The following is a 60,948-nucleotide window of genomic DNA, read 5'->3' as shown; positions in this document are numbered from 1 at the left end:
TTAGGATCTTTGGTGTTCTTCTGTTTAGTTTCCTCTTGCCCCCTTCCCAATAGATCAATCTTCTTGGTGCTATCGAGATTTACATTCCCTGATACCAGAAATGCAAGAAATTCCTCCCCCAGAGTTCTGCTCACTGCTGTCTTCATCTGGATAAGAGTTTACAAATGCAGGAGTTCTCTAGCTATTTTTTTTTCCTCAGTCTTTGGGTTATACAAACAAAAGCAGTTTTTATTTTAATACTATGCCATAGCCTAACATATATGTATTATACTACTATTTCTAAATTTCATCAATAACAGAAATAAAGAAAACTATATTAATACAACAAAAATTCTCATTCTTATACACATAACATTCATTTTAATACTTGCGAAAAGCCAACAATATAAAATGTATCTATAACACCAGGACCAGCTCCATCCCTGGTGCGGGATGCCCGAGGCTCCGGGCTCGCCGGCAGCGCTGCGGGCTCTGAGCTCCCGCAGCCCCGCCAGGAGGATGCTCCTGCCGGGGCTGTCCTTGGGAACGCTGGGAGAGCCGCTGTTCTCCGGAAAAGCGATCTGCGGAGGTGCTTCCCTCGGCTGCCGGGGGCTGGCTGTGCCCTGGGCGGGCGGGGGACCCCCAGGTGAGGCGCCGAAGGGTCGCTCCCCCACGGCCGGCTCTGCGGGATGCTCTGCGGGATGCTCTGCGGGATGCTCGGCGTGACTGCACCGTCCTCCTCCTCCCTGCCAGCCTGCAGAGAGTCTGCTCAGTCCTCAGGCAGCTGCTTCACCTTCCAGCCTGCGAGCGATGTTCCGGCAGCGGAGGAGATGGGCTAATTTCCAAAAGCCTGCAGGACATCCTGACTCCCAATCGTGTCGACGGAAGCAGAACCATCCCTTCCTGAGTGCCGGACCCAGAGGTGACGGGGCCTGATGGGACAAAGCCATGCTGGGGTAGGCAATCCTGGGGACTGAAACTATTGGGCTGCCAGCTCGGTGCCTGCCCAGGCTGAGGTGACTTTGGGGCTACAGTGCTGTGAGGAGAGGGTGAGGAGAGATGCTGGGGGGTGTCTCAGGGCCGGGAGGCTGGGTCAGGTAGCTCATGGTCAGGAGGCTGGAGGGCAGAAGTGAGCATAAGGATCGGCTGGTTGTTAGTGGGAAAACAGGTCCCAGTCTGGAGCTGGAATGTGCTCTTTGCACAGAGGGAACCGGCTTTGAAATCGTGGCCAGAGGTGCAAGATGACCCCGTGGAAGTGGAGTTTTAAAATGCAAGTGAACAAACAGCAAGTACCAGTCAGGGATAAATCCAGATCATCCTCTCCAGAGCACTGACTCTATATGGAGCCCATATCTTGCTGAAAGCAAAGCCACACCTATGAGGACCCTTCAAGGCCCCTGAGACTCTGTCACAGACCTCTCTAGTCTTTACATCCCAACAGATAATCCTAATGCACAGATGTCCATGGACAGAGGACACAAGGGATCCCATGTCTGGTACATCCCTGGTTGGGCCAGGGTGAATGGCTGGTGTGGTAACAGCTGGGACTCTTCCCTCCAAGTGCATCCCTCCATCACCAACCCTGCCAGCACCACTCTGCCCATCATCATCACCCCTGACACCCCACTGCTACCAAGGTCAGAGCAGAAAGGACAAGGGATGCTCCTGTCCTGGGACCTCACCAGTCCTTCCCCAGCAGGGGAGGGAGGCAGGAAGGTGAGGGGCACAGCAGTGACCTGCCCAGAGTCATTTCCTGCAGTGTTGCTTCCTCCCACCCCCTCCTGGGTTTTGCCCCCAGAGACTGTCAGGTTCCTCTTTGCCCACACCAGACTGCAGTGGCTGTCCCAGTGTCCTGGTCCTGTCCTTACAGCAAACTGACCGTGGCTTGGGATCTGCCCCCAGTCTGAACACCCTCAAAGCCAGGTCTGCCCTGGCCCCAGCAGTCCCTGCTTGTAGGATTGAGCAGCTCTGCTCCCCAGGCCAGCCTGATGCAGCTGCTTCAGAGCTGGTGATGTGACATGGGACAAGCATGGCTACACACAAAAGGCACAGTCAGTCCCTGGCCAGAGCATCTCCCTCCTCTTTGCTCCCCACTGCACCCCTCTGCCAACCCAGCCAGGGTCCCTCAGGAGGAGCCAGCTGGCAGCATCGTGTTCCAAGCAGGCTGAGAGGTGGCCAGATGTGCAGGGAGGGAGGGAGGGAGGGAGGGAGAGCATGTCTGGACTGCCCTGCTCGAGGTCTCTGCACACCAGCACGCTTGGGCACCGATGGGTGACTGGGGCCATCTGCTCTGCACGTGTGGCTGTGCACCCACCGTGCAGGCAGGAGGGGGCAGGGGTCAATCCCAGGAGGGCAGCAGGTGCAGGTGGGTGCAACAGGCACAGGGGACAGCTTGCTGCCTGGGTAGCACTGAGAGCTGAAAAATGCCCTGGGTCAAGCAGCGTGTTCTGACTCCCTCTGCTCCTGGTCTCCCTCACATCCAGCCTAGCTCTACCACCTTATGCCTCATTTTCCACCAGCACCTTCATTTTCATACTGTGGGTCTGTGGTCTGTGTTGCCTGCCATGATCTCCCTTCAAATGCACCTCCTCTGCATGCTGGTGCTCTGGCAGAAGGGAGGAAGAGCAGCCATGCTGGCAGGTGGGAGCATGCTGGGGTCCAGCTGTGCACCATCAGAGGTATGTAAGGCTCAGGACATCTCAGCAGTGCCAACTTTTCTGCTCCTAGGAGCCTGGGCCATGGCACATCCCTACACAAAATCCCTACTGCGTTCCTCCTATCCTGGGTGAGTTGCCATGGCCAGGACAGTCCCTTCAGTCTCCATCGGAGTTTTCTGCAGAAGGAAAAGCCCAGGGGGGTGGGGCAGGTGTAGTTTCCAGAGGCTGTATCTTAGGTGTCCTGTTTAGTTGCAGCTGGCACAGGCGGGTGCATGACTGGCAGAGCCAAGCCAGCAGCACAGGGAGGTCTGTGAGCAGCAGAGGGAAAGGGCTGCAAGGCTTTTCTGGGGACATCCCTGAGCATGAGTGCCTTGGTGTTGTGATGCTTCAGAGGCAGAGGATGCATCCCAGCATCTCAGCTTCCTCTCTTCACCCTGAGTGGTGTCCTTTGTCATGACCAAATTTGACTGGAACCAAATAATCCATTTTGCAAAGGAAGTGCATCAGCATCTTTCCTGCAGCATCCAGGGGCATTTCTTGATCAAGGCAGAACCTGGCAGGAGGAAGAAGGGACTTACTGCTGAAATCCTTTGAAATGCCCATCAAATCTCTCAAATCACACTGGACCACAGATCACTGAAATGAGCAGCACACTGGAGTTTCTGGCCTCCATAAAAGCCTTTGTTCCATACCCCTTTTGCAGCTGGAGTTTGTGTTGTGCATAAAATCATGTGCTGGTAAAACATTCCCATTCTCTTTGGGGAAAACCAGCCAAAATCCAGCTCCCAAAGGCCAGTGCTGTCCCAGATCTCCACTGAGCAGAGAATCAGGATGTGCTGTGGTGCCTCCTGGGTCCAGCGAGGGCCCCTGGACAGCCCAGCTGTTGCAGCCGCAATGCTTTGCTCCTTTGGGGTGATTTGCAGACTTTCTCTGGACCCTATGAGGTCTGTGAGGGTCCAGCTGTGTCCCTCCTCCCTGTCACAGGTGCCCAGCAGCTGGGGAGGTTGGGAGGGGGTGTGGGTGCAGAGATGCCACTGGTGCATTCCCAGTGACTCCACGTGCTGGTGGCCCTGTGGTATCTGCCCCAGTGCCACACTGAGCTCGTCCTTCACTTGTCCAGCAGTGGCAGAGGAACAGAACAGTGAGGAGACAGCAAGATCAGGCCAGCAAAAGGCAGGAAAAGCAGCTCCAGGGGGTTGCATCTTGACTCTATCCTCAAGAACCCTTTAAGCTCAAGGACACCCAGATGGGACAGGTGCCCTCCACACTTAGAGGGCAGATACAGTCCCAGCCTCAGGAAGCTTCTGCACATCAGACAGGCTGGTACTCCAGCACAGATCCCTGATTGTTCACGCTGGTTCCTACTGGGAGCAAGTTTATGTAGACACCTTGTTGTGCTGGTCAACCCAGGAATTCCTGAGCTCTAGCAGGGACAGGTGGGAAGGAAGGGCAGTGTGTGGTGGGGCTGCCTCTAGGCCTTACAGATGTGTTCTTTCACCCCACACAGGGCAAGGAGAAATTCCTCAGTCTTTCCTCTGGCCACTCTAGGATTTGCAGGTAAGACATGGGTGCTGGTGGCCTTTTCTCCAGGATAAGGCTGTTCTGCTGCTGGCCAAGCCCAGCACTTCACTCTGGAGCTTGGGCCCTCTGATCTCCTGGTCCTTGTGCAGAAGGTGGCACAGGGAGGGTCTCCCAGGGTTGCCCAGGGAAGCTGTTCTGGCACACCTGCACACACACAGGTGTGCACAGACACACAGGTGTGCACAGACACAGGTGTGCACAGACACACAGGTGTGCACAGACACACAGGTGTGCACAGACACAGGTGTGCACAGACACACAGGTGTGCACACACACAGGTGTGCACACACACACAGGTGTGCACAGACACACAGGTGTGCACACACACACAGGTGTGCACAGACACAGGTGTGCACAGACACACAGGTGTGCACAGACACAGGTGTGCACAGACACACAGGTGTGCACACACACACAGGTGTGCACAGACACAGGTGTGCACAGACACACAGGTGTGCACACACACACAGGTGTGCACACACACACACAGGTGTGCACAGACACACAGGTGTGCACACACACAGGTGTGCACAGACACACAGGTGTGCACACACACAGGTGTGCACAGACACACAGGTGTGCACAGACACAGGTGTGCACAGACACACAGGTGTGCACAGACACACAGGTGTGCACACACACAGGTGTGCACAGACACACAGATGTGCACAGACACAGGTGTGCACAGACACACAGGTGTGCACAGACACACAGGTGTGCACAGACACAGGTGTGCACAGACACACAGGTGTGCACAGACACAGGTGTGCATAGACACAGGTGTGCACAGACACACAGGTGTGCACAGACACACAGGTGTGCACACAGACAGGTGTGCACAGACACACAGGTGTGCACACACACAGGTGTGCACACACACAGGAGTGCACAGACACAGGTGTGCACAGACACACAGGTGTGCACACAGACAGGTGTGCACAGACACACAGGTGTGCACAGACACAGGTGTGCACACACACACAGGTGTGCACAGACACACAGGTGTGCACAGACACACACAGGTGTGCACAGACACAGGTGTGCACAGACACACAGGTGTGCACACACACACAGGTGTGCACAGACACACAGGTGTGCACAGACACACACAGGTGTGCACAGACACAGGTGTGCACAGACACACAGGAGTGCACAGACACACAGGTGTGCACAGACACACAGGTGTGCACAGACACAGGTGTGCACAGACACACAGGTGCGCACAGACACAGGTGTGCATAGACACAGGTGTGCACAGACACACAGGTGTGCACAGACACACAGGTGTGCACACAGACAGGTGTGCACAGACACACAGGTGTGCACACAGACAGGTGTGCACACACACACAGGTGTGCACAGACACAGGTGTGCACAGACACAGGTGTGCACAGACACACAGATGTGCACAGACACAGGTGTGCACAGACACACAGGTGTGCACACACACACAGGTGTGCACACACACACAGGTGTGCACAGACACACAGGTGTGCACACACACACAGGTGTGCACACACACAGGTGTGCACAGACACACAGGTGTGCACACACACACAGGTGTGCACACACACACAGGTGTGCACAGACACAGGTGTGCACAGACACACAGGTGTGCACACAGACAGGTGTGCACACACACACAGGTGTGCACACACACACAGGTGTGCACAGACACACAGCTCTCCAGCGAGGCACAGCCTGGGGACAGCACAGGAACCTCAGAGAGCTGGGCTGGGGTGGCTCCAGCCAGAGCAGCCCATGAAGCAGATGTGGGAATGGTGTTTGGGGTCCTTGTGGCTGTTGGGGTGCAGCGGGAGCTCAGCAGGGTGGGGGCTGAGGAGGAAGGAAGCGTGCAGAGCCTGGCAAGAGCAAACAGGAAGAGCAGCGGGGATGTGTCAGGAAGGATGTGCAGTGCCCCAAATTGGGCAGACCTGGCCTACCTGAGCCAGGCCCCGCAGACCTTCATCTCCAAATACACCCCTGTCCTTCCTGCCGGGGAGGGGGAGCCCACCCGTGTCACCCTGAGGTACCAGGGATGGTGGTGGGTGCGGAGGGGTGTCCCCACGGGGACAGGCCTTGGGGGACGGGGCGGCACAAGGAGCACACGGGCAGCCCTGAGGGTGGCAGGCACCGAGCGAGCCCTGGCATGTTCCACACATTGACACAGCCCACGGGGAACAGCTGGGGCACAGCCTGGGCAAGGGGATAGGGGCAGGACAGCGGGCATGGGGGGATTCTTTCTGGCTTCCCGTGGGGCAGGTGGGGTGCAGTGCCCCCAGAGTAGCTGTGCCAAGCAACCTGCCTCACGCCTCCTGCCAGCGGCCCCATGACTGGGCATTGCCCGTCCCTCCGTGCCCACGGGCAGGGCTGGCCACAGGCCATGGAGCACAGCCCAGCGGCCCCCATGGCTGGGCATTGCCCATCCCTCTGTGCCCACGGACAGCAGCAGGGATGGCCACAGGCCATGGAGCACAGCCCAGCGGCCCCCATGGCTGGGCATTGCCCATCCCTCCATGCCCACAGACAGGGATGGCCACAGGCCATGGAGCACAGCCCAGCAGCCCCCATGGCTGGGCATTGCCCATCCCTCTGTGCCCACAGACAGCAGCAGGGATGGCCACAGGCCATGGAGCACAGCCCAGCGGCCCCCATGGCGGAGCTGCCCCGGGCACAGGCCGCAGCTCGGCCGCTGTGGAGCGGGGCCGGGAGCGCCGGCTCGGAGGAGATGTGGCCGGTATGTGTGTGGGCGGCACTCGGGGTGGGGGAGAAGGAGGAGAGGAAGCAGCAGAGGCAGCAGCTCCTTTGATAAGCAGCTTCCTGAACACTTTGAGAGCGTGGTGTCAGCCCGGCAGGCGCGGTGCCCGGGACGGACGAGGCCAAGGGCCGCAGGTAGGCAGCGCCAGGCCGGGCGAGCTGCCCGCTGCACAGGAGAGCCACCGGGCTCTGGTGCCCAGGGGCTGTGGGCATGTGGATGGCAGCCCCAGGCAGGGAGAGCTGCCCGCTGCACAGGAGAGCCACCCGGCCCCGGTGCCCAGGGGCTGTGGGCACGTGGATGGCAGCCCCAGGCCAGCTGTGCTGCCCGCTGCACAGGAGAGCCACCGGGCTCTGGTGCCAGGGGCTGTGGGCATGTGGATGGCAGCCCCAGGCAGGGAGAGCTGCCCACTGCACAGGAGAGCCACCGGGCTCTGGTGCCAGGGGCTGTGGGCATGTGGATGGCAGCCCCAGGCAGGGTGTGCTGCCCGCTGCACAGGAGAGCCACCGGGCTCTGGTGCCCAGGGGCTGTGGGCATGTGGATGGCAGCCCTAGGCAGGGCTGGGATGCTGGGCAGGGGATGTGAGCACTCTCCCTGCAGCTGCTGGCAGCTGAGGTACTTCCCTGGGTCTCTCTGCTGGCGAGGGCATCTCCCAGGTGTTTCCTGGCCGGACAGCTGCTGGGATGGGAGCCTGGGCTGTTTCTGGGCAGGATCTCCCCTGGTGCTGCTCCTGCTGAGCAGCTGCTCTTATCCTGCCAGGATACCCTGCATGGGGTGTGGGGATGGTGTGAATGGCAGGGGTGGCACTGCCACTCCCAGAATTGCCACTGGGCAGCAGGGAAGCTTGGGGAGCAGCTCCTGCCCTAGCTGTGTTCCAACCACCATGTGGACCCTGGCTCTCCACATGACCTCCCTGAGCAGATGGGCTGCCTGGGATCCCACTCTGCCCACCAAGAGCTCTGACTCTGATCATTCCCTGTCTCTGTGACTCTGTCTCCTCCTCATGGAGGAAGCTGGGGATGAGGAGGTGGTTCAGGATCCCAGGGTGCTGCCTGCACCATGAGGAGCTGTGCCCAGAGGTGAATCAGCATCACCTGCATCTCCCCAGCCCTGCCAGGGGCTGAGCCATCGCTGGTGATGGAGGATGTCTGGCACCTTCCCCAGCTGGGCTGCCCCATCACTTTTGCTCAACCACCCAGATAAAGCAGTTTCCTCTTGATAGTTGCTGTGACCTGCAGGATGGAGGAGGCTATCCCAGGGCTGTCCCTCCCTTGCCATGAGGCTGTTGAGGGTTCCTGGTCTGTGTGTCCCTGCAGCAGGAGATGGTCAGAGACAGTGCAGTGGCTACAGCATGTCACCTGCTGAGTGCTGCTGTGCTCAGGTGTTCCAGCTCTCACTCTTCCCCACCATGTCCCCAGGATGAAGCAGGGGGATGTGATGGGGAAGGGCTGGAAACACAGGGTGTGTGCTTCCATGGAGGTGGAGAGCATCTGGGGCTCCCCCAAACCAGACTGTGCCCTGCCACCACAGAGTGGATGTCCTCCCCTCAGGGGAAGCAGGTGGCCCTTGGTGCCATGGCCAGGGTCACCAGTGGTGCCTGGATGGGCTGCAGTGCTGCAGGCATCCCCAAGGGTGAACGTGCTGGGAGCTCTCCATCTGCCTGGAGGGGCTGGGGGTCCTGGGTCCAGGACAGCTGAGGACAGAAAATCCATCCCTTGCTTGCAGACCGTCTGTCGGGGGCTCCACCCAGCCTTGTGGTATCTCTCAGATCTGACTTTTCCTTTCCAGCTGCTTTTCCTCTGATGGTTCCATGATTTCCCAGGAGCTGAGGGCTCCCTGTGTGCCCCTGCTGTGCTTCAGGACAAGGGTTCTGTGGTTACTGCAGCATGGTCCAAGCCTGCTTGCTGTGCTCCAGAGTTCATAAGGGCAGCCTGGCAGCCTGGGCAGCTGCAGCAGACATGGACAAGCCGGACAAGCCCAGTCCCTCTGCCAAGAAGCACGTGCGTCTCCAGGAGAGGTGAGTGTGGCCCAGCCAGGGTACCCATGGCACTGCCCATCCCCAGGGCTCCCCTAACATTCCTGTCTGCCAGCCCTCTGCCTGCCAGGTCTGAGTGTGGAGGCAGCCCTGGCCTTCACCCAGCCCAGGACAAATCTCAACACCATCCTTCAGGGGCTTCCCAGCAAAAAGGCAAAATGATCAGCTAGCTCCTTGTTCCTCAATCTCCCCATCTACTGGGGTCTCCATCTGGCTTTTGCTCAGCTTTTGCAACTGATGATACACTGGGATGGGCTGTCCTCTGTCCCAGGGTGGCAGTAGGTCAGCCAGGGACCCCTTTACCTTTCAGGAGGGGCTCCAATGTGTCGCTCGTGCTGGACATGAGCTCTCTAGGGAACGTGGAGCCCATCCAGCCTGTCTGCACGCCACGGGACATCACGCTGAAGTTTCTGAGGACATCCAGCCACGTGCTGAGGAAACAGGAGCTCCAGCAGCACGCCCAGAGCCTGGCACAGCTCCAGGAGGAGTTTTCGGTGTGACAATTCCCCTCCCTTCTCACAGGAGGGGTGGCAGGGGCTGGTGGGACTGACAGGGGTGAACATCAGGCTCTGAGCCCAGCTGTGCCCCACAGCCCCAGTGGGAGGGCAGGCGGTGTGGGCAAGCAGAGGGGAGGGGTGCCCAGGTACCAGCTGCTCCTTGGTGCACACATGTCCTGTTGGGGTCCCTGGAATGGCATGTTCCATCCCATGCCATGCTCTTCTCCCAGGGTTGCCTCTCTGGAAGGAGTCCCACCACAAATTGAGGAAAGACAGGACTCATCCCAGGAGTTGGCATCTCTGGGAATGCTGCTGGGCTCCTGAGTCAGCTCTGTCCTGCTGGGCAACCAGGTCTGCCACCACTGGGGGACACAAGTGGCAGCTTTTCCTCAAGGCTGTTTTCTCCCCCTGCAGAAAATCCCACCCAACTTCGTGAGTCCGGAGGAGCTGGAAATCCCTGGGCGTGCTTTCAAGGACAGATACAAAACCATTCTCCCCAGTACGTGCCCCTGTGTCCCTTTGCCTCCCATTTGCATGTGTTTGCCTGTGGGTGAGGGATGACCCAGAGCACCCCTGGGTGCTGCTGCTGCTCCTGCCATGCCCCTCCTGCCTGTGTTGCAGGAGCTGGGTGCTGTGTGCCAGGGGGTGTTCACAGTGCTGGGGGGGGTACATGGGAGCTGCTCCCTGGGGTCCTACCCAGGCAGGCAGCACTTGTGGGGTCTTGCATGTCCCAAGGGCATGGCCCTAAGGATGTAAAGGCTGAGGATGTTCTGGAAGGACTCAGCTGGGCTCCAGTCAGGTTCTGTGGGATGTCCTGGGGGATCACTGCAGCTGAGTTACCCCACCTGCTCATTGTGGTACCTGCAGGTTCGGGCTGTGCCCTGCCAGGGAAGTGAGGCTGAGGTGGGACAAGAACAGGCCTAAGGGAGGGTGCAGACAGCTCTGAGCATGGCATGGAGCAGGAGGACTCAGCCTCCAGCCCCTGAGGTTGAGGCAGGGAGGATGGGCAGGACCAGTCCCTTGGGTAACACCTGTGACATCTTTCAGATCCTGAGAGCCGGGTCTGCCTCAGGAGGGCTGGGAGCCAGGAGGAAGACAGCTACATAAATGCCAACTACATCACAGTGAGTGTTCTCCCAGGGCCTGCAGCCCAGGGCTCACAGGGCACCAGGTGCCACACTGGGTCACACGTGCTGGGGCACTGTCACCTGCTCTCCTGTGGCTGCCCTGGAGCAGCAGACTTAACTTGCCACCCCTTTTGGAGCTGGAGAGATGTGGCTCAGTCTGCCCAGGGCAGATACACTGTTCCTGTTGGTGGGAGAGTCTTATGAGGGAGCTGCTCTCAGCTCCTGGGCAGCCTGAGCACCCCAAAAGGCTCACTTGCAGTGGCTTCTCCATCTCCTCACACACTGGCCCATTGTCTGGCAAGGCCATGAGAGGCAAGCTGTGTCAACAGGTTATGGCAGCTCAGAGATCCTCAAAGCTCAGATGTCCTGGGATTTCCCCTCTGCTCAGGGAGCTTGTTGCAATTTCCCAGGAAGAGAGCTAATGGAGATGGGGTGTGGCTTATTTTCGGCACCCAGTGGGGTTCCTTTGCAGAGACTGAGAAATCCCCACACCCTAGGGTGTTACTCAGACAGCTTGGTTTGATATCCATCCCTGTGCAAACCCTTCCAGGCTGCAGTGTCTCCCAGAATGGGATTTCCTGAGAGCCAGGTGCCAGCTTTGCCCAGTGGGCAGGCTTTTTGCTGAGCAATTCATCTCACTGCAGTGCCCTTCCCTTGGCACTGGCCAGGGCACTGGGAAGCAGAGGTGGGGCCATGGATGCTGGGAGTGCTTGGCAGTGAGGGAAAGCAGGACTTGGAAAAGTAGCCCAGAAAAAGTGCTGTCTGACCCTGGGAGGTGCTTGGAGGGTGTGGGGTGGAGCTGGAGGGCAGTTAGGAACATTTCTTTGCTGAAGGTGCTTGTGGCTGAGATCCAGCGAGACAGCAGCAACCAGCACCCGGCAGGGAGAGTCAAAGCTCGTTTGAGACAGGAGCACTGTGCCCACAGCTGCTGGGAGGTCCAAGGGCAGCGTGACCATGGGCAGCAGAGGAACTGTGTCCTCCCAAGGCAGCCTGGCAGTGTGCAGCTGCACATCAGGTGGCACTGGCACTCCGTCCCAGGGTGTGGTGGCATCCCCTGTGTGTCACCTGACTGCTGACAATGCACAAGCACTGCCTGTTCCTGTGGCACACACACCTGCACACAGGTGTGCACACTGAGCACAGCTGTGCTCACACCTCCCTGTGTGCAGCTGATGTTTCCTGACCCCTTCCTTCCCCTGACCTCTCCAGAGGTGTAGTGGTACAGGAATTTGTGGGCACATCAGAAAATTGGCAACCAAGCCAGCCTGGGAAGCACAAGAATCTGGGAGGGCTCTGCAGATGTTTGATCACATCAACCCCACCTGGGACTGATGTTCTTCCTGCTGATGGTGTTCCATGAAATGTTTGGTGTGGGTGTGGGAGGAAGGTGGAATTCCCAGGGTTGACACCTCCAGGTCTCCTGAATGGAAAATCATGTTTCCTAGGAAAAATAAATAATCTCAAGGCATAAAAATAGCGCTCTACAAAATGTTGCTGAAAACATTCCTGTCCCTTAGCTGGGCCAGTGCAACTTCTTGCAAGACCAAACCATTACCAGATTGCTGGAAAGGCCTGGATTTTCAGTACCTTTGGCAATTTTATACTAGGAGAAGCGTCTGGAGACAGAGGATGCCTGGAACTGTGAAACAGGGATTCCTGCTTGTCTTTGTGGAAATGCCCCCAGTGAGGAGTGTGAGCTTTGCCTTGCCAAGGCATCCCTCACGCTGGCTGCTGTCTCACTGATAGCCTGGGGATGCTTGCAGGAACTCGGGTGTACAAGGTCAGCTGCATGGACTGGTGGGAGCGGCAGGGTGGGGAGGAAGCCTGGTGGTTCCTCAGCAGATCTAAAAAAGCGTTGTAAGGACAGGTTTAGTAGGAGACAACACGTGTGGCTCAGCCTCTAAACCACAGAGGAGGAGCAAAGCCCCGTGAGTGAGCTGGGGACAGCCCCGCTGCCCGCGGGGTCCCTGACGGGCGCGTGCTCCGCAGGGCTACGCGGGCCGGCCCCGGGAGTACATTGCCACGCAGGGACCCATGCTCAACACCGTGAGCGACTTCTGGGAGATGGTGTGGCAGGAGGAGGCTCCTCTCATCGTCATGATCACCGAGCTCCAGGAGCGCAAGGAGGTACCTCTGACCCGGCCCGGGGACGCAGCGGGGAGTGGGGTACTGGTGACAGTGGGGGGTTGTGCCAGGCCAGATGTGGGGTCTGTGTACCCACTTATTGTGCTTTTGGCTCAGAGGATTCCCTGATGGGTCACAAGCGGAGGAGGAGATCCCCAGGGCTTGGCCCTATCTGGCAAAGGTTTTCCTCCTCACATGGCTGTGTGCTCTGGGCACACTTTACCATCTGGATAATAGGATAAAGGGTTTAGGACAACCCCCAGGGATGGGGCAGCAGTGCCCCTCTGGCTCCCCAGAGCTCTCCCCTGGACTGGGAGCTCTCAACCAGGGGATCCAGCCCAGGGGAGAGCTCTGGGGGACCAGAGGGGCACTGCTGCCCACTGCTTCTGGGATGGGAGCCAACAGGACCTGTCTGGGAAAACTGAGAATTGGAAACTCTCTTTCTGGGCCGTGTTCTTGCTCCTTCTCTCCCAGCTGACAGCCTCTCTGGGTCCTGCTGCATCTGGAAGCTTCTTGGGCTGAGCGGGGATTGGCATCCCTGGGGCCTGAAAGCCAGGGCAGGGTACAAGGCAGCAGATGTAGGGGTAGGGATCTATCCCTTTGCTTTCCCTCTGTATCACTCTACATCCACCTTCCCCAGTCCCCTACTGCCCCCAAGGTGATGCCCCCTCCCAAGAGCACTGACTCAGGCACAGTTCAAATGTCCAGTGGGTGCCTTGAGCATCTCCACATCCACAAACCTGCCTTGTTCTCCAGAAATGTGTCCACTACTGGCCCGAGAAGGAGGGCACCTATGGCCCCTTCACCATCCACGTGCAGGGGGTGAGCGAGTCTGTGGAGTACGTGATCCGGGATCTCTCCATCCAGGTGGGTCTGAGCCTCATCCTGGGGTCAGAGAGGGAGCAGGTTGGGGCCCAGCAGTGCCCCTGACAGGCCTGGGACATCTAGTGAGATGGCAATGCTGTGTGACAGGAAAGAGGAGGGTTCATGATTCTCAGGAGCCTCCTGCCAGAGGAGGGGTCTGCAGAGCCCCTCCTGCCTGGAGAGGCTGGGAGGGAGCAGGACCCAGCCTTGGAGGAGAAGGGGTCAGCTGGGCAGAGCAGCACCACCAGCCCAGTGTTTTTGCACTGTCACTGGGCTCTCTGTAGTCACCCTGGGCTGATAGTGGCCCAAGGGATCTTGCTTGCTTTGCCTGCACTCTGGTGACAGTATTGGAACACTCTGCATCTGTTCTCATCTTCTGGGATGGGACACATCCATTGTCTCTGGACCAGGGGTCTCTCCCTCAGGTCTGGCAGAGGCTCAAAGAGGGATTCAGGAGGACTTGGCTGAGGTGGGTACGGGCTGCTTGGCCTCTGCTTGAGCTGAACTCCCTGTTTCATTTGGCCCATGCTCTCACATCCCCATTTCTCTTTGTTTTGTCTGGAAAAGCTTGGAAAGGAGCACCGCAAAGTCAAACACATCCTCTTCCCTTCCTGGCCGGACCAGCAAACACCTGAGTCAGCCAAGCCCCTGCTGCACCTGGTGTCCAAGGTGGAGGAGGCTCTGCAGACTGCAGCCAGCCCAGGGCCCATCGTGGTGCACTGCAGGTAAGAGATTGCACCTCACCTGTCTGTGCTTCTCCTCGGGGTCAGTCTGCAAATACCTGAGGGGAAAAATCCCACGTGAGTCCACGGTAGTGCAGAAATCCCAGGGCACAGCCACCCCACAGCAGAGTTGTCAATCCAGCTGCTGTCCTGGCAGCAGGATGGTGGTGTTAGTGTGGCATATCCTGCACCTGGCTCCAGCAGGGTGGGAGAAGGAGGGGTCTGCATTTGGGATCCAGCCCCACCATACAGCCACAGGTCCAGCTCTGGAAGATCCTGCTTGAGCAGGGAGATGGAACCTGGTGACCCCAAGGTTGGTCCCTTCGAACCTGACCCACTCTGTAATTCCATGATTCCTGCTCCCTGTGCAGGTAAGAATGGCCTGTGGCTTGGATGTGGAGCTGTGTTTCAGGACAGCCCTCCTGCAGGAGGTGGCCTCTGCCTGTTTTCTCTCCTTGCTGGGTGAATTTGGGGACAGTGGAGCAGAGCATCTGGGGTCCCTATGGAACATGCAGCATGCACTGCTGCAGGCTGAGTGCAAACCACTGGTGCTAGGATTAGAGCCCAGCTGGGAGGGGCTGCAGAGCCCCCTGCACTGCACAGGGATGGACACAGACTGGTTTTGTGCTTCCAGAGCAGCCTCAGCCAGGCTGTGCAACACAGCAAGAACTCCTTGCCCTGGCAGAGTAACCCCAGCCCATGGCTTTTGGTGCCTGGCTAATAAGCTTGGTCTGGCAGCTGGGGCCAGGACCCCAGCATCCCTCTAGGAAAAAATCACAGCAAACCAATCCAGGAGTGCATCCAGTTGAGCAGGATGCAGGTGCAGGCAGTGGGTGCTCAGCACAGCTGTGTCTGTCCTGCAGCGCAGGCATTGGCCGCACCGGCTGCTTCATTGCCACCAGGATCGGGTGCCAGCAGCTGCAGGACAAGGGGGAGGTGGATATCCTTGGAATTGTGTGCCATCTCCGCATAGACAGGTGGGTACAAGAGCAGCTGGCTCCTTGGAGGGTCCTGCTGGGTGCACCCTGAGGGGAGGGGTGTGGGGGGGATGTGGCAGGGACATGGATCCCATGGGGGCTATTTCTGATGGAAACCAGGAGGGTGGCTGGGGGATGCAGGTGTGTGAATAGCAAACAATTCCCAGTGCCAGGCTGCTTCTGCTGCCAGCGAGGGTAGCTCTGACCTGAGGACATGGAGGGAGAGGGAGAGAGAGGAGAGGGGCTGGGAACCTGGCAGCCATCTGCTCCTCCCTTCCAGCTCAGCCACTAAATCCAGAAACACTCCACCTGATCACTTTTCAAGAAGTACAGGTGAAAATCAGCACCAAATCAGTTGCTAATCTCATTTTGAACAGCCCAGCAGTGCTTGTGAACCCCTCTATTCTTTGGGCTGCTCTGGTGCCTGTTTTAGAGGCATCTTGACGTGGCTGGTGAAGTGGGAATATTTGTGCCCTGGGAACAGAGAGCTGGGAACAGGGTTCTGTGTTTGGTGAAGTGTCAGTGGGCCCTGCCTTTCCCTTGCAGAGGTGGGATGATCCAGACGAGCGAGCAGTACCAGTTCCTCCATCACACACTAGCTCTCTACGCTTCCCAGCTGCCAGATGGGGGAGGCCACTAGTGCAGGGCTCCCACTGGGCTTGTGGCTCCTTGCTCTGACCTCTCCTGCACCAGCCTCGGGGACACCTTCACCAAAACCTCTCCTGCTGCTGCCAGGCCACAGAGCAGCAGCATGAACGTCCCTCGGGGTGATGAGCCAGCCCACGGGGACCCTGAGGATGAGCAAGGTGAGGTGGTGCAGTGGGTGCTCGAGGTGGCCACTGCTGCTGGCTCCTGGCAGATTTCACCCATAGAAAGAACCTTTGGCTTTTGAGAGGTGCAAGATCCTGAAGCAGAAGAGCAAGCTGTGCAGAAGAACTGCAGCTGGCAGATGCTGGGAGCACGGTTTGCCTTTCAGCTGCACACAAATGTTCATCCCATTAAACACAGCACCGGTGGAACTACCCTGAAATAAACAGAGCCTCTGTCCTTGCTGTGCATCCTTTGTGGGCAGGGCTGGGCTTGCTCCAAACATGCACCACGAAGCTCTTCTTGCTAAAGACACACCTTGATGGCTTGGTGCAGAGTCGGCTAACAGCGTTCAACAGCTTGCTTTCCTCTCCACCTTCAGCCAACACCTTCTCAACAGCTTTAAAGTAGCATCATAAAATTATTAAGGTTGGAAAATACCTCCAAGACCATCGAGTCCAATCTCTGCTCAAACTCCACTGTGCCCACTAAACTGTAGCAGGAATTGCCATGTATAGTTGTTTATTGAACACCTCCAGGGATGGTGAGCCCACCACCTCCCTGGGCCACCTGTGCCAGTGCCTGACCACCCTTTCAGGGAAGAAATTTTCCCCAATACCCAACCCAAACCTCCCCTCTTCCTAGCAGGGGAGATTCCCAAGTGCAGTTTGCAAGTCATGTGTTCCCAATTGCCTTCTGTTACATGAGGGTGGGGATTTTGAATTCTTGGAGGTTTTCTTCTGAAATCAGAACAAAATAATATTTGGGTTTTATTAGGTTGTCTTTTTAACTCATAAGTCCAGGAGGAAAAAATAGAAGACGGAAAAACATTTTCTCATGAAGCATGGAGATGGAAATATTCTGTAAAAGTGCTTTAAAGTACTGTGAAGGTGTTCAAAGCTGCCCTTGGCTGATGGGCATTGGACACCCAGCTGGGAAGGAGATGGGATCTGCCCAGTCTGTGCCTGCCCATGTCATAAGCTGTGATATGACCCAGTGTGAGATCCAGGGAAAACAGGATCAGTCTTCCTGCTGAATGAGTCTGAGCTTGCCTGGGCTCCCTGAGCTTCCCCAGCTCAGGGCTGTGTGCATGATGTACCCCTTCACCACTCCATGGGTCCCCAAAATGCAGCTGAATTGCTGCCCAGTGCTTTTCCCTGTCCACTTCCCTCCCTTGGCACCTGGAAGAAATTCACTTCCTGGCCCAGCAGCAGGAAAAGGAGCAGATCTCAAGTAATGTCCTTTCACCAACTGCACTCCATCATCCTGGCAGAGAAATCCCCCTGTTCCTAATGCCAGGTCAGCCCTTCCTCATGCCCCAGCCTGCCCAGCCAGGTGCTTTGGGGGGGAATTGTGTTCTCTGTGAGACTCCTGCATGATGCTTGGGCACTTGGAGAGTCTGTGGAGCTTCTGCAAGCTCCCTGCCTGTCTATGCCTGGCTCAGGACTTTGCCTTCTCAGGTAATTTGGTGTTGCCTTTAATGTCTGGAGACACTGATAGAGGTCTGAGTTGTGAGACAGACTTTATTCAGCATCCCCCTCCTCAAGCCTTTCTTCGCCCACTGCCATCAGGCAGGAGAAATGGAAGACTTGCAAACTGCACCTGGAGAGTTTTCCTGCACTGCCTGGATAGCAGGACACACATCATTTTCCTCATGCTGTCAGTTTGCTGTCCAGAGGCCAGCTCTTCAGGCAGGCTCAGGCCAAGGGCTGCACAAGAGTCTCCCAAGGCATGCAGGAGCAGCACCAGGATCCCAGCTGGGCCAGGGGTGTTGTCACCTCCTCCTAGATTCCCCATCAGGAGTTTTTCTAGCTCAGATGTCTGATGGAGATTATGATCAGTTAAGCAGTTTTGCTGCCTTTTGATCTCAATTTCTACCAGCTCCATCTGTTCCACACTTACCTGGCCACTGTGTGAGTTGTGTCCATCCTCTATGCACTGACTCCCTGAGCAGTGCTGGGGGCTGTGCTGAGCTGTGTTACTGCCAACCCCCATCCTGGGCTCACCTCATGTCAGGGGTGCAGCAGGGTTTGATCTGCTCTGGCTGTGTCCTGAGTGTCCTGAGGAGCTGCCTCACCCACTGCATAAAGAGCACAGGGTGCCCAGCAGGCAGAGGAAAGGAAATCTCTCCAAAATCTCATGCTTCCCCATGCCCTGGGCTGGCATTAAACCCCTGAGCTTGGCCAAGGGTTTCAGCACAGCCAAGACTGCTCCTGTTCCTCTCTCTCCCACTTAAACCCCAGCTATGGTCCCAGCTGTCCTTCTCCTCACGGTGCTCCTGTGCTTCACGGGAGGTACAGCCCAGCCAGGAGGGCAGAACATGCTGGTACTGGGGGCCATGGGTGACCCCATCCTGGGAACCATGTCCCTCCTGAGAACCATGTCCCCATGAGGGACAGGCAGCACCCTGAGAACCACTGCACCCTGCACCCTGCACCCAAATCATCCCTGCTCCCTGCACCCCCTGCACCCCCTGCACCCCCTGCTCCCTGCACCCCCTGCACCCCCTGCACCCCAACCATCCCTGCACCCTGCACCTGAACCATCGCACAGGCATCACCTGGGGAAACTGAGGCCTGAGGCCAAGCAGCAGGTCAAAGCACAGCCTCCAAAGCCACAAAGCCTTGTGAAGTTGAGTGAAGAAAACAGCAAGTGGATGAGGTCCTCTCTGTGCTCATGGAGGTCCCGTCACAGTGGGGGCACCTCCCTCAGGCTGGACCCCCAGGTCCCCCATCTCACCCACCGGTGTTCCCCGAGTCTCGGGAGCCAGGTCCCTGCTGGGGCACCTCTGGTGTTACCTTGCCACACCATCCTTTGGACGTGGCAGGTGACAACAGCGGGGCCGGTGACAGCAGGGGTCCGGTGGCGTGGGCTGCAGTGGGGCAGGAGGGCAGAGGGGCAGCCACACAGGCTGGCTCAGCCCTGCTGGGTGTGCCAGGGGTCCCAGGGCACTCCCAGGTTTGTAGTGTCCAGGGGGCACTGGTACAGGCGCAGGATTGGGGTGTGCTGTGGCAGGGCACGGCCACGGGTGCAGGGAATTTACCTGCGGGTGTTGGTGCAGGTGTCCAGCACGGGGTCACTGGGACACTGGGACACTGGGACACTGGGACACAGGTGCTGGGTGCACTGGGCACCAGCTGAAGAGGTGCTGGGGGGCACAGGAGCTCGGGCTGGAAGGATATTGGGGGTGTGCAGGCATTGGGGGTGCAGCGGGCAGGGGGGAAGGCTGCAGGAAGGCTTTGGGTGCAGGCTGCAGGGGAGCTGGGGATACCGGAGTGTCGGGGTGCAGTGCCACGAGGGCGCATCCCCCCACTCCCTCAGGCCGTACTGTGACCTGACAAGCCCTGGGTTAGCGAGGGTTATGCCGGGAGTAACCAGGGCAGGGCTCCGGGCTATTCCAGGCTGTCCGGGGACCCCCAGGGCAGGGCTCCGGGCTATTCCAGGCTGTCCGGGGACCCCCAGGGCAGGGCTCCGGGCTATTCCAGGCCGTCCGGGGACCCCCAGGGCAGGGCTCCGGGCTATTCCAGGCTGTCCGGGGACCCCCAGGGCAGGGCTCCGGGCTATTCCAGGCTGTCCGGGGACCCCCAGGGCAGGGCTCCTGGCTATTCCAGGCTGTCCGGGGACCCCCAGGTCAGGGCTCCGGGCTATTCCAGGCTGTCCGGGGACCCCCAGGGCAGGGCTCCGGGCTATTCCAGGCTGTCCGGGGACCCCCAGGGCAGGGCTCCGGGCTATTCCAGGCTGTCCGGGGACCCGGCTCGGCCGGGCCGGCAGCGCGGTGCTCGGGGTCCTCCGGGCCGCCAGGGGGCGCGGCAGCGGGGCGGGCGCAGGCGGCGCGCGGGCCCCACCCGGCACGGCGGTGCGGCAGCAGGGCCCGCGGCGCGCGGACAATACCGGGGGGCGGCGGCGGCTCGGCCTCCTTCGGCACCGCTCGGCCTCCTTCGGCACCGCTCGGCCCTGCCCGGCCCCGATCGGCTCCACCCCGACTGGCCCCGCCCCGACTCGGTCTCGCTCGGCTCCACTCGGCCTCGCTCGGCCCTGCCCGGCCCGGCCCCGCTCGGCTCGGCTCGGCCCCGCTCGGCTCGGCCCGGCCCGGCCCCGCTCGGCCCGGCCCGGCCCGGCTCCGCTCGGCTCCACTCGGCCCCGCTCAGCACGGCCCGGCCCGGCCGGCACCATGCTGGCGCTCTTCAACAAGCTGCTGGACTGGTTCCGGGCGCTGTTCTGGAAGGAGGAGATGGAGCTGACCCTGGTGGGGCTGCAGTACTCGGGCAAGACCACCTTCGTCAACGTTATCGCGGTGAGCCCGGGAACGCCCCGCATCGCCCCATCCCCGAGGGTCACGTGCCCACCCCAGGGCTTCACCCTTGGACCCCCCCAATGCATCCCCACTGCACCCCATTGCACCCCCATTGCACCCCATTGCATCCCCATTGCACCCCATTGCACCCCCATTGCATCCCCAATGCATCCCCATTACACCCCATTGCATCCCCATTGCACCCCATTGCACCCCCATTGCATCCCCATTGCATCCCCACTGCATCCCCACTGCACCCCACTGTACCCCACTGTACCCCACTGCATCCCCACTGCACCCCATTGCACCCCCATTGCGTCCCCACTGCATGTCCCCATTGCAGCCTCTGGGTATTTCTCAGAACGTCTCCGCCCTATCGCACCCCAGCCTGAAAATGCCTTTGGGGAGGGGGTGCGGGGTGCAGCAGTGGGGTACGGTGTGGGGTGTGGGGTGCAGTGTGGGGTATGGGGTGCAGCAGTGGGGTACGGTGTGGGGTGTGGGGTGGGGTATGGGGTACGGGGTACAGTGTGTGGTCCAGCAGTGGGGTACAGTGTGTGGTACGGTGTGGGGTACGGTGCGGGGTGCAGCAGTGGGGTACAGTGTGGGGTGCAGGGTGGAGTATGGGGTACAGTGTGGGGTGTGGGGTACAGCAGTGGGGTACGGTGTGGGATACAGTGTGGGGTGTGGGGTACGGTGTGGGGTGCAGGGTCCAGCAGTGGGGTGCAGTGTGGGGTACAGTGTGGGGTGTGGGGTACGGTGTGGGGTGCAGGGTCCAGCAGTGGGGTGCAGTGTGGGGTGCAGTGTGGGGTGCAGTGTGGAGTATGGGGTACAGTGTGGGGTGCAGGGTACAGTGTGGGGTGCAGTGTGGGATACAGTGTGGGGTCCAGCAGTGGGGTACGGTGTGGGGTGCAGGGTCCAGCAGTGGGGTGCAGTGTGGGGTGTGGGGTACGGTGTGGGGTACAGTGTGGGGTCCAGCAGTGGGATGCAGTGTGGGGTCCAGCAGTGGGGTACGGTGTGGGGTGCAGGGTCCAGCAGTGGGGTGCAGTGTGGGGTACGGTGTGGGGTACAGTGTGGGGTCCAGCAGTGGGGTGCAGTGTGGGGTGCAGGCTCAGGGCGGCCCAGGCAAACCGCAGCGTTTGCTGCCCGCATCCCCAGAGGCGGGTGCGGTGCTCGGGGCCACAGGCGGAGCAGGCCCTGGGGAAGGGTCCGGCACCCCTTGGCCGGTCCGGCCGGAGCTCGGCAGGAGCTCAGCAGGCGGTGCCGGTGCCGGTGCCGGTGCCGGTGCCGGTGCCGGTGCCGGTGCCCGCCGGGCCCTGCAGCCCCCTCTCACACCCGTACCAGCAGGCGCTTTGTCATCGGCCCTGCCGCCGCCTCATGCCGACCCTGCCGGGCTCGGCGCCGCCGGGGTTCCTTGCCTGAGGGCCGGTGTGGGAGGTGTTTGCCTGGCGACTTTCCTCGGGAAGCATCGGCCGGCAGCAGCGTCCTGTGGGTGCTCTGGCACCGCTCCTCAGCCCAGCAGGGCAGCGACACCCGCCTTGGGCCCCTCCAGCCCTGGCCTCTCCCGGCTGCGCTGCCTGGTCCGCGGGGTCCCTGCGCCCAGCAGTGCATCAGGAGCCGCATGTCCTGAATCCCGAAACCCAGGGCGTGGCTTCACCCGTGGGGATGCTCGGCAGAGTCTCCCCTCTTGCTTTTTGGGTTTTTCTTGCCCTCTCAATCCGTGATGGTGCGAGGCGGGATTGGGGTGGGTTTGGGCTGTTCTCCCCGGAGGGTTTCATGGGGGAGGTGGATGCAGATCCGCCCTGGTTCCCTCACTGGCCCCTGGTCCCTGCTCGTTGCTCCGAAGTCTGTGCTTGCCATGGCTCCGAAGCAGAGCGAGTTGTTGCTGCTTGCTCAGGGTGCTGGAAGCTGCTGGGCTGTCAGAGGGGATTTTCAGCTCTTATGGAGGCTTCGTTGCACTGGAGCCATGCTCTTTGGGAGGTGCTGAGGGATGAAAATGTCCTTCCTGAAGCATCTAGGGGCAGAGAGAGGACACTTATCATCCTGGAGATGATGGCACTCCTGTTCTCGAGCTCTTTTGCTGGAAGTCACTTCTCAGTGTTCCAGTCTCCTGGTTCCTCCCATAAACCAGTACCGGTGTCTGGGGACAGGGAGCATTTTGGCTCTGGGGCAGTGACCCTGAGCACCAACCCTCTTTTGGGGGGGTCTCTACCTGCCATTTACATGTTTAATTATCAATTTTTGCAATCCTGTGCCAGGGCGGGACGTGGCACTGCCACGTGTGGGCTGCTCCTGCTCTGGATCCACTGGGTGCTGCTGCCTGTTAACAGCACCCAGGCTGCCTTAAAAATGGCAAAGTAATTTAGTGTCGGTTTTAATCACCCAGTTAAGCCATGAAGGGTGATGGAGCTTTATCCCAGACCTGCTGCGCTGTTCTGCCTGCACAGGGCTGGAAACCCCAAGGGTTGGTGTTACTTGGCTCCCTGTTCCCCACGTCTCCTCCTCTCCCAGGCACATCTGGAGCAGTGTGAGCTTTGTGGGGTTTGCTTCTGTGAGTAAATACTCTGTACCTGGCACTTTTACTGTGGGCAAGACCCAAGCACTGGGACTCTGTCCTCTTGGCCAGGATAGCTGGTGCAGGGAAAAGGGACTTTGAGGAATTATAGCAGCTCTTGAGGTGGCTGAAGTTGGCACCATGGCCTGCTGGTCTGCCAGGTCTGTTGTGGGCTGTTTGAGACCCTCACATGGCAGTCAGGCTCAGGGTGCTGAGTTTAGCCTCTCGAGTTATTTGGAAAGTTGAAGTTTTGTGGCAGATGCACACAAAAGGGGGCACTGACTTTTGAGAAGACACCCTGGAAAGAAGGACTTGTTGAGCACAGTGAAATAGAAGCGTGACACAGAAAATGCCAACTCGACAGGAACTGCCTGAGAAGGTCTGGAGGGGCCTGGCTTTAGGGTGTTGCAATGGGGTTGTTGGAAAGGGGAAATAGCTGTGATTTGGGCTTTGTGGGGGGAAGAACTGAGCTGAAGAAGTATGGGACTTTGATGGTGTTGGAGAGATGTCGCAAGAAGCCTTTTTGGGACTGGAGCTGCTCTGGGCGGGGTTGGCACTGTCCTTTTCTTCCAGGATTTGTAGCTGCACCTGACTGAAAAGTGGACTCCAGTTCCCTGGAAGTTGGGTGGCTCTCTCCAGCAGCCAGGCTGTGGCTGTGCCAGGCAAGGGCTTTGCTGAAGGCAGCTATGATCAGGGTGACTCCTCCTGGGTCACCTGCCTGGGGATTTGATTTTCCACGACTCACTTTTTCTTTTCCTAGCTGTTGATAGCTGAGGCTTGAAGTCTTTCCTGCAAAGAGAACTGAAAGCTGTAGATACATCTGGTCTTGATTTAACCTGAAGCTAGTGGGCTTTTAGTTGCCTTTTCTCCAGTCTGGTGGTGACATGGGTGACTCGAGGGCATGGAGAGCTCCTCAGCAGGTGCTGGGGCCTGTCAGTGCAGGCCATGGTTAGAATAAGAGAGTGTTGCTGTTTTTTGCCATCACACACATTCTACCTGTGCTGGAGCCTTCCAGGAGAGTGAAGCCACAAGTGCTGGGGTGTTGAACATGTGTGGTGGGAGCTCTGGGGCACCATTGTGTCCTTCAGCCCTGCTTGGAAAGTGATTCAGACCAGTGCTGCAAGCATGGAGCGAATTCAGTGGAGGCTGTGAAGATGCTGACAGGACTGGAGCATCTCATGAGGACAGGCTGAGGGAGCTGAGGCTGTTGAGCCAAACAGCTGAAAGGAGATGTTTGAGAGGGGCCCTCATCGCTGTCAGTGTCTGCAGGGAGGGGTCAGAGGATACACCAGCCTCTGATCCCTGGGGGCCAGCAATGGAACAAGAGGAATGGGCAGAAACTGATGCCCAAGAAGTTCCACCTGAACATGAGGAAAAACTTCTTCCCTGTGCCATAACTGTGCACTGGAAAGGCTGCCCAGAGAGGATGTGGAGTCCCTCTCACTGAGATATTCCAGAACTGTCTGGGAATAATGCTGTGCCATGTGCTCTGGGATGATCCTGGTTGAGCAGGGAGGTTGGATCAGATGACCCACTGTGGTCCTTCCAACCTGACCCATCCTGTGAAACCACATAAGCCTCGTATTTGGCACCAGGTAGGATGGTGGATGGTGGATGGTGTGGCAGGCAGCCAGCTCTCCAACAGTGCTGCTGAGGAAGCCTGGCCTGGGAGCTCAGCACCTGCTCCCAGCCATCCTCAGAGAGACACTGAGCCCTTCACCAGCCAGCTGACCCATCCTGAGGATGTGCTCTGCTGCCTGAGCCCCTGAGCCTGGGAGGGAGGATGCAGCTCCAGGTCTGCAAAGTCCCCAGGGTTTGCTGGGGAGGTAGAGGGCACAGGTGCTGAGGAAGTAGCAGGGAGATGTTGTTCTGATGCGTTTGTCTTGACACCCACCTCTCCCAGGAGCTCTGGGTGTGCCCCCTGGGTGGGATCTGGCAGGGCCAGCATGGCTGGGAGGTGGCTGTGGGTTCTCATGCTGCCTCGTGGTCATTCTGCCTCCAGATGCAGCACCTGGGCCCTCCACAGATGTATTTTTGCACCTTAGCTTCATGATGCAGAAGGCAGCAGGTTTTCTGGGGGGTTTCTTCATATTCCTGGAAGAGGAAGAGAATCTGGCTGGGGCATGGTCTTGTCTTGCTGCTGCAATCTCTGTCAGCATGAGCCAAGAAAAATGGACAGTGTGGCTTTCCTGAGACAGGATCACAGAGTGATTTGGGTTTGAAGGGACTTTGAAAGATCCCCTTGTCCAACACCCCTGCCATTGGCAGGCACATACAGGGACACCTTCCTCTAGACTGGTTTGCTCCAAGCCCCATCCAGCCTGACCTTGAACATTTCCAGGGATGGGGCAGCCACAGCTTCTCTGGGTAACCTGTGCCAGAGCCTCACCTCTCACATGATAAAACATTTCTGAGCAAGGGGATGGCTGAAGTGGCAGGAGATGTGGTGTCCATGTGCATGTGTCAGGATGGGGCTCAGCTTCAGCTGGGGGCACCACTCGCCCTGGCAAAAGCTCTGTCCACCTCTCCCAGTGACCCAGCTGGAAAGTGCTGGGGCTGGGCAGAAAGGTCTCTTGCCTTCCAGGCAGGGCACCAAGGCAGAGTGGTTTGGGCAGAGCAGTGGGTGACCCTGGCAAAACCAGCAATGAACTGCAATCTGTAAAGACCTCATCTGCCATTTGTGGCCACAAAATCCATCTTGCCTGTAACAATTTTTGTGCTCCCCAGTGGAATCCCATCCTTAAACAATCGGTATAGCTTGGCATCGTCTTCAGGGTCAGCATGGATGTTATGTCCATTGCAAAATCAAAATTTGGGGGAAGAATGTGTCCAGTGAAGCTTTTGCTTGTCTCCATCTGGGTGCTTACTGCTTTCCTGGCAGTGGAGCTGTGGATGGCTGGACCCTGCAGGGAGTTGAAGGCACCAGTGACAGAGATAATTGTAGAGGGAAGAGGAAACTGTGTTTCCACCATTGAGAGCTGCTTTCAGAGAGCAGCTGATGCAGGAGGAGCTGATGGAGGAGGAGGAGCACGTGCAAGATGGTTCTGTGGGTGCTGGGGCAGCAGGGAGCACGTGTGAGCCATCCTGGAGCACAATGTGCTGCATTCCCAGCTCAGCCTGTTTTGGAGAGCTCAAGTGGTTTTGTTTTGGCCCTTTGGCCATGGGCAGCCTGGAGGCAGGTGCTGCAGTGGGAGAGGGGTTTGGGGCAGGGAGCAAGGCTGTGGTCACCCGTGCTCTGTCCCACCCATGGAGGAAGGAAGAGGTAACTCCTGGCTCCTGCATTTGCACCCCTTCTTGGAAGAACTATCACATGGGAGCCTTATCTTGTGTGGCTTTTACACAGCCAGCAGATCCCATGATGTGATCTGGGATCCCTGAGGGAAATCCCTGCAGCTTCCAAGAGCTCTTCAGCAAGTGGTCTCCATGCCCACTGATCAAAGCCTGAGAATTTATTCATTTCATATTGTGTGTTGAGCCTCGATCCATAGGAGACATCCCCTGTGGATCCATGCCTGATTCCCCTCCTCTCCCCATACCCTTCCTCACAGCACTTTCTGGGTGCAGCATGGCCTGAACACCCCTTGGCTGCCAGGTTTTTCTGCTGAATGCAAAAGGGATATGAAAAAGGGAAGCAGTGTGTATTGCAGAGCGTTTGGAAGAGAGCAGGAAAACCCTGGGGACGTGCTGATGTGGTGCATCTGGAGGAGCCACAGGCTCAACCAGGCACAAAAATCTGCTTATGAGAAAATAGCATAAACTTACTTCCTGTTTTGAGGTTTGTGTTAACTGAGAGAAAAGCTCTCAAGAAATGGAGAGTTTTAAGGTAGCAAAGACCTGCTAGGATGAGTTTGGCAGTGGTTGATGGTTCCTGCAGGTTTATGACAGTGATGACTGAAATTCCCGAGGCTGCACTATCCTGGTTGTCAAACATTCTGCTCCTCAGCATTCCACAGCATGGATCCCAGGATGCTTTTACTGGCCATAAGCCTGGTTTGAGTCCCAGGGAAGCTGCTGGAAGCAGTGGGTGAAGGGCAGTGCCAGCTCCTGTCTCCTGCCCCAGAGATGCCACATCACTGCTGGCACTGCCCACAGTGTGTGCTGCTCCACCTGGACTGGTCCTGCAGCCCTGGGATTTGAGCAGCAGCCTGGAACGTGGGGTGGGCTTTGCCAGAGCCTTTGGTGTGGCACTGGCCACGTGGGCTCGTGAGCCAGCATCACAGAGGGATGGTTCCTGACCCGTTCCACAGCGGTGCTGGGATGCTGCAGCCCCACAGGGATCTCATGCATCTGATGCATAAACTCAACAGACACTGGAGCTGCACTGGGAGCAGCTCCTGGGGGGTGGGAGGGGGGCCCTTTGTGACCCCCAAGTGACCCAGCACAGGCAGGATGCAGAACTGGGGGACCAGTGCAGGCAGACAGCACTCACTTGAAAGCAGAAGTCAGTCTGGTTTGAGCTGGGCCATAAATGATCCAAAGCACGAAATATGTTGGTAGCCACAGGACTTGCAGCTGGAAAGGAGCTGGAGTAGGGGGTGGCTCACCAGAACCCTGAGGGTCCTTGCAGGGCCCCTCACCAGAGGTCACAGCAGAGGATGAGGGTCTCAGCCTCCTCCCACAAAAGGCTTGAAAGAGCTGGGATGGGCGAGCCCACCAGGACAAATGTGTCCAGGGCTGAGGTTGGCAGCTTGCTGCAGGGTTGGGGACTGCACTGGGGCACCCTGGGCACCTGTGTCCATTGCAGCAGCCACAGTGTCATGGCTTAGGAATGGTATTCCCCAATTTGGTGCTCCCACTGGTGTTAGGTGTTCCCTGCCTCCTGCTTCCCCTTCCCATTCCAACTGGAAGCACAAAAGGTGAAGATCATGGGTTGAGATAAGAGCAATTTACTGGAAATAATGAGATAAGAACACAGTAAGAGCCACACTACTAATAACAAAACTGTACAAAGAGAGGGTTATTTACATGCAAAATGCTCACCAAGCCCTGGACAATGAAATCACTGCTTCCCTCGCCCACCAGGCTTTCTCCCAGCTGGAAAAGAACAGCATTCCTGTAATTGTGGTGGCACCATGTCTGCTGGGCTCTGTGCTCCTGGCCTGGACCTGCAGGAGGGTTGCACCGTGCCCAGGACAGGGCTGGGAGAGATTTTGGGGTTATCCCAGGCTGTCAGCCTTGCTGCCCTGCCCTGCCAGGGCAGGCTGGGCCCATTCCTCTACTTCCTAACGCTGTTTCACCTTGTTCCTTGCAGTCAGGACAGTTCAATGAGGACATGATCCCGACAGTGGGTTTCAACATGAGGAAGATCACCAAAGGGAACGTTACCATAAAGGTAAGATGCAGTTGTTACTGCTGGTGAGGGCTCTTGGGATGAAAGGTGCAGGTGAGGGGGGTTGGTGGCTCTTCTGCTGGAGGTGGAAGAATTCCAGGGATCCCAGCTGCAGCTCACAGAATAGAATAGCAGTGTTAAGGGTGGAAAATCCCTGTGAGATCGAGTCTGTTCCCCCAGAAGTGCCACGTTCACCACTAAACCATGTGTCCAAGTGCCACATCCACGTGTTTTGTTAACATTTCCAGGGATTGTGATTCCACCATCTGGAAGTGAAAGATTTGCCCTGTTAGGGTCCTACAGGTACCCACCAGAGGAGGTGGTGGGAAGGGCTGTAGGAGATCCAGACTTGTGCAGTAAGACTCAGTCTGGGCTGCAAAGCTGGAGGTTTCCTTGTATCTCTTGCTGGTAGGGACTCAATGGATGTGGTCACCTTGCTCAGGGTGGTAGTGCTGGGGAAAACAGGTCATGGCTTGCAGTGGTGGTCTCTGCCTCAGGAGCAAAGGAAGAGATGGGTTCTACCTGTTCTGGATTTTTTGAGGGCCTGGGGTTGTACTGGGAAATAGCTGTTGACACACTTGGAAAGCTGGCTGGGGGATCTGGCTGCTGCAGGAACACTTTTGAGACTGTTCCAAATGTTCTTAAAAGGGAAGTGCCTCAGGGAAATGCCAGGAGGTGTGATGGGCATGGGGGGGAGCACCTGGCTTGGGCCAGGGGTCCCTCTGTGCCAGCAGATGCACACTGCAGGGGGACTCAGCATCCTCCAGCTCCCCTTCCTCAAGTTCCTCCCTACTTTATCAAGTCAGGAGCCTCCTGAGCTTTGAGCTGAAGAGGAGAGGACAGGGGTGGGTTTGGAGCACAGCCAGAATGCCCCAGGTGGGCAGACAGGGGAGAGTGTTGGGCAGGAGTGTGGGGTGATGGGCACGGTGCCAGGGTAACTCTGCCTTCTCCTGTGACAGCTCTGGGACATCGGGGGGCAGCCGCGGTTCCGCAGCATGTGGGAGCGATACTGCCGCGGAGTGAGTGCCATCGTGTGAGTATCCCAGAGCCCTGCTGTCAGCCCCTGCTGCTGCTGCTGCTGCTGCTGCTGCTGCTGCTGCTGAGCCTTGCCACGGGGTGCTGGGCTGCCAGGGGAGCTGTGGTGCCTTTGCTGCCTGAGCTGGACACCTCTGTCAGGGGTTGGAATCACTGAATCATCATGAAGGTTGGAAAAGGCCTCTAAGATCATTAAGTCCAACCATTAACCCAACACCACCATATTCATCACTAGACTATGTCCCCAGATGGTTTTTGAATACCTCCAGGGATGGTGATTCTACCACTGTCCTGTGGTAGGGCCTGACCACCCTTTTAGGGAAGAGATTTTCCCTAATATCCAACCTAAACCTCCCCTGGTCCAGCTTGAGGCCAGTTCTTCTGGCCCTGTTGCTTGTTTTCTGTGAGGACACCCTGACCCCAACCTGGTTCCACCCTCCTGTCAGGAATTGGAGAGACTGAGACGGTCCCCCCTGAGCCTCCTTTTATCCAGATACTTCACCTGGGGACTGATGTCCACATGAGCTTGAGCAGGGGACAGCCAGGTCTCTCCAGCTGTGCCAGCCCCTTCTCTTCCCTTCCAGCATCACTCAGTCCAGCTCTGTTCCTCAGATCTTACCCTTCCAGGCTCTCCTGCATCCTCTGTGCTGGCTGCTCACCACAGGAGCTGAGCAAACCCAGGTGTGGGGCTCAGCCCTTCCCAGAGGCTGTGGATCCATGCCTGTTTTCCAGGCCAGGATGTTTATGTGCTGCCAGAGAAATCTTGTGCTGAGAGCAGGAGTCTCACCTGCTACTGAGTCAGCAAATCTGAGTGTCCCTGGGTGTCCCCTGCTTGCAAACAGTGCAGTAAAAGCAATCCCAGGGACCACAGGCTTGGGGTAAGCATGGCAAGGCACTCATGGGAAGCAGGTTGCCTATTCCAAAGGACAAATGCTGATGTCAGAACACCATACTGGGGTTACTTAAACCCAGTCAGAAAATGAGATTTTTGGGATCTTTCCCAAGTGACCATACCCTGAGATTTGGAGGGCTGCTTTCTGTGCTGCCCTTCCCAGCTCTTGGCAGCTGAGGAGGAGTGTGGTACTGCTTGTTCTGCATGTTGGGGCAGTGGTGTCTGCTCCTGCCCTTGCAGGCTGTCATCATGGTGGGACATGGCCTTAGACCTGCAGGAGGGTTTTTATTACAATTTTAAGTACAATGAGCTTTGCTGGAGATAACAAAATCTCTGTCTTTTCACTCTTTTTGCTGCCTCCTTCCATAATGTCATAATTTTGGCCCATGTGGTTGTCAGGAAACAAAAGATCCTGTCAGCATCCAGGTCTCACTCCAGTCTGCCCTCATCATCTCGAGCTATGTCAGGTCTCTTTCTCTTTACTGTCAGCTCTCCCCCTGTGCCAAACATTCCAAGGGCTGGAGCAGTCCCTGGGGTTGTTTTTCCCTTCAGCACAGCGTTCCCATTTTCCTGTGTTAAGCACTTTAGTAGTTAGTAGCTCTTTTCCTATTTTTAAATAACTCCCCAAAGTCTGATGAGCTGTTTCTCACTCCTTCTCTCCCAGCTTCTTGATCTTTGAAATCTGCTTTGATCAGTTCCTCACCCAAGTTTTGGCTTCACTGACATCCTTTGCAGGATAAAAGTTGGCCTGTAAGAAAAAAATCCTTTCCCAAATCTTCCCTTCTGCTCAGAGAAGCATTGGTGACCACCAGCTTCACATCCAGGTGCTCCATGGCCCCTCCCAAGATTACCCCATGGATGGGATGAGGAGGTCCTTTCCCTTCTTGGGTCATCATCACCTCTCCATCCTCAGCTTCTCTTGCCTTCTCTGATTGTCCTGTGTGTTTACATGGCAGCTGCTCTCCACGTGTTGTTGGAGACGTCTGTCCTGCAGCTTCTCCTGCCTGGGCTTTCCTCACCCAGCCTGGCCCTGCTGTCAGACAAGGATGGGGTGGTTCCCCACTCCCCTGGGGGACATGAGGGGCTCTCAGCTCCACAGCTGTCCTTGGGAAGAGGCATCCTGCTGGAAGGCTCCTGTTATCAACCTCCTGCTGGCCCAGTTTGCAGTGGGGGCAGCGAGCTGCCGTGGGAGGAGGTTTGGGGGTGGCACAGACCTCAGCACAGCACGAGGGCCTGGAGACCTGGGCACCTGTGCTCAGGCTTGTCCCTTCCCTTGCAGGTACATGGTGGATGCTGCTGACCAGGAGAAGATTGAGGCCTCCAAGAACGAACTGCACAACCTGCTTGACAAGCCGCAGCTCCAGGGCATCCCGGTGAGCTGGTGCCTCAGTGGTGCCCAGGCTGGGGGCTGCCAGGGCTTGCACAGCAGATTCAGGGAGGGGCTCCCCTTTCTTGGAGGTGTCCCCTTCCCTGCTGCACTCCTGAGGGAGCCAGCTGGGACAGTGACACTTCCTAGGTCAGAACTGGGCCAAGAACAGGGAGGGACTTCTAGGGCAGAGAGCACAGATCAGGCCCCCCGGGTGAAATCTGTCCTCTCACATGGATTTGCACCTGATTTATGGTGTGACAGGAAGGTCCTGTCTCCTGTGAGAGTTGCTGCTGGGCTGTGACATGTGTAGGAGGTGGGACCTGCAGTGCTGGGCACGCTGTACATGTTGGGTGGGCTGAGCACCAACCATCCCAAACCAGCATCCTTCGAGAGGAGCTGACTGAAGATCTTGCCATGGATCCCAAATGTCCGCTGCCAGCTAAATTAAGCTCCTGACATACCACTCTGCAGTTGCAGGCCTCTGAAGGCTCTCTTCTGAGAACAAACCTCCTGATTGAAACGAGGGGATGCTGATCCTGTGCTGCTGCAGAGCCCCGGCGCAGTCCGGGAGCCACAGCTTCAGCAGCACCCCTGTCAGGTGACAGTCACATGGCTGCTCCGGGACAAACCAGCCCTGCTGGGTGGTGATTCTCCTTACACAATCTGAGAATGCTTTTGTGGCTGTCAGGAGCCTTGAAGGAGAGATCAGGGATGGCACAAACAGCTGATCTTGGTTTGGGCTGGCTGCCTGCAGAGTGGGTTCTGCCTGGCATCCACAGCTTGCTCCTGCTGGATAACGTCAGCATTAGCCATTTCACTTGACTTTTTGCTCAGAGACAGTGAGAGGCTCCTGGGAGAATGTCCTAGAAGGCACAGGGGATGCTGGTGCCCTTCAGAGAGGATGTGCTGTGGGGCCATCTCTGCACTGGGAGTAGGGAGTGCACAGGAGATGCTGTGTACGGGTTAATTAAGGCAGCTAATGGAAGTTCTCTGCCTCCTGAGTGCTGCTGAAGGGGGTTTCTCTGTCTGGGACATCCTGGTGGAGTAGCCAGGGCTGTCTGGTGTCACAGGCAGTGAGTGGCACAAGCAGGTTCCTGCCTGGTCTGGTGTCTGGGTGCTTCAGGTGTCCCCTGTGCTGTCCTGCAGGTCCTCGTCCTGGGGAACAAGCGGGACCTGCCCGGTGCCTTGGATGAGAAGGAGCTCATTGAGAAGATGTAAGTGCCAGTGCCCTGGGCACAGGGGGTGTGACACAGTGTGACCCCCTCCCCCTTCTGCCATGTCCCCACCAGCATGATTGCCTGTCTGGGGTGGCACTGGGGTGCCTGGGGTGGGCTGGCAGAGATGAATGGCTGAGGATGTCTGAGGTGATGCTGTGTGGAGACAGAGAGGAGCTGGAGCCAGCAGTGCCAGGGCTGGATCATGTGCCACATGGTGGCGTGGGGGCCTGGCACAGCGTGGCACTGGCTGGTGGAGCAGGGGAATTCTGGGATGCTGCACTTACAGCTTTTCCTCCCCTTCAGCCACCTCTGAGAGCACCTTAGGACCACAGGCACCTGTGCAGCTCCCATGCTGCCAGCCCTGTGCTGCTCCCAAAACCTCCCTGCCCCATCTAGCTGCAGGGCTGGGGGGGGGGACCTATGGAATTTGGTGGCCAGGGTCTCTGTGGGATCGGGTCCCTCCTGCCCTGTCACATAGCCCCTCCCAGCCCACCCCTGCCCCTCAGGCATGGAGCAATGGTGCCCTCTCCTGACCCACATGCAGCTCCTGGAGAGCTGGGGAGCTGCTGCCCCTTCCACGTGCCCGAGTCCAAAAGTCCCAGGGGTGTCTCCCACGGCCACCCCACGTGGCTCAGAGTCTGCAGCCAGCCCTTGCTCCCTTCCCACAGGAACCTCTCTGCCATCCAGGACCGAGAGATCTGTTGCTATTCCATCTCCTGCAAAGAAAAGGACAACATTGGTGAGTGCCGTGGGCTGGGCTCACGGGGGGCGTGGGGAGCAGCCCTGTGTTTGCCCAGGGGAGGTGACAGCCAGAGACAGAGGCTCTAAGTGTCCCCTTGCCTCTGCAGACATCACCCTACAGTGGCTTATCCAGCACTCGAAGTCCAGGCGAAGCTGAGGTCCCGCAGGCCTGGCTCGGATTGGGAAGATGCCATTGTACAAGCCCGTGCCCCTCTCTCCTGCTCTGTCCCTCCAGCTCTCTCTCTAGATGGGTATTTTTAGGGGACCCCAGACTCTGCTCACATTGGGGCAGAGTCCTTGTTTTTATTGTAAAGGAGATGTCTGACTGCCCTCCTCTTCCCCTCTCCTCTCCTCCCCCCTCTCTTCCTCCATTTTGGCACTGTTCTGTTGTTGTCTGTGTATACAGTATATATATATGTATATATATTTTAATTTTTTAATTTAAGGGATAGTGCTGTTACTAAATTGGGCCCTGTGAGCGGTAGGAAAGCTGGGGCTCCCCAAGGCCAGCCAATGGGTCAGCGCTGGGAGGAGGAGGAGGAGGGTGGTAGCAGAAGGCAGCCCTTGGGGATGGGGCTGTGCCAGCTGCAGGGCACAGGGCAGGTCCCCTGGGGCTCTGTCTTCCCTTCCCTGGGTGTCCTGCTGCTGCCTCCAGGCAGAGACCACCCTGGGGGTGTTGGGGGTGCCCACCTTGCCCTGCCTGCCTTGGGTGTGGCAGGGGGAGGGCGTGTCAATGCCACCTCACCCCTCCAGGGGACAGGGGTTAACCACAAGCCACTGCCATCATCCTCCTCCTCCTGCCTCCTCTTCCCCAACCGCTCTTTGGGGCCCAGGGCCACTTGTCCCCCTGCCCCACGTGTCCCCTGCTCTTGTGCCTGGGCCAAATCCTGCCCACTGCCCAGTCTGGCTGCTCAGGGGATGATCTGGGGCACTGGTACCAGTGCTGGGGGCCCAGCAATGCCAGCAGCCCCTGGGGGAGCTGGGGGCTGGCACCTGCCTCCCACCTGCCCCCATGGAACCTCTCAGGACAGCTGTGCTGGCTCCCCACGTGCCAAGTGGCATCACCTGTGCCCAGCTGGGGCTGCTGGCTCTGCCCTGGCCAGGGACATCCCTTGGGATGCCAGAGAGGGAGGGACACATGAAGGCACCTGGAGACACGCTCAGAGCACCTGTGCACCCTCAGTGCTGCTCACCAGAGCCAGGGGCTGTGCCTGCTCCCCATTCCCTGCTCGCCATGCTTGCACTGCAGTCCTGCTCCCCGTGCTCTGCTCCCTGGGCCTGCTCCCTGGGCCTGCTCCCCATGCCCTGCTCCCCATGCCCTGCTCCCCATGCCACCCCCTGCCCTGCTGCCCTGGCTGGGAGGCACGGGAGCCTTGGGGCAGGGGGCAGCAGGGCTTGTGGGGACGACAGTCAGGTGTGTGTCTGCACAGGATGGAGAACTGTGGTGGTCCTGTGGCTGTGCCATGTCTGTGCCACTGGCTGGGGCTCTGAGGTGCAGCCTGGGGGCCTGGCCAGGTTGTTTGGGGCCAGTTTGTGGGGACTGGGCTGGCACTGGAGGGGGGATGTGCAGGGGGAGGCAGCTGCCAGTCCCAGTACGGGGCTGGGGCATAGGGTGGGGATAGCCAGGGGGCTGCAGGGCCCCTCTCAGCCTCTTCCCACTCAGCTCCAGGGTGTCAGGCCAGGGACTTACCTTCTGTTCTTGTTTTTGCAGAATTGCACAAAGAGAGGTTTCTTTTTGTTGTTTTGTTTTTTTTTTTTTTAATTTAATGACTTGTAAAGTGTTGTCGCCCCCCCCACCCCCCTCTTTTTTTTTTTGTAAGAGATATTTTGACTCAGATTTGACCTCTGTTGGGAAATGATTCTTGTAACTGTACAATTTTTTTGCCTCCTAATAATAAATTAACAATTTTGCGTTGTGGGTGTGGTTGCAGTCACATTACTTCCTCACCATCTCTGCTGGAGGGAGGTCCCTGTCCCCAGGCTAGCACTGGGCATCTGTGTGGTCATGCTCACCCAAGAGGTGCTGAAGGCACCTCTGATGGTTCCAGATCTTGTTTCCTATGCCTGGGTGCCAAGACCGGCTCAGACACTCCATCTGTGTCCCATCATTGCTGCTGGACCTGCCTGTGCCCCCGTTGTGTCCCAGAGCTGCTGCAGAACCTGCAGGCTTTGGGTGGGCTGTGGTGGCCGCTCCCCCTGCTCCCCCTGGGAGCTGTGCCCACTGCTGTGGGGCTCCCCCTGCCCCGTGTCCCTCGGAGGTGGCTCTGTCCCCGTGTCCCCACGAGCTTGTGGCCATCGTGCTGGGGTCCTGCTGTGCCGTGTCCCCCGGGGCAGCCCCTGCCCTGCACTTGCCAGGTGCCCCAGCAGCAGGGTGGGAGCAGGGCTGGGGTGCAGCCTGACCTGTGGGGTGCAGCCTGACCTGTGGGGTGGAGCCTGACCTGTGGGGTGCAGCCCCAACCTGTGGGGTACAGCCCGGCCTGTGGGGTACAGCCCTAACCTGTGGGGTACAGCCCCAGCCTGTGGGGTACAGCCTGGCCTGTGGGGTACAGCCCCAAACTGTGGGGTACAGCCCCAGCCTGTGGGGTACAGCCCCAACCTGTGGGGTACAGCCTGACCTGTGGGGTACAGCCCCAACCTGTGGGGTACAGCCCGGCCTGTGGGGTACAGCCTGACCTGTGGGGTGCAGCCCCAGCCTGTGGGGTACAGCCCCAGCCTGTGGGGTACAGCCCGGCCTGTGGGGTGCAGCCCCAACCTGTGGGGTGCAGCCCCAACCTGTGGGTTACAGCCCCAACCTGTGGGGTGCAGCCCCAACCTGTGGGGTACAGCCTGACCTGTGGGGTACAGCCCCAACCTGTGGGGTGCAGCCCCAACCTGTGGGGTACAGCCCCAACCTGTGGGGTACAGCCCGGCCTGTGGGGTGCAGCCTGACCTGTGGGGTGCAGCCTGACCTGTGGGGTACAGCCCCAACCTGTGGGGTACAGCCCCAACCTGTGGGGTGCAGCCCCAACCTGTGGGGTACAGCCCCAACCTGTGGGGTACAGCCTGCCCTGTGGGGTGCAGCCCCAACCTGTGGGGTGCAGCCCCAACCTGTGGGGTACAGCCCCAACCTGTGGGGTACAGCCTGACCTGTGGGGTGCAGCCTGACCTGTGGGGTACAGCCTGGCCTGTGGGGTGCAGCCTGACCTGTGGGGTACAGCCCGTGGGGTGCAGCCCCAGCCCGTGGGGGGCTCTGTGCTGTGGGGTACAGTCCATGGGGTACAGTCCATGGGGTACAGTCCAGCCCTTGGGGGGCTCTGTGCTGTGCTGTGGGGTACAGTCCATGGGGTACAGTCCAGCCCGTGGGGCTCTGTGCTGTGCTGTGGGGTACAGCCCCAGCCTGTGGTGCACAGCCTGGTCCATGGGGTACAGTCCGGCCCGTGGGGCTCTGTGCTGTGGGGTGCAGCCCCAGCCCGTGGGGTGCTCTGTGCTGTGGGGTACAGTCCATGGGGTACAGCCCGGCCCGTGGGGGGCTCTGTGCTGTGGGGTACAGTCCAGCCCGTGGGGGGCTCTGTGCTGTGCTGTGGGGTACAGTCCAGCCCGTGGGGGGCTCTGTGCTGTGCTGTGGGGTACAGTCCATGGGGTACAGTCCAGCCCGTGGGGGGCTCTGTGCTGTGGGGTACAGTCCATGGGGTACAGTCCAGCCCGTGGGGGGCTCTGTGCTGTGGGGTACAGTCCATGGGGTACAGTCCAGCCCGTGGGGGGCTCTGTGCTGTGCTGTGGGGTACAGTCCAGCCCGTGGGGGGCTCTGTGCTGTGGGGTACAGTCCATGGGGTACAGTCCAGCCCGTGGGGGGCTCTGTGCTGTGCTGTGGGGTACAGTCCATGGGGTACAGTCCAGCCCGTGGGGGGCTCTGTGCTGTGCTGTGCCCAGCCCATGGTGACAGCGCTGCCCCTGCCCCTCCCCACGCGTGCAGCCCCGCGGGGCCGCAGCACAAGCCTGGCTTTGTTCACCCTTGGCCCAGGCTCAGGACGGAGCGGGGTGGACGAGGGGCGTGAGAGACGCCCTCCCCCAGCACCCCAGGGCTCCAGACCCTCCCAGGGACCCCGCTGGCCCCCTGGGCACACCGGGGGCTGAGGTACGGCCTGCGCTCTGAGCCCCCCTGCATCCCTGTGCCAACATGAGACCCCTCTCCTCCCAAACTGTGGGGCCCAACGCGGGGCTGGGGGGAGGAGGATGAAAGGAAAAACCCAGTTTTGTGTTCTCAAAAGAAAACTGGGGCTTTTGTTTCCCTGGAAACGGCTCTGCGAAAGCAAAGCGCGCGCGGAGCCCGGTGGGTGTTGCGCACAAAGCCCGCAGTGAGCCCCTCGCTTTCAGTGCCCGTAGCAACCGTCTCCCTCGCCCCGGCATCTCGGGGCTGGGGTGGCTGCCAGCACTTGGGACAAGGAGCTCTAACAGCTCCGGTGGATGGGCTGCCGTGGCCAGGCTGCCCTTGGCAGATCCGTCCTGCCTCCTCCTTGACCCCCCTTGATCCTCCCTGCCCCTGCGGGGGCCTTGGGCAAAGGGTGGACGAGGGCTTGGGAACCCTGATGCCCTGAAACTGTCCTGGGACAATTGTGTCCCTGCAATGGGCACGTGGATGAGGGCCAGGAGCCCTGTGGGGCAGTTGGGGTGAGATGCTCTCATGCCAAAGCTCTCCAAGGGGTGCTGGGGGTGGTGGTCCCACATTTCCCCCACAGCAGTGCAGTGGGAGCACCTTGGATGTGCATAGTGCATGTGGGGAACCAGCAGGCTAGGGGGTACCTCAGCCCTGTGCTGGGCTGGCTGGGCTTTACTGAGACCAGTTCAGGTCCTACAAATCACCCCAAACCCAACACTTCAGAGGGCACCTTCTCACAGGCACCGCTCAGCATCATCCCAGAGGGAGGGAGCAAAGGGGCTGGGGGCCTTTCCCCATCTCCCCTCTCCTCTGCCTGCTCTGGCACAGCTGCTTCCCTGCCCTCCTGCCCCCCATGCCCACCCCAGAGCCCCCCAGATTTAGGGAAGAGCCATTCCAAGGGGCTCCCAGGGCTCAGCCCAGCAGTGCCAGCAGCTGCAAGCACGACGTGCTCTAGGTTACTGGTTTATTGAGCTCGTACAGGGCATGGCTTGAATCCGTGGGATACAGCCAGCTGGGCCTTCTCCTCTTGTGGAGGGGCTGGCAGGAGGGGAGGGGACAGGAAGAGGGCAGTTTGTGTTTGCTGTGTCCTCTGTGAGCCATCATGGCCAGCCTCCGTGGTTTCAGGTAGGACCTTCCCTGCACAACGCCATCTCCAGAGCAGCAGCCCCACGGAGCCCGGCCAGGCAGCTGGGACAGGAGGGTGCTGCTGTCCTCACTGACCTTTGGGCAGGGGCAAGAGGGTCACCAGCCCGGCCACGGGGACTGGGATTTCAAGCCCCACCTGCCCAATGCTGGGTTTGAAGCCCACGGCGCAGCCCCCTGAGCTGTCTCTTTCTGCTTGTTCCACATCCAGACACGAGTACTAATGGCAAAACAACGTTTGGTCTTGGGAGGAGGTGGTGAAACGATCGCTACGGCTCCCCAGTGGCACTTTAGCATGGGGTGCCGAGGGCCAGCAGGGGTGGGGGAGTCTCCCGGGGCTTGTCGAAGAAGATGGAGGAGGACATCTCGGTTTTGAGCTTGCTGTCGGCGCTGCTCTCGCTGGAGCTGCTGTCGGGGCCGCAGCCCTCGCAGCAGCAGCAGCAGCAGTCCATGAAAGCCTGGCCCAGGGGCCGGCAGAGACACAGGAGCAGGACGGGCGTCACCGAGCACTTGAAGAACAGGAAGAACTGGTTGATGAGGTTGAGCAGATCCAAGGTCTGCTTAGACATGTCGGGGGACATGTAGGCCACCACGATGTTGCAGACGTTCTCGGGGGTGGTGCAGAGCCCGTAGATGACGGTCAGAGCGATGATGGTGCAGTTCAGGTGCCCCTCGCACTGGCCGTGCTTGGCGCCCCGGCACTCGCTCTTCTTGTCGGTGCCGCGGATGCGCCGCGTCACCAGCTGGCAGCTGACAGTGAAGAGGACGGGCAGGCAGAAGTAGCAGCCGAAGTACCACCACATGCGGGCGTTCTGGTAGGTGAGCACCAGCGAGTAGATGGATTCGGGCAGCTTGGCCGAGGGCTTCATGGTGCAATACTCGCTCGCCACGCCCGACACGGGCGACGCGTCCTGCGCCAGCTGCCAGAGCAGGATCTCCGGCACCGACAGCGTCATGGAGCCCACCCAGATGACGGCCAGCTTGGCAATGATGGACTGGCACTGCTCGATGGGCCGCGTGCTGGCCTGGGGGCTGGTGGCCGCGTGGAACCTGTCGATGCCCAGGGCACACAGGCTGAAGGTGGTAACTCCCAGAGACGATACCTGGTGAGGGAGGAGGCACAACAGGTGGGCCCTGCTGCAGGGACATCACAGAGGGCTTGGCTCTACCAGGCTCGTGTCAAACCCCAGGCTACCTAAAACCACAAGCCTTCCTTCAAAAGCTGGAGGGAAGTCTGTGGCTGCATCCCGGGCTTTAGAGCCACTTTTCTGTGACTCCCGAAAGGATAAAAATGTCCCCTGACCCTGGAGTCCCTGCCCAGCTCCCTTTTCTGCAGAAGGGAGATTAGCTGGATGTCTGTCTGTCTGTCTGTCTGTCTGTCCATCCAGCCAAGGTGGGAGCAGCAGGATTGTCCTTCAGGCTCTTCCTCTATTCTGGATGGCTGTTGCAGAGGAGAAGCAGGGACCATCACACCCACCAGCACCTTCCCAGGGTTCCCAAGGCCTGCCTGGACAGGCCAAGTGAGTTGAAGGCGCTCTTGTCCCAAATCAGCTTGGGGCAATTTCCGCTGCATTGAGAATAGCAGGAAAAACATCCCCTTTTGCCAAAGGAGGAGGCCAAGGGAGGGAGAGGAGTCGCTGTGGCTCTGGGAGGGCTGGCCAGGCACTGACCAGTATTCCCAGTCCCAGCCCCAGAGCTGGGAGCCAAGTCCCACAGCCCTTGGCCAAGATGATGGCAGAGTCACATGCTGGTGTCCCAGTGCTGTGGCCATTCCTGGCCTCACGAAGCCATCAAACATCACCCTGTGCTGAAAGACCTTCCCAGCACTCAGGAAACTTCCCAGGGCTCCACGTGGTGCGTGGGGAACAGCCCAGAACACTGACCCCCCGACCCCCCAGGCTTTTCCTTGGCCCTGGGCTGGTCACTCCAGCAGCTGATGACCAGGGTGATGCCAGCACTCAGCAGCACCATTGCTTATGCACAGCAGCATCTCCCCAGACACAGAATCAGGACACCAGCCCAGCACCAGCATCCTGCACCCAGCAGCACCTCCCAGCATGTCCCAGCTCCTCTCAAAGCCCAGAGCCAGCCTGGGCACCCAGCAGCCTGCTCTGCCCCACTGCCAGCACCCAGCACACTGGACCTGTTCCCTGGCTGGCACCTGCAGCCCTCGGTGCTGCTGTGCTGCTGCCTCCTCCCCCTACACCCTTCCACAGGCTCTTCCTGGTGCCTTGGTCCTGTGGATCCCATCTCCAGTGCCCTGGCAGGGATGTAGCTGGTGGCATCGGTCAGTGCAGCACATCCCTGCACATGGCCTGTCCCCAGAAGCCCCTGAACCAGCTTTGCTCCCAAAACCTGGCTCTGTGCCAGAGCACTGAGCAGCTACAGAGGATAGATCTGCTTCCCACAGCATCCCTCCAGCAGCCTGAGCCACAATCCCACCAGAAAAGACCCCTGGGCCTCCAGATAGGCTCCCCTCTCTGGCCTGGCTGTGGCTCCCACCCAGGTTCCCTGCAGCTGGGTCCCAGCTGAAGCCCTGGAGCCCCTTTCTGACCCTGCTTTGGGGGGCTCCAGGGCAGTGCAGGGCTGGTGCTGGGAGGCAGAGCAAGAGTAGCCCCCATACCAGGACCGTGCTTCCCAGCCTGTGACATGCTCATCTTTCTGCAGCACCAACATCCCACCACTCCTGTCCCCTCCTGACTCCTCTGGGACCAAGCTGTCCTGGTGCTGCTGAATCCCTGTTCCTGGTGGTGCCACCCCAAGGGTTCTCACGGGGACAGGGAGCCTATGAGCAGCAGATCTTCCTCAGATCCACCTGAAGACAGGGTCTGTTTAGGGGACATCACCCTTCCCTTCCTTCCCTGGGACACTGAGCCCACTTGGGAGAATTCCAGCCCCTCTCTGAGTCCGCCCAGATGCAATGTTGGAAGCCTGAGGTGGAGGACAGGGATGGGACAAACAATCCATTATTGAGAGCATGGGGTGGGACACCTGTGGAAAGGAGCAGCTCTTGCCCACAGGGCATCCCTGTGCTGGGGTGTGCTGTGCAGGTTTGGGGCTGTGCTCAGTGGGACACCCCACTGAGCCACTCTGGGCCACTGGGTCCCTCACCCTGACCCAGAGGACCCAGTGGCGTTTCTGGAGCTCTGTGCACAGCCAGGGACCCTTGCACAAGTGCAGACCCTGCCCAGGGGCGCTGGGACACGGACAGGTGACTGTCAGGGTGGCTGTTCTGGCACCAGCAGGGCACGGAGCAGCCAGGAACCCGGGACACTGGGGTGGATGCTGTGGGAGGGGCAGGTCCTGAACCCTGTCTGGTCTGACCAAGCCTGAGAGGCTCCTCAGTGATCTCACCCTGTCTCTAAGCTCTTCCAGGTGTCTGCACCCTTTGATAAACAGGCACTGACCACTGAGAACAGTCAGGCTTGGTCTGTCTGTCCCACCAGGGCACAGAGGGGCACAGCTGCACCCCAAGGTTCCCTTGAGGACGGGACATGAGCACACTGAGGGTTGGTTTCCAGCACCAAGAGCAGCATCAGCCCAAATCCTGCCCTCTGGGGCAATTTTTCTGATTCTTCCATCCCCTGTGACCACAGTTCCTCTGGCCTTCTCAGTGGGTGCCTGGCTCTCCCTGAGTGTGGCCAACCTGTTACATGTGAGATCTCAGGCTTCCAGACCTAATTCCTGGGCAGTCCCATTCCAGTGCTGACCAGCACTGTCCACCTGCAGCCCCCTGCCCCTGGACCACCCTCAGCAGCCCACAGTGGCCAGTTTTGGGCCAGCACACTGCAGGGATCAGCCCCCAGGCTTTGGGGCATCGGGCTGGGATAGGAACAGACAAATGGAGAGATCCTGCTGACAGAAATCCCTGTGCTGGCTGCAGGAGGGTCTAACGGGCTTTTCCCAACCCTGGCAGCATCGGGAATGGCCTGGGACAGAGGGAAGGTCACTATGGGGCCTGTCCCTCAACCCCTTGCTGTGCTCCACACTGGGGGTCTCTGGCACACGGTCCTTGTGCCAGGCCACCAGCACCACGGGCTGCCCTGGAGCAGGAGGGCAGAGAGGAGCCGAGTCCTTGATCCCTGTGGGGACAGCCCCTTACCTCCATGAAGGGCACAATGCGACAGGACAGGTCCCCCAGCAGCCGCTTCTTGGTGATCTCATTGAAGATGACCACGGGCAGGCAGAAGAAGAGGATGAGGAAGTCCCAGAAAGCCAGGCTGGCCAGGATGGAGTTCCAGGCACTCTTCATGTAGTAGTTGTGCCACACGATGCACATCACGGAGAGGTTACCGATGATGCCCACGGTGAAGACGATGAGGGACAGGAACATCACGGCGTAGGCGCTGTAGGAGCTCTCGGTCACCGGGTACAGGGGGTTGTGGATCTGCAGCCGCTTGTCGGACACCGTGGTGAGGTTGGCTCGGGGCTCTGTCCCGTCCCTGTCCGTGGGGACCCCCGGCTGCCGTTCCGATGGGTCGGTGCTGGATGGCAGCAGGGCCCGGGTGGGCTGGAGGCTGCCGGAGCTCAGGGGCCGGGGGAACTCCACCCGCACCCCCGGCACGTACTGCTGCACCGACTTGGAGTCCTCGTCCGTGCCCCGGCGCTGCCTCAGCCGCCCCTCCGGGATGTCCCGGGCAGCCGTGGGCAGGCTCCAGCCGCTGGCCGCAGCCTGGCCGGGGTGAGTCCTGCCGGTGCCAGCCCTGCCCCGCATCCCCTGGGCCCCCGGGGCCAGCAGCAGCAGCAGCAGCAGCAGCAGCAGCAGCAGCAGCGGTGGCGAAGGCATGGTGCCCCCGGGAGGCTCCGGGAGCTGTGTCCGGGCAGCGCCGCTCGCTCCGGCTGCGGCCGCGGCTCTGCGCGCTCGGGGAGCGCTGGGCAGGATAAAACAGGAGGGGAGCCGAGCCCTCTGCTGGTCACCCACCGCCCGAAGGATGGGACAGCGGCCAGCCTGGCCAGCTCCATCCACATCCCCCAACACTCCCCAGCATTTGTCTCAACGTCCCCTCAACATCTCCCCGAAATACCCACAGCATCCCCCAAACATCCTCAAACCTCTCTCCAGCACCCCCACCAATCCCCCAGTATCCCCAAACATTCCCCAATATCCCCCCAGCATCCCAAAAGATTCTCCAACATCCCCAAACATCACTTCAGGATCCCCCCTAGAATACCCCACCATCCTTCAACATCCCCCAGCATCCCAACACCCCCAGCTTCCCTCGGCATCCCCAAAATCACCCAAAATTCTCCAATACTCCACAATATACCCAAGCACCCCTCAAGATCCCCTGAGAAAAGCCAGATGAGGGATGCCCACAGCTTGGCACTGGCCACGGCCTGCCAAGCTCAGATTTCCCATGACAGATATTCCAGCTCTCCCTGGAGCCGGTGCCACCCAGGAGGGCTCTTGTGGCATGTCTGGCACTGGGCACGGTGTGGCACATCCCCTGCACACTCAGCCAGGACTCAGGACACCCTCGAATGGCCAAACCACCTCCCTGGGGATGGGGACAGGGCTCTTGGCAGGAGGAAGGATGGGTGACTCCAGGTGATGCTTCTTGCGACAGTGTGGGGTCAGATTGCAGACCCAGTTCTCCCAAGGTTTGTTGCTGCTTTTCCTCCTGATTTCCCCTCAGGACAGGGGTTTGAACAGAACTGAGGTGCCTCAATCTCTGTCCCCAGACCCATAAGCTCTCACCCATGCCCATCATCTTTCCCTGTTTCCCTCTCCTATCCCCAAATCCACCTCCTCTCCTCTGTCCTGGTCTGCTCCCCTACCTGTGACCCCTCCCTGCACTGCCACCTCTTTCTCAGCCTGTGGGACTGCAGGGCCATGGGGATCCCTTTGGGGACATGCCCTGTGCCATGCAGCCTCTGGGGATGGGTGTCTGCCAGCCTTGGAGCTGCAGAGCTGCCCCACACCAGGGCAGCTCCAGGAATGTGTCCCCATCCTGCCTGGGGCAGTGACACCTGAGCCCTGGCAGGCAGCAAACCCCAGCTTCTTCCTTCCTGGGACCCCAGTGCCACGTCTGCCTGGCACTGCCCACCCCTCCTTGGGCCAGAAGGGACAATGGGCTGGCATCCAGAGCTCTGGGGGACACGGGCCTCCTGCTGTGTCCCTGGGAACTGGGACAGACAGCGCCACTGCAGCCAGAGCAGGCAGCCTGAGCCCTGGGACTCAGAGGGTGCCCCTTCCAGGGGAGAGTGTGGCCACTTGCTCCTCAGCAAACCCCCAGTGCTGACCCCATCTCCCCCTGAAAAGGTCAGGCAGGACAGCATCAGTCCCCACATCAGGCTCAGGGAGTGATGACAATGCACCTTGGGCAAAAACCACGCTGTCCCAGAGGCCAGGACGGGCAGCCTGGCAGCCCCCAACGTCCTCCAACATCCTCCAACATCCTCTGAACATCCTCCAACATCTTCTGATCATCCTCCAACATCTTCTGAACATCCTCTGAACATCCTCCAACATCCTCCAACATCTTCTGAACATCCTCCAACATCCTCCAACATCTTCTGAACATCCCCCCAACATCTTCTGAACATCCCCCCAACATCTTCTGATCATCCTCCAACATCCTCCAACATCTTCTGAACATCCTCCAACATCTTCTGAACATCCTCCAACATCTTCTGAACATCCTCCAACATCCTCCAACATCTTCTGAACATCCTCCAACATCTTCTGAACATCCTCTGAACATCCTCCAACATCTTCTGAACATCCTCTGAACATCCTCCAACATCTTCTGAACATCCTCCAACATCTTCTGAACATCCTCTGAACATCCTCCAACATCTTCTGAACATCCTCTGAACATCCTCCAACATCCTCTGAGCATCCTCCAACATCCCCCCAACATCCTCTGAACATCCTCCAACATCCCCCCAACATCTTCTGAACATCCTCCAACATCCTCTGAGCATCCTCCAACATCCCCCCAACATCCTCTGAACATCTTCCAACATCCTCCCAACATCTTCTGAACATCCTCCAACATCTTCTGAACATCCTCCAACATCCTCCAACATCCTCTGAACATCCTCCAGCATCTTCTGAACATCCTCTGAACATCCTCCAACATCTTCTGAACATCCTCTGAACATCCTCCAACGTCCCCCCAACATCTTCTGAACATCCTCCAACATCTTCTGAACATCCTCCAACATCTTCTGAACATCCTCCAACATCCCCCAACTTCCCCCCACAATCTCCATCAACACCCTGCCATCCCCCAGCATCCACCTAACATGCACCAGCATCCCACAGCATCCTCCAGCACCCTTCCAACCTGCCCCAGCTTGCTGGGGACGAGCAGAGGCCAGGCAAGGCTGGGGGCAGGAGAGGAGCAGGCTGAGGTGTTCCCTCAGTGCCCACATCAGCTCGGAGGAGGGAGCCCTTGGAGCGCAGCTCCTGCCAGGTGCTGCCAGGTGCTCTGTGAGGAGCTGAGTTATTTTTAGTGGCCGTTGCACAAGGGCCAGGCGTTGTCACGGAGCTCCTGAAGACAACAGCAGAGTTCACTGGGGCAAGGTGACACTTCAGTGGCACAGGAGTGACCTCGGGCTGGCTCTGTAACTCAAGGAATCACTGTCCAAGCTGCCTCTTTGAGATTCTCCTCTTCCTTCCCTCCCTCTTTCCAGAAGCTCCCAGCCAGTGAGGGTCCCTGGCTGTCACCAAACTGGGGCCAGACAGCAGCCCTGGGCACTGTTTGGGAATGGCACATTTATCTTCTCCAGCCTGAATTCACAGAGGGGTGAGACTGTTTCCTGGGAGATGAGTGTGTGTTTTGCAGATGTCTCCTGGGAGGTGCCTCACCAGAGTCCAAATATTCCACTGTGACCCAGGAGAGGTTTTTCCTACATCCCCCCTTCCAGATATTTCATTCAACCCTCTGTGTTTTGGACAAGTTTGAATAAAAATCATACACTACTGACATCCCCCCACTCCATGGCACACAGGGACACTCCCCAGTAACACATTCCAAAGGCTCTGATAGAAGAGAGACACAGGTCAGGAGCGTTCCTGAGCCTGCTCTGCTCCACACCAACTGACTGCCCCATCCTGAGGCTCCTTCAAGCTGTTCCTCTGGGACAGGACAGCTCTGCTGGATGTAAAACCACCTGGGAATCTCTTTCACCCCATGCCCCCGTATCCATGTACCCCCAGGGGCTGGGGATGGTGGGACAGGGACACAAGTCTGATCCCATTGTGGGGAGGATGATGAGGGTACCAGCACCAAAACCCCAGGGTGAGTGGGTGGCCACATTTGGGAGCCCCAATCTCTCTGATGAGTTTCTCAGAGTCCCTCCCTGCCTCGCAGGATGCCCCTGTGTTCTCCTGCTCTCCTGGAGGAGCCCAGTGGGGTGAGCTGTGCGTGGTCTCTCTGCCACTGCTCACTGACTTGGGAATTTCTGGGGAAAAAGGAGAATTTCTCCATTCCATTTGTTCCTATCCAAGCCCAGAAGAATGGCTGAGATGGAGAAAGCTTGAAAGTCTGGGCAGCAGAGAGGTGTGATGCTTGTGCTGAGCTGGACGTGGGATGGGCTGTGGGGATGGGCTGTGGGATGGGTCAGCTGAGGGCATGTGGGGCTGCCTGTGAGCAGGATGAGGAGCATTCTGCCAGGAGGTGACTTGGCCAGTGATGCTGAGCTGTTTGCCTTAGGCTGGGAGGGCAGCAGGGACAAGCTGTCCTGTCCCCCATGGCGTGCAGGACCCCGTCCCCTCATCCCTGAGCTCCTGCCCGTGACCTCAGGCTCCTCTTTGTGTGGCCATCCTGTTACTGAGCATCCTCACACCGAGCTCTGGGGATGCCAGGGCTGTCCAGCTCCTCTGCCCTTGGCAGCACATCCCTTCTCAGACCCTGACAGTGAGAGGAGACCCAGCATAGCTCAGCTCTGCCAGAGCCCTGCAGGGCTCAGACTCTTCCACCCCTGCTCTGTTAACGAAAACATCTTTTTTTCTTAAATCAGCATCAATATCAGAACCCTATGAGGTTTCAGCCGGCCTTCTGGAGAGCTTTGGTGAGCTGCCAGGGCTGCCAAGAGCTCTCTCAGCCCTGTCCCTGGTGCCCTGCAGAGGTGGCAGGGGATGCTGCTCTGGACCCCCCCACCTCCTGCTGCTCCTGCTCATGCCATGGCACCTGTGCTGCTGGAGAGAGCCAGGGCACGTGAGGCACAAACACCCAGAGGAGGAGGAGGAAAACCTTCCCTTTTGTTTCCACCAAACAGTGCAGAGCAATAACCAGGCTGGTGCACGCCTGTTTGCCCAGGAAAGGAGGGAGAGGGCAGGGAGGGGACACAGTAAACAGCGAGGGCTGCTGCAGGTAACCCGTGCTGCTGGAGGGAATGCTGCTCATTCTGCTGGAGGGAATGCTCACCACCAGGAGACCCCTGGCCTTGCTGTCCCCTGTGTCCCCAGGGAATGAAGTCCCCTGTGATTTTGCAGCCCTCCCAGTGGAGGCCAGCCCAATGTCTGTGCCATCCCCTGTGACACAAAGCTGAGCCACTCGCACTGGGGGTCCCCATCAGGGTCTCTGTGGCACTGACCTGCCAGGCTCCTCCACCAGGGTTGGTAGAAATGCATATCATACAACTGATACAACTTTTACAAAGATCATAATGAATGTTATATGCAGAAGATTAGAAAACTGAGCTGTGTTAATATAGTTTCCTTTATTTCTGTTATTGATGAAACTTAGTGGTATAATACATATATGTTAAGCTATGGCATAGCATTAAAACAAAAACTACTTTTTTTTTTTGTTTGTAAAACCCAAAGACTGAAAAAGATAGCTAGAGACCCCCCCTGTATTTATAAACTCTCTTATCCAGATGAAGACCTCCTGACCAGAGTTCTGGGGGAGGAATTTATTGCATTTATGGTATCAGGGAATGTAAATCTCGATGGCACCAAGAAGATTGATCTATTGGGAAGGGGGCAAGAGAAAACTAAACAGAAGAACACCAAAGATCCTCAGAAGAATGTATGAATATGTATGAGAATTTATGGATATGTAGTAGGGTTCTGTTTTTAAGGAACAATCCTTTGTTAGTAAGGTGAGCTCTCTTGGATGAATGCAGAGACACCAGGCCATATCTGTATACTTTATTTTCATCTCCTGATTGTCTTTTTTATTAAACTTTTAAATTCTATAAGAAAAACATGTGAACCTCGTGATGATGAAAAGTGAGAGGGGAGCACAGGAGCTTCCTGCAGAGGCAAAGATGGATCAGAGAAGCTCACCCAGCCCCAGGCTGTGTCATTGCTCCCTGTGGGGATGGTGTGCAATGGAAGCTGGGGTTTGGGGAGTGAAACACCCTCAGTGTTTGAGCTGCACACCACAGGACAGGCTCTGGATCTGTGGTTTCTCCTCCCCTGCTCCCTGGGATAATGAAAAGCTGCTCCCATCTGACCATGCCCTGCTGCACTGAACTCACAGCCTGTGGGACCCCAGCTCTGCTCCCACCTGGTGTAAAGCACTCAAACCCATTCTACAGCAGTAAAACCACAATGACAGTGGGTTTTCCCTTGAGCCACAGCCAGAGGTGAGCTCCTGGGGCTGCCAGCAAGGTCAGCTCAGGGCAGAGGCAGTATTTTCACATGGAATTAAACAAGCAGTGGTCTGCAAGCAGCAAAAGGCCATTGGGAGAGGCTGTGAGCTCTCCCCTTTGGTGGACCCCCTTGGTGATTTACCTTTAAGTTCTCTGTAAATGTCAGGGAAAAGTCACAAATGCATAAAAATGTGACTTGGAGAAAAAACACTCTTAAGTGTAGAAAAGAAACCATCCTCAAGTCTACTCCTTTTCTTTGGGATAAATATTTGGTTTCTCTATTTATTAATAATTCAGTCCCTCTGGCTCTAGGAAGAAATCCTTAATTTTTCCCTGCTGTGGGTAAACCTCCTGTTCCCTTGCTGCTGTGTCCCTCACTCTGGCCATCACACACTGTGCCCAGGGCCTCCAGTGCTGGGTGGGGTTTGGGTTTGGGTGACAGCTGCACAGGGGGTGTTGCAGCAGCCCCCCTAAACCCTGGAGCCATCCCAGTGAAGGTGATGAGCTCATTCCCCCTGTTTCTAGCACCACTCTCAGGGTGTTTCAGCATTCCTGGCTGCTCTCAGTGAACCCCAGCACCTCCTGCAGCCAGGGGGGTCCAAGCCCTTCTGGCCATGGGGCACACTGAGGCTCCAGAGGAACAGGGGAAGGGTCTGGGCAGCTCTGGGAGCAGAGTCTGTGCTGGGTGAATGTGCTGGGGGTGACCTGTGGCTGCAGCCCACCTGCCAGCCAAGGCATTGCTGCTGGGGAGGCACCTGTGGAGAACAACCTGCTCACAGAGCCACGCAGAGCCAGCTGTGGCACAGAGCCAGGTGCCCAGCCTCGGTCTGCCCCAGATATCCCAGGGCTCTGAGCAAAAGTCAAGGTGATTTGTGCTTCCCAGGAATCCTGTGGAATAGTCGGGGCTGCAAGGAGGCAGGTGGTGTGTGGGCAGCCTGTGCTCTGTGTGCTGCTCAGGGCCAGGGACACCTCCCAAAGGCTGCTGGCAGCAGGGAGCGGTGCCCCAGCCCCCCGGAGGGGTCTGTGCCCTGGGGCTCCTTGTGCACCATCAGCCCTGCCTGCAGCTCCTTGGGCCACAGGTGTTCCAGCTGTGGGGTTCTATTCACAGAGCTCCAAGCATTCTTTATCTCCTGAGTGGGGGCCTCTTCCTCTTGCCCCATTCCTTGCCCTCCAACAGGCAGCTCACCCTCTTCATCCTGACCTGACACTGCCCATCCTGTGCCCACGGGCAGCACCTGACCAGAGCAGCCAGGGCCTGATGCTGGGATGTGCTGAGTAACCCAGAAATGTCTGTCCATCATCCCCATCACACACAGAGCCTGTGGCCCTTCCTGTGGGGCTGGGCCAGCCCAGGGCTGGTAGCAGGGTGGCCAGGTGTCTTATTACTGGACTTTTAGATTTGGGTTCTTTTTCTCTTTGAACTGAAGATTGATGAGAGGGAGGCTGGTTTTTTCTCTCGTTCGGTCTCAGTTGTTTATTTTTTCTTACCAGCATTACATGGAGCTATGTGCATTATGATAGAAAAGGGGTAAAATGGCCAACAAAGATCTTCTTCAAGGTCTTTTATATGTCCATTTACCCAATTAACAGATGCCAACCAAGCTATTTTTCTTAGTGACCCAATGACCCAACACCTGTGTGCTGCACTCTGACATTTTCTACCCAATCCCCTACTACTACCCAAACACCCCTAGGAGAAGAACATGAAGAAGAAAGAAGAAGGACAAGAGACAACACCTTAAATCCTCCATCTTGTCTCCTGTTCTCTAAACTACTTTTTCACCCAGTGATTTAAGAAACTTTCTAATCTACATTTATACTTTTCCTATCTAACTTTAACATTTGTTTTCATGTGTTACCATGAAAACATGCACATGAATTTCATATTATATGAAATTCAGTGTTTCCTTGAATCCTGGAACTAAATATTAAAAACAAGGGCACACAGTCTGTATCTCAGACTCCAACAGCCAGGGGGGACTGGGGGTGCTGGCCCCCACTGATGCCCAGAGGTGGCTGGGGGCCAGGAGCCTCTGCCCTCCCTGGGGAGATCTGGCGGGTCCTGATTGTTTTGCAGTGAGCTGGCAGTGCCAGGGTGTGGGGGCAGAACGCAGTCCCCCAGCTGCCACAGCCCTGGGGGCAGCAGGGCACCACAGTGACATTTGTCAGCTGCCTTGGGCTCCGAGCCTGGCTGGGGACAAAGGTCACCGTGCAGAAATTTCGGCTGCTTGCTGATGGAAAATTCCCTGCTTTGCACACATGCAAATGAGGGCTGGAGAACCTGTGCCCACGCCCCTGTCACTGCATTCCCTTCTCCCAGCCCCAGCCAGGCTGGGGGTTTCCACACTGCCCCCACTAAGGTCACCATCACACCTACTGGCCCCCCAAAAGCTGTCCTTGCCCTGGAGATGTCCTGGTCACAGGGCATGGCTGCGTCCCCAGGGCAGCTCTCACTGCCCACAGCCTGTGTGTGCACCTGGGCTGGGCTGTGCTCCACTGGGCCCTTCCTCTGCAGCCAGAGAAGCCTTGCTGAAGTCACACCCAGCCCAGGGACCAGGGGTGTCCCATGGAGCAGCTCACATCCCCACTGCTGTGGAGAAAAAGGTTGTGCCAGGGTCCTTGGAGGGAGGAGGCCACAGGAGGAGACAGGTGTGTGTCCGTGCTCTGCCGTGTAAGCCTGGTACCCTGCCCACTGCAGCGCTGGCACGGGGCTGATGCTGCATGGACCGGGGGGACAGGAGCCCCTGAGGTCCCAGAGCTGCACAGCAGCTGCAGCACTGCATGCTCTGAGGATATCTACAGAGCAGGCTCAGGGAAGGGCAGGGGGCAGGAAGGGAATATCCTAAGCCTTTACCTAAAAACTCCCATTTTCCAGGATACTGCCTGGGATCCTTGAAGGATGAGGCAGGAAGGGAAAAACCTCCCTACTGAGGTTATCACCTTGCAGAGTCTCTGCACCTTGGGATGCCCACTTGGCAGCCATGAGGACGTGTCCACAGGTGGGCAAGATGTGCTCCACCAATGTGGGAACATCTGCAGGATCAGCAAGGCCAGTCCCAAGCACAGAGGAGCAAGTGGGATTCCTGAGGCTGTCATCATCATCCATCCCAGGCTCCAAGCCCTGCCACCTGCAGGACAGAGCTGTTAGCTATGGCTGGGGCAGCAGAAGAGCCAGAGGGAGAGGATGGAAAACTCCCCAGGCTCTCTGAGCAGTTTTCCCCTCTCTCCAGTGACTCAGTCCCATGCAGTGAATTGCTCAGCACTGACTCTCTGACCCACACGGCCTTCAGCCAGCGACCCACAGAGGCCTGGAGCTCCTCAGTGCCACAGTGAGGCAGGGGCCAGCAGCTTGCAAGATATTCTGCCCTAGGTTCAGGCCAGAGGCTCCAGCTCAGAGCCCTGAGTCAGCAGGTGACGATATCCTCAGGTATGTGTCAGGTGTGGCAGCACCGTGGGTGACGCCAGGCAATGCAGCTGCAATTGCAGCTTGGTGCTGGCAGCACTCGTGACTGTAGGTGGGGGATGTCTCTCTGCTATTCACAGCTTTGGGCAATTGCTGAGGAGATGGTGAGATAGATCACTTGGCTGGCAGATGTGCAATGTCTGCCAGGATTTGGGCTCTTCTTCCCTGGGAGAAGCCATTCAGCTCCAAGGAAGCCTCCTGACCCCTCTGTCCCTGTTCCTGACAGTGTAGCCATGGGTTGCTGCCTACACACCCTGACCATCACACTGGCACCTTTCCTGCCCACTCCACAGAGCCACAGGCACCACCTGGGAATAAAGCCAGCCCCAGGCACCACATCCTCTTCTGTGGCAGGACCTGAGGGAATGGCATGAAGGTGTGTCAGGGCAGGCTCAGGCTGGAGATCAGGGAAAGGTTCTTCCCCCAGAGAGTGGTCGAGCACTGCCCAGGCTCCCCAGGGAACGGGGAGGCTGCCAGAGCTCCAGGAGTGTTTGGACACTGCTCCAGGGATGTGCAGGATGGATTGTTGGGGTGTCTGTGCAGGGCCAGGGGTTGGACTCAGTGACCCTGGGAGGTCCCTTCCTACACAGGGGATTCCATGATTCTCTGATTCTCTAATGGAGCAGGGCTCCAGGGCTGGCTGCAAACCCAGCACACTCCTGGGGACTATTTGCATTTGGGGCAGATGGTCCCTTGGTTCTACCAGGCTGTCTGAAGTCCTAATGGTGGTCATGCAGGTGACCATGTCCTGCCCAGACTGGCAGGTCCCTCTCTCCTGTCTGGGACACTCAGAATACTGAAAAATTTCTCTGCTCTCCCTGTACAGGAGCAATCCTGGGGCTGCCAGCAGGGAGCAAGGTCAGAGAGGGCAGCAGGAGAGTAGGATCCAAGTGGTGACACTCCGTGAGCATCACATCACAAAGCTCTGGAGGATTTCCAGCACCTCAGGACCTGACATCCCTGTGTCTGTGGGGTGCTGAGTGAGCCCCAGAGAGGGGAGAGGAGAGCAGAGGGCCAGTGCTGAGCAGAGCCAGTGGGGCACAGCCAGGCTGCTCCTGCCTGTGCTCTGCTGATCTCGTGGCTGTGGACGTGGGGAACCCATGAAATGGAGAATCTGAGCCATCTCCCCGCTGGCAGTGTGCAGCAGGCTGGCAGGTGAGATACTGTGGGCAGGTATTTCAGTGCTGTGCCAGGCTCCAGGAGCAGGGAAAGGACAGGCTGCCAGGCAGGTGGCAATGCTGCCAGGAGGGGCAAGGCGCTGCTGCCAGCCCACAGTGCCAGCCCACTACCATGAGGTGATGCCAGCAGATACCCCCTGCCTTCTTCCTTTCCTAAAAATGAGAATGAACAGCTAAAAAGCAGTAGCTTTGCCTGAGTCTTGTGGAAGGTGAAGAGAGCAATGTTTGGAGGTGAAAGATCCTGCAATGATAAGTGCTGATACATCCAAAACCTTCCCCAAAACTGTTTTGCTGGTTGAGAGAATCCCATGCAGAGGAGACCTGACGTGGCAGCCCTCTCCTACGGCTCAGCCTGAAGGCCCAGCCATGCCCCTTGTGCAAACACCTCAGGGTGGGGGTGGCTGTGAAGATGACAGAGACCAGCAAGAAGTGTGAGAGACTGAGTCAGTTCCACTTAAAATAGAAATCCCCTGACATCAAGGTCTGGCCCTGAGTTTTGGTACGTGCTTGGAAGGAAGTCATTGCTCCTCCTGCACTTCTGCTCTGATCTTCAGCAGCCTAATTTGATCAGTGCCATGGCCCCAGTTAGGAGGTCACCAGTTCACTGGGGACAATACCTGTTGTTAGGTATTGTTAGACACAAACAGTCCCTGGAACTTGGGGAAAGGTCTGAAATTTCTGCTGTCCAACCTGGTCTTCAGCCTACAGTGTCCTTCTCATCCCATCTCATCTCCTGTGTCACCGGCAGAGACTCTGGTCCCTCATCCATGTTCAAATTGGGGACCCATCACCAGGCATCTCCTCCTCTGAGCTTTGTTGAAATGACCAGTTTGCTGAAATGACTCTTCTCTTTTCCCTATCACCATTTTCTCACTTTTCTTCTTGTAATTGAAGATGCTGAAGTTTTCCAACATCAGCCTAGAAGATGGAAGGACCCTTCTAATCCCACTGGTCTTTTCACACTCAGTGATTGAGAAGTGCCAAGGAGCATTAACTGCTGGGTGCCAGCCACTCAGTGTTCCTATGGTTTCCTTACAGTCTGCTTTGGAGGGGTGCTGAGCCTGGGATGTCCTGGCACAATCATGACGATGGGTCACTGCAGGGGTCTCCTCCCACAGGAGCAAGGAACCCCGCAAGATGCATCTAGTGCAGCTCCAAGTGTCCCATGATGGTACCCACACTTCTCCCTCCCCTTTTCCCTGCTTCCACACACCTTTCTGACCTTGACTGACCGAGTTCCACCGAGCTGCTGTGCCAGGAGGAGGGGCTGAGCCCTCCCGGGTGGCTGGGCAGGCGTAGGCAGTATCTGCAAACCCTGAGTCAGGCTGCAGGAATGCAGTTGGGATGGGGTGGCAGGGAAGGACAACAAAAGGACAACAACACCGGTGTAGGGGATCTCCCGGTCTGTGGGTGATGTGTCCCTGCAGGTGACAGGCCACAAGGCCCCATGCCCACACCTGCACCTTGCTGTGAGCACACCCCCACCTCTGCTGGGCCAGTGGTGTCCCCTGAGAGCCCTTCCTGGGCAGCCACAGTTCCCTGCACTGGGGTGACACCACAGGGATCTTCTCCTGGGTGAAGCCTGTCCAGCCATGGATCTGCAGGGTTTCAGCAGGGGCAGCTGCTCACCAGCACAGATCCTTCCTCAAGCGTTATTCTCCTCCTGCAGTGCTGGAGTCACAATAAGCAGAGCCCTCCCCATCTCTAGGACACAGAAGCAGTGCTGCCCACCAGAGAGGAACCACAGCACAGAACCTGTGTTCTCCTGCCTTCAGGAGCCCCTTCTCCAGGGACCTCCACGTGTCTGGGCAGCTTTGAGGAGTGCACAGCACCAGCCACCTCTCTCTGCACATCATCCCCAGCTTGCAGCTGCTCTGGCAGCTCTTTGCAGCTCTCTAGGATTTCACAGGGGCTCTGCCTTTGTGGAATCCAGCCTTAGTCTCCAAGAATGTGTTCCCAGTGCCTGCTGGCCAGCCCAGCAGCAGCTCCTCAGCCCACAGACAACTACACTGGACAAACTGATTGCACTTTCAGGAACAGCCAGCCAAGGCACAAGTGTGTGGCAGAGGCTGAATGAGCACAGAAACCACCAGCACCTCAGCCCCCCAAAACTGGACTGTGGACCAGGAGAGCTCTCCAAGGCTGTACCAACGGGGTGCATGCTGGGGCTTGTGCTTCCTCTGGCCAGGCACATGATATGGTGTGAATTCCTTGGAGAGGGGGATTTTTATTAAAATAAACTGCCTGAGTCACTGACACTGTGTATCTCCCAGTTTCACTCATCCTCACACTCACCTGCACAGGGCCTGAGCAGGTGACCAGTGCAGCACTGGGATGAGGGATGCTGGTAGGTGGGTCCTCACTGTAGCTTGTGGGTTCCTCTTTACTGGCTACAGCAAACTGTGCCAACAGCTCTTTTTGCACCCTTTAGGAATTGACCATTTCCACCCTGATCCACCTTCCAATTCTTCTGGATTATCACCTCTGTCTGGGTTTCCTTGCTGTGGTGCCTTTACAGGGGCTGTCATGGTGTCAGGGGAGGAGGATGATGTGAGGGACATGTTTGCATCTTCTGACCATCCATCCACTACCAAAGCCTGGGTATCCTCCTGGTGCTACCTATACCCCAGCCCTAATCAAAGTCCAGCCATCTGGGCTGATGCAAACAACAGATTTCTCAGCATCTTCCTGCTCTTTACTGTGCCCTGTGCAAGCCACACTCATCATTTTCCTCTTTAGAGTTTCTTGTGGTATTTTCAAACCCAGCCAGTCACACAGACACTTCCTTCATCCCAGTCTCAGTGTACATGTTAACATGACTTTACCTGCAGCACAACAAACCTAGACCAAAATGTTCTTCTGATGGCCACAAAGATCTCTAGGACAGGAAAACCAGCAGCAATAATTATGTGCAAAAAGAGGGACACTATTAAAATTAAGAAATAAAACAAAAAAGGAGATTAAGAAATTAAAATTAGCAACCAGAAGAATTCCTGAGCTGGAAGTGGCCTTTGAGTCCAACCATTGGCCCTGCAGAGGACACCCCAACAATCCCACCCTGTCCCTGAGAGTGTTGTCCAAATCCTCCTGGAGCTCTGGCAGCCTTGGGGCTGTGAGCTGAGGAGTCTGTTCAGTGCCTCAGCACCCTCAGGGGGAAGAACCTTTCCCTGATCTCCAGCCTGAGCCTGCCCTGGCACAGCTCCAGCCCTTCCCTGGGTGCTGTCCCTGTCACAGAGAGCAGAGATCAGAGCTGCCCCTCATGAGGAGCTGCAGCCCCCAGTGGGGTCTGACCTCAGGCTCCAGGGTGAACAGACCAAGTGTCCTCAGCCACTCCTCCTGTGGCCCATCCAGACCTTTCACCATCCTCACAGCCCTCCCTTGGCTGTTCTCTAGCAGCTTTATCTCTTGCCTTTATAACATGCTGAATGTTGTGTAAATATGATCCTGGAGGCAAAAAGCAAATGTGTGTGTCTGTTCGTAGAGGCTGTAGCAGTGTTATGGCAAATGTTTGTGAAAAGCAAGCGTGGGAGCCGGTTGGAAGTAAAGTGATATCTTTGAATAAGCGATAACCGTGTCCAAACACCAAGGAGGGCAAACCTGGGCAAGTGAAATGTGAAACCATGGTCAGGCAAGCCAACTTTTTTTTATTTGGAGGAACAACTTGTTAAAGGCATAACTAATTCCAAGTGTTTTTGTGAGTAGACAAAAGGTGGTTGACTGCCAAAGAGCTTGAAGTCAACAAACAACAGAGTACAACAGGACCACTCATGAAAATGAGCTGTAAGGAGAAGTGAGATGAATCCCTCACATTGCTGTCCCTGCTGAGGCATTCAGGGGTTTCCCAGGCTGTGCTCCTTCTGCACAGTGAAGAACTTCAAGGAGGTCCTCAAATGAGGATGCCAGGAGCGGAAAATTTCAGAACACATTAGTTTCCATGGTGGAGAGAAAAATGTCAGGGTCTTCACATGGAGAAATGTCTTCATCCAGAGGATTGGGAACTCACAGGTGGGGCTGCTGCCTAGCAGTGGGCTGTGCTTAAGAGTCAGAGTGGTTTTGCCAGTGAAAGGCTTCCCAAAGACTGAGGTGTGTGCTGTGTGCCTCAGGAACCCTTTCTGGAGCTGGTGCTGCTGGTGGCATTAAAAGGCCTCAGGGTGACACAGGAGCAGCAGTTGTGCTGGTGCCTCAGAGCTCCTCAGGACCCGCTGTGTGTGTGATGGAGCAGGAAGGGACTGTTGTGGTGCCACCGAGGGAGACTCAGGGACAAGGGGGAAAAGAACACCAGTGGTGCCTCACACCCATCTCCCCTGACTTTGTCTCTGCCTGCTCATGTGTCTGCTCCATGATCTGCTGCACGGATGGAGTCTCTCCCTCCCACTGTTCTCCTAAGGAACCCCAGATTCAGAGCTCTCAGACTGCAGCCAGGAGTCATTTTCCACCTGTAATGCTTTGTTTTCTCAGGCTCTGGGTTTGTTCTGAGACCACAGACTGGAGAAAGAAAGAGTGGGAACTGACGCTTAAAACCTGGCCCAGGTCATTCCCAGCAGACAACGATGACAAGGAAGGCTGGAGGGACAGGCTCTGCCTCCTAAAGGTGGGATGTGAGTGCCAGGGCTGGGCTCCAACGGAGCCTGCACTGCTGGGATGAGCCAAGGGAAGGCTCTGCTCCACAGGAGACAGCACAGCAGGAGCAGGAGCAGGAACAGGGACAGGGCAGGATTGGGGCAGGGGCAGGATCAGGATCAGGATCAGGATCAGGGGCAGGGGCAGGATCAGGATCAGGGGCAGGATCAGGATCAGGGGCAGGGGCAGGATCAGGATCGGGGCAGGATCAGGATCAGGAGCAGGATCAGGGGCAGGATCAGGATCGGGATCAGGATCAGGAGCAGGAGCAGGATCAGGAGCAGGGGCAGGATAAGGAGCAGGAGCAGGGGCCAGGGGCAGGATCAGAGGCAGGATCAGAATCAGGATCAGGCTCGTGATCAGGATCAGGGGCCAGGATCAGAATCAGGGGGCAGGGGCAGGATCAGGATCAGAGTCAGGATCAGGCTCAGGATCACGATCAGGATCAGGCTCAGGCTCAGGATCAGGATCAGGGGCCAGGATCAGGCTCAGGCTCAGGCTCAGGCTCAGGCTCAGGATCAGACTCAGGATCAGGATCAGGGGCCAGGATCAGGATCAGGATCAGGATCAGGATCGGGATCGGGATCACGATCAGGATCAGACTCAGGATCAGGATCAGGATCAGGATCAGGGGCCAGGATCAGGATCAGGATCAGGGGCCAGGATCAGGATCAGGATCAGACTCAGGATCAGGATCAGACTCAGGATCAGACTCGGGATCAGGATCAGACTCAGGATCAGGATCAGGATCAGGATCGGGATCAGGATCAGGATCAGGATCAGACTCAGGATCAGGATCAGGATCAGGGGCCAGGATCAGGATCAGGATCAGGATCAGGATCAGGATCAGGATCAGGGGCCAGGATCAGGATCAGGATCAGACTCAGGATCAGGATCAGGATCAGGATCAGGCTCAGGATCAGACTCAGGATCAGGATCAGGATCAGGATCAGACTCAGGATCAGGATCAGACTCAGGATCAGGATCAGGATCAGGATCAGACTCAGGATCAGGATCAGGATCAGAATCCGAATCAGGGCCCAAGGCAGGATCAGGGCCCAAGGCAGGAACCAGGGCCGCCGCCTCCCTCACGCCACCAAGCACCAAAGGCTGTCCCAGCCGCCCTCCGGCGCCCAGGAAGGAACCAATGAGCTTCCAGCACCGACCCACGCAGCCAATCAGCGCCAGGCACCCACCAAGAAACCCCCTGGAGAGGCCTGCTAGCCAATCAGAGGCTTTCTGTCACTGCCAGACTAGCGGCGGTGAGAGCTGTGTCCTGATTGGCCCTGAGAACCACCTGTTTTGCGCTGCAGCCAATCAGGAGCGGCGGTGCGGCGGGGTTACTCGGGGTCAGGATTTCCCGCGCTGCACCAGCCATGACGTCACCATACCTGAGGCGGACCTGAGGCGCAGCCGGGGCTCGGAGGGGCCGGGCAGCTCCACCCCAGCGCCGCTGGCTCTGGCCACTCTGTGGCCCTGACACGAGGGGCAGGGAGACACCCGCCCGCAGGCTGAGGCCAGAGGAACCTCCGGAGATCCCTGAGTCCAGCAGCCCTGCTCGGAGCAGGCTCAGCGCAGGAGGTTGCCCAGGACCGTGCCCCGATGGCGCCTCCACAGCTGCCCTGACACAGGCGGTTGTGTCCGGCTGTGGGCATGGAGTGAGCTGCCTTGGAGCAGAGTCCCATCCCTGCCGCAGGGATGGCTGAAAAGGCCCTGTGCTGAGTTGCCCCATGTAGGCGTGAGGCAGTGCAGCTCTGGCTGCCTTCTCCCAGAGCTCCCGGGCTCCCGGTGAGATCTCCATGCAGGAATCCCCCTGTCATGAGCGACAGGGTGAGCAGGGGTCCATCACCTGCCATCACACCTTGGAGAAGCACAAAATGGGGCAGAGATTCTCCCAGCCCAGAGTGGGACTGCCAGGGAGCAGCATTTACCTGCAGCAAAGAGCTGCTGGGGTACAGGCTGGGCTGAACGAGGGCAGGCCCCTGTCCTGCTCCCCCAGCTGTGAAACTGCAGAAATCCCTCTTGGCTTTGCTTTTTGCAGAGCAGGGCAGTATGGCAAAGGCAGCAGGTAGAGAAACCAGGAAAGGGTGGACTCTGCTGCTGAGGCACCTTGTTTTAGTTGTCATGGGGCTGTTCAAGAGGCCATGCTGGCCCCTGTATCCATGAACTGATGTATCACCAGGGTCTGGGATGGAAATTGGCAGAAACAGCGCTGTCCCCAAGGAGGTTATTCCTGGTTACCCATAGAAACCTTGTTTTTTTGGTGCCCCCTCTGTCTCTCGCTGTTGTAAAGATACGAAAATTG

General features: G+C 57.9%; 3 protein-coding genes across 7 annotated transcripts; 2 read left to right on the top strand and 1 right to left on the bottom strand.

Moving 5' to 3' along the window:
- The first annotated feature begins 466 nt into the window (after nt 1-466).
- Nucleotides 467-16,532, top strand: PTPN7 (protein tyrosine phosphatase non-receptor type 7). 5 transcript variants are annotated; one of them, XM_058855809.1, is made up of 11 exons: nt 467-901; nt 4,144-4,193; nt 8,761-8,989; nt 9,318-9,501; nt 9,919-10,003; nt 10,552-10,628; nt 12,621-12,758; nt 13,512-13,622; nt 14,187-14,344; nt 15,205-15,318; nt 15,865-16,532. In XM_058855809.1, the coding sequence occupies exons 3-11, from the start codon at nt 8,859-8,861 to the stop codon at nt 15,956-15,958; spliced, it is 1,092 nt and encodes a 363-aa protein (XP_058711792.1). In that variant the 5' UTR covers nt 467-901; nt 4,144-4,193; nt 8,761-8,858; the 3' UTR covers nt 15,959-16,532. The 5 variants fall into 5 exon arrangements, with proteins under 5 accessions (XP_058711792.1, XP_058711790.1, XP_058711793.1 ...); XM_058855807.1 differs by having other exon boundaries at nt 467-935; XM_058855810.1 differs by lacking the exons at nt 467-901; nt 4,144-4,193 and adding an exon at nt 6,200-6,246.
- A 3,416-nt stretch (nt 16,533-19,948) lies between these two features.
- Nucleotides 19,949-35,469, top strand: ARL8A (ADP ribosylation factor like GTPase 8A). Its single transcript, XM_058855819.1, has 7 exons — nt 19,949-20,419; nt 28,222-28,302; nt 29,259-29,332; nt 31,506-31,599; nt 32,742-32,809; nt 33,481-33,551; nt 33,661-35,469. Exons 1-7 carry the CDS (start codon nt 20,297-20,299, stop codon nt 33,708-33,710), a joined length of 561 nt encoding a protein of 186 aa, XP_058711802.1. The 5' UTR covers nt 19,949-20,296; the 3' UTR covers nt 33,711-35,469.
- A 3,166-nt stretch (nt 35,470-38,635) lies between these two features.
- On the bottom strand, nt 38,636-43,670 carry GPR37L1 (G protein-coupled receptor 37 like 1). Its single transcript, XM_058855803.1, has 2 exons — nt 42,934-43,670; nt 38,636-39,934 (listed from the first exon to the last, which is right to left on the bottom strand). Exons 1-2 carry the CDS (start codon nt 43,615-43,617, stop codon nt 39,122-39,124), a joined length of 1,497 nt encoding a protein of 498 aa, XP_058711786.1. The 5' UTR covers nt 43,618-43,670; the 3' UTR covers nt 38,636-39,121.
- Nucleotides 43,671-60,948: the final 17,278 nt, after the last annotated feature.

This window comes from Poecile atricapillus, chromosome 23 (assembly GCF_030490865.1).
Source record: "Poecile atricapillus isolate bPoeAtr1 chromosome 23, bPoeAtr1.hap1, whole genome shotgun sequence".
Classification (NCBI taxonomy): Eukaryota; Metazoa; Chordata; class Aves; order Passeriformes; family Paridae; genus Poecile; species Poecile atricapillus.
Note: the sequence above shows the minus strand (reverse complement) of the source record. Positions and strands in the feature narration are given on the sequence as shown.

Excerpts from the sequence above, each read along its gene's own strand:
- PTPN7 (XM_058855809.1), top strand. The coding sequence starts at position 8,859 with ATGGTCCAAGCCTGCTTGCTGTGCTCCAGAGTTCATAAGGGCAGCCTG. Across the intron at positions 13,623-14,186 it reads TCCGGGATCTCTCCATCCAG|CTTGGAAAGGAGCACCGCAA; the intron begins GTGGGTCTGAGC and ends TGTCTGGAAAAG. Across the intron at positions 15,319-15,864 it reads TGCCATCTCCGCATAGACAG|AGGTGGGATGATCCAGACGA; the intron begins GTGGGTACAAGA and ends TTTCCCTTGCAG.
- ARL8A (XM_058855819.1), top strand. The coding sequence starts at position 20,297 with ATGCTGGCGCTCTTCAACAAGCTGCTGGACTGGTTCCGGGCGCTGTTC. Across the intron at positions 20,420-28,221 it reads CCTTCGTCAACGTTATCGCG|TCAGGACAGTTCAATGAGGA; the intron begins GTGAGCCCGGGA and ends TGTTCCTTGCAG. Across the intron at positions 33,552-33,660 it reads CAAAGAAAAGGACAACATTG|ACATCACCCTACAGTGGCTT; the intron begins GTGAGTGCCGTG and ends TTGCCTCTGCAG.
- GPR37L1 (XM_058855803.1), bottom strand. The coding sequence starts at position 43,617 with ATGCCTTCGCCACCGCTGCTGCTGCTGCTGCTGCTGCTGCTGCTGCTG. Across the intron at positions 39,935-42,933 it reads GCATTGTGCCCTTCATGGAG|GTATCGTCTCTGGGAGTTAC; the intron begins GTAAGGGGCTGT and ends CTCCCTCACCAG.